Source organism: Odontesthes bonariensis, chromosome 13 (genome assembly GCF_027942865.1).
Source record: "Odontesthes bonariensis isolate fOdoBon6 chromosome 13, fOdoBon6.hap1, whole genome shotgun sequence".
Classification (NCBI taxonomy): Eukaryota; Metazoa; Chordata; class Actinopteri; order Atheriniformes; family Atherinopsidae; genus Odontesthes; species Odontesthes bonariensis.
The window spans coordinates 6,039,834-6,111,922 of NC_134518.1; the positions used below are offsets into that span (position 1 = coordinate 6,039,834).

General features: G+C 41.7%; 4 long non-coding RNA genes across 4 annotated transcripts; all 4 read left to right on the plus strand.

The window, feature by feature from the left end:
- Positions 1 to 15,329: 15,329 nt before the first annotated feature.
- Positions 15,330 to 16,487, plus strand: LOC142397122 (uncharacterized). Its single transcript, XR_012772670.1, has 3 exons — positions 15,330 to 15,362; positions 15,981 to 16,099; positions 16,192 to 16,487. It is a non-coding gene; the product is annotated as an uncharacterized LOC142397122 (long non-coding RNA).
- Positions 16,488 to 16,509: 22 nt separating this feature from the next.
- LOC142397123 (uncharacterized) lies at positions 16,510 to 17,172 on the plus strand. The gene is made up of 3 exons (XR_012772671.1): positions 16,510 to 16,608; positions 16,700 to 16,925; positions 17,088 to 17,172. It is a non-coding gene; the product is annotated as an uncharacterized LOC142397123 (long non-coding RNA).
- Positions 17,173 to 17,177: 5 nt separating this feature from the next.
- LOC142397124 (uncharacterized) lies at positions 17,178 to 18,374 on the plus strand. The gene is made up of 3 exons (XR_012772672.1): positions 17,178 to 17,219; positions 17,958 to 18,166; positions 18,269 to 18,374. It is a non-coding gene; the product is annotated as an uncharacterized LOC142397124 (long non-coding RNA).
- A 19-nt stretch (positions 18,375 to 18,393) lies between these two features.
- Positions 18,394 to 19,087, plus strand: LOC142397125 (uncharacterized). The gene is made up of 3 exons (XR_012772673.1): positions 18,394 to 18,422; positions 18,506 to 18,615; positions 19,033 to 19,087. It is a non-coding gene; the product is annotated as an uncharacterized LOC142397125 (long non-coding RNA).
- The last annotated feature ends 53,002 nt before the right edge of the window (positions 19,088 to 72,089 follow it).

A 72,089-nucleotide genomic window follows, 5' to 3' on the forward strand; every position in this document is an offset into this window, starting at 1 on the left:
GCATGCTAAAGCACATTCATGGATGTGTGAGGTACTTATTGACACATTGTTTTTATAATCCCCCTATAAACCCCCCACTCTTGTGTTTTTTCAAAGTGTAACAATTGATTAAATGTTTTGTTGTTGAAGTGGGGAGGACGTAATCAAGAAGGAGCAGGTACAACCATAGGAGAAGAAGTTGAACAAGTCAACAGTTTCCTTTCTCGAGCAGCCATATGTTCTAAGCTCATGGCAAAAGCTGGTAAATATTTTTTCAATTCAATTATTTAATTTGTTTAGTTTCTGGTTTCTTGGCCTAATGTTTGTCAAGTTCGCACAGACATACTTACAATCCAAGCGGAAGGTAGAAAACCTTGACCGGACATTGGCAAAAAGATACATCAACGTATGGACTATATTAACTATTGTAATGGAAAAAAACTTTATATTCAAAGATAATCTGATTCAATGATTCTCTGTTTGTTGTACTCAATATTCTATTTTATTTATAATTATACAAAGTGTAATCATGTGTGTAACTGAGGGACACATTGGGACTGATAACAGGGTTAAGGGAAGACAGACATAAAGTTTTGTCATAATAGAGAAGTACAACAACCGGTGTAAGCACGTTCTTTGTCCTTGAACTGATGGAACCCTTCTTGTGCAAGCAAGCAAATAGGCAAACGAAAGCTAAAGGGTAGGGGGAGAAGGATGATTCTTCCTAATTAGGAGTTGTTGTTTGACAAACTATCAAATGTTGGTGTGAGGGTATACATATGAAAGGAGGAGACTCTCTGGGGCTCCTCATCTGTAATACCTCTGTTGTTGAAGTGTACGAGCCTATGCATGCATAACAAAAATCAGTTAACCATCAGAGTACTTGTCTTCAGTTTGTATGACCAAAAACTTCCAGGACACTATTTATTTGTTTGTTGTGTTTTTGGAGAAAAGTTATACCAGGGTTCTTGCTAGCGCAAACTTGCGTCACGGCCCACTACGCTATAATTTTGGACCGCTACGCTTATTTTGGACCGCTACGCTGTATTGAAAATTTATTTATTTGTACAATAACGCCAGATCAATGCCATTTTCACCTTTCTGACAATCTTGACACATTTTTCGCGATGGCAGCCAAGAAAGGTTGCGCTGCCTGTCAGTACAACCGCAGACGAAACTGTAGCTCTAGGCAGAGGCACTCCGCGTCCGCGGCTCCTAGAATCTCTGGTAAGAGTGCTCCGTAGCCATGGTTACTCACACACGCAGAAGCGCACACGTAAGGGGATTTGGCAGAAATCATGTTAGAATAGCTGTAGCCTATTTTACCCGTCCCTATTTGAAGTAAGCAAAAACGGTCAAGGTTGCTGTGCTTTTTCAAAGCTTCTTACATACAATATGTGATGAGCTGATCAGGTTATCATTTAAGCTGAACGTGCAGTTGACTTGGCGCTCGAGAAAAGAACAGAAAACAGTCCTGTCCACGAGGCGCGATTGACTGAAGGCGCTAGCATGGTTGCCGCGTCTGTCATGGTGGTGGCGGACCGTGGCGTCAAAATGACGTTTCAGGCATGGCGCTTGCCTTGAAAAGACGGCGCAGCGCATTGTCATGCACCAGTCGATTTTTGTAACTTGGCTGCGCCGAGAACAACGAACCTGATGGACCGATGTGAGACCGGCTCAGTCAGGAGGTGCGTTTGTACAGGCAGCTGTACGAAACTGCAGTGAAACAGCACAGGGAGCACGTAAACTCCCAAAACTGGTGCACAGAGATTGGCAGAACTTTGGGGAAAGAGGGAGAGTTCTGTAAGAATGTGTGGAAGCAGCTACGGGACAGATACGTGAAGGCAAAGAAGAGGGTAGAGACTCTGTTGATGCCGGGGGCTTCAAACCTTCACCTCTATTAACTGAATTAAAAAATTAAAATGATCCGAATACTGCAGCAGTATCATTAATTACAGTATTCTTGCTCTTGACAGCGGCATTGTTTTCTTCTCCACTTTCGTGGTTGTAGAGTAGCGGTAACCTTCACGTAGCAGCGCCACCTCTGTGACGGAGAAAATTGCAACTACTGGCGCATCAACTTGCGCTGCTTGCGCCACTATACATGGCGGGCACGAAATCTTGACGTCATCAACACCGCTCGCGCTAGCAGACGCGGCAACCATGCTAGAGCCTTCAGACTCAGAGCGTGCTCCTTTTCTTCTTTTTTCTACCGTCTTGCGATCTGGTCTATCATGCCACCATCGAGGTGAAAAACCACCAGTAAAGATGCGAGTAGAACTAGCATTGCGTCGTATTTCAGACACTCCCACCACTTCAAATGAACAAGCGCATCGCGCAGACCCGAAGAAACCTAAGTCGGGCATCGAATCCACGTGGCAGACAGACTTCGAGTGGATGGAACCACATGGAGAAGGTAGGCCTATGTTCAAGTTCAAGTTCTTTTATTTGTCACATACATGTTTGTAGTGAAATGATGAAGGGGCCAGTTCTGCATCCAAAAAATAAAATAAAAAATAAATAAGAATAAGAAATAAGTGATATAACAAAACAAAACAAAAAAGGTTATTTAAAATGTGCAGTGTTCAGCAGTCTAGTTGCTTGAGGATAAAAACTAATGTCATGTAATTTTTGAAACAAAACTTTTTAAAAGCACTATTTTAGGCTTTCAAGTTTCATGATATGATGTGACTGTTATAGATGTTACTAGTAGGCCTAACACTGGAAAAGTCTATATAATATTTATTCTTTTTTTCCAAGGGATGTTTTGCAGTTACTGCATGCAACATCACCCTGCACAGTCAAAGGGGTTGAAGACATGGGTTGATGTGCCTTGCACATCAATCACAAGATTCAGCCTTCTTCGGCACCAAAGGTCAGATGGGCCCAAACATGCCCAGGCAATGATTGACGCTCAAAAGGCTGCCCAGGCGACTGGTGGAATCATGCAGCACATGAGGAAGCAGGTGAACCTCGAGCGTTCTTCTTTCTTGGCTGCTCTGAGGGCCATGCACTGGCTGACCCAGAACGAGATTGCCCACACAACAAATTTCGTTTGTTGTTGTGTATCGTCCACCTGGCCCTTATTCTGAGTTTCTGTCTGAATTCTCAAAGTTTTTATCCCAGTTAGTGCTGAGTACAGATAAAGTCATTGTAGTGGGTGACTTTAATATTCATGTAGATGTTGAAAATGACAGCCTGAATATGAACTTTAATTCTATATTGGACTCTATTGGATTTTCTCAGAGTGTTCACAGACCGACTCACTGCCTTAATCACACACTTGATCTTGTGCTGACTTATGGCATTGAGAGTGAACAGTTAACAGTGTTCCCTCATAACCCTGTCTTATCTGACCATTTTCTGATAACCTTTGAGTTTACATTACTTGACTATACAGTTTCTGAGAAGAAATTTACGTATAGAAGGTGTTTATCAGAGGATGCTGTAACCAGATTTAAAGAATTAATTCCATCATCCTTTTCTTCACTGCCATGTGCAGATATGACAGAGGACGACTACATAAACTTTACTCCAGCAGCACTTGACTCTCTTGTTGACAGCACTATAGTTTCAATGCGTACAGCACTGGACAATGTTGCCCCTCTGAAAAGGAAGGTAATCAGTCAGAAGAGGTTGGCTCCTTGGTATAATTCACAGCTGCGTGCTTTAAAGCAGACTGCAAGAAAGCTGGAGAGACAGTGGCGTTCTTCTAATTTAGAAGAGTCTCAGTTAGTCTGGAAAGATAGTTTAACAATGTATAAGAAAGCCCTTCGTCAAGCTAGAACTGCTTATTATTCATCATTGATAGAAGAGAATAAGAATAATCCCAGGTTTCTTTTCAGCACTGTAGCCAGTCTAAGAGTCCGAGCTCTGCTGAGCCAGTTATTCCTTTAACTCTCAGCAGTGATGATTTCATGAGCTTCTTTATTAATAAAATTGTTTCTATCAGAGAGAAGATTGATGGAGTCCTTCCCACTATTATTAGTGATGTATCATCAAGTACAGCAGCTTTAGAAGTATCTTTAGAACCTGATTTGTATTTAGACGGCTTCTGCCCAGTTGATCTCTCTGATCTAACAACAGCAATAGTCTCTTCTAAACCATCAACTTGTGTTTTAGACCCAATCCCAACCAGACTGTTCAAGGAGGTTTTCCCATTAATTGACACTTCCATATTGGATTTGATCAATCTGTCTTTGTTGACAGGATATGTACCTCAGACTTTTAAGGTTGCTGTAATTAAACCTTTACTTAAAAAACCTACTCTTGATTCAGAAGTGTTGGCTCATTATAGACCTATATCCAATCTCCCTTTTATGTCTAAAGTTCTTGAAAAAATAGTTGCAGCTCAGCTTTGTGATCATTTACACAGAAATAATCTGTTTGAAGAGTTTCAGTCAGGATTCAGAGTGCATCATAGCACAGAAACTGCACTGCTGAAAGTTACCAATGATCTCCTCTTAGCCTCTGATAGCGGACTTGTGTCTGTGCTTGTCCTGTTGGATCTCAGTGCTGCATTTGATACGGTCGATCACAGTATCTTATTACACAGACTTGAACATGTTATTGGGATTAAAGGAACTGCATTAGGCTGGTTTAAATCATATTTATCTGATAGATTTCAGTTTGTTCTTGTAAATGAAGAATCTTCCTCACACACCAGAGTAAGTCATGGAGTTCCCCAGGGTTCTGTGCTTGGACCGATTCTTTTTACTTTATACATGCTTCCATTAGGTAACATTATTAGACAGCATGGCATAAATTTCCATTGCTATGCTGATGATACTCAGCTGTACTTATCTATAAAACCAGATGAACCCAATAGGTTGGTCAGACTACAAGCATGTCTTAAAGACATAAAGACCTGGATGACTCAGAACTGTCTGCTGCTAAATTCAGACAAAACTGAAGTCGTTATCTTTGGACCTGAGCGTTTCAGGGAGAAATCGTCTAGCTATATAGTTACTCTAGATGGTATTTCCTTGGCTTCTAGTTCTACAGTGAGGAACCTTGGAGTTATTTTTGACCAGAACTTATCATTTGACTCGCATATAAAACAGGTTTCTAGGACTGCCTTCTTTCACCTTCGTAATATTGTTAAAATCAGGAACATCTTGTCTCAGAGTGATGCAGAAAAACTAATTCATGCATTTGTTACTTCAAGATTGGACTACTGTAATTCTTTATTATTGGGCTGTCCCACATATTCTCTGAAAAGCCTTCAGTTGATCCAAAATGCTGCAGCCAGAGTTTTGACGAGAACTAACAGGAGAGATCATATTTCTCCAGTTTTAGCTTCTCTTCATTGGCTCCCTGTTAAATTCAGAATAGAATTTAAGATTCTTCTCCTTACATATAAAGCTCTTAATGACCGAGCTCCATCATATCTTAAAGATCTCATTGTAAGATATTTTCCTAACAGAGCACTTCGTTCCCAAACTGCAGGTTTACTTGAGGTTCCCAGAGTTTCTAAAAGTAGAATGGGAGGCAGAGCCTTCAGTTATCAGGCCCCTCTATTGTGGAATAAGCTGCCAGTAAATGTCCGGGAAGCAGACACCCTTTCCACTTTTAAGACCAGGCTTAAAACTTTCCTTTTTGATAAAGCTTATAGTTAGGGATGGCTCAGGTGATCCTGAAACATCCCATAGTTAAGCTGCTATAGGCCTAGACTGCTGGGGGGCCTCATCTGACACACCTTTCCTCACTTTACTCTCTTTATGTATATGTGATATTATTATGGTCATTAACTCGTGTTTCCCTGTTCCAACAGATATCCTTTGAATGGTGTTACAGTGCCGCCGTCGCGGTGGCCCCCTGCCCCCCTCCCCCTCCCCCTCCCCCCCTCCCCCCTTTCTGTCTTCTCAAACCCCAGCTGGTCGAGGCGGATGGCCACCCTTCCTGAGTCTGGTTCTGCCAGAGGTTTCTTCCTGTTAAAAGGGAGTCGTTTCTCTCCACAGGCACGCTCAGGACGGGAGATTGGACCGAAAAACAAAAAGTTTTCAGTGCAATCTGTTGGTTTTCTTAGCTAGGAAATTGTTTTTGAATTGGCTCTATATGAACGAATTGGATTATTTTATGAATTATGATTATTATTAATTAATTGAATTCCAATTGTCTTGAATTGGACTTACTATCTAAGTGCCTTGAGATGACATTTGTTGTATTTGGCGCTATATAAATAAAAATGAATTGAATTGAATTGAATTTCCCCAGCCTGTTGGACATGATGAAGGGTCTTGGGCTGACATACCTGGCTCACCTGAACAAGGTAACTTTAGATCTGTTACATGTGGTAGTAGAGTAAACTTTGGCTGCTTAATGGTATTGCACACCTGGGGAAAATCTATTAATTTGTTAATTATTCTACAACATTGTGATTGTTTTTCTTCCAGGCTGGCAATGCCAGCTATACATCAGATGAAGTCATGCAGGAGATGGTGAAAGTCTTGTCACACGTTCCCAGGAAACAAATCCTCAACAGCATCCGGAACAGCCCATACTACAGCCTGCTGATAGATGAGACAACAGATGTAGCTGTGACAAAGCAGCTCATCATCTATGCCCGGTACCTCACAGAGAAACATGAGGTTAGTCATCAGCTTTTTTTTTCTTTTTTTTTTTTTAAAGAAACTGACTTTGTTCTTTGCTTGACTTATTATATTAATGTAGAAAGACAAACAGCTTTAAATCACCCAGTTTATATTAACAAAACCTGTTCACTGGTTAACCCTCTAACCGCCAAAGTCGCAGAATTGCGACATTACATCAGCATAAACAAAACAGTCTGTAGATAAAATAAGCGGGCTTTAAGGTGTTCAGTCCTCCTACCACTAGTTGGCAAACATGTTACCCTTTCAAACAAGACCAAGCTCACGTCATTTTGTAGTTCACAGTGTCTATATAAGGCAGTGCAAAAAGCCACGCGAGCTCAGATACGGAAGTAGTTATTCAGAGCTTTTCTGTAGAGACGTGCGAGTCAAATTTTTATTGTCAGCGAACTATTAGTGAGTTTTTAACACCATGGCTTGTAAGAAGTTGAACCGTGCGGAAGTATTGAGCATGCTTTTTGCCGATTCCGACTCCGAAGGAGAGTTTTTACCTCGTGAGGAGGAGGATCGGACGAGCACTCATGCTTCCCACGATTAAACTTCCGAAGGCAATGGTGCCGACATGCGAAGCGAGGCTGTTCTCCAAGCACACACACACACTCCAACTCATTCGGTGCCGTTATCCAACCTCAATGGAGTGGGTGGTAGTGGGGAACGCGGTCGCAGTATCCGTAGAGGTGTTGGTCGAGGAATCAGGGGTGGGAGAAGTGGGTCTGGTATCTCTAGCATGCGCTCTCTCCACCCAGCCCCCGGTGGTGCGGCTAGCCGCGACGCTTTGCCTATCCGCCAGCGCAATGATCCTGACATCGGATCACACAATGTTCAAGCACAAACACATACTCCTTCTGTCCCTTTATCTGGCTTTTACGGGGTGGGTGGCAGTGGCGAGCGTGGCCGTAGTGTCCGTAGGAGAGGTGTTGGTCGTGGCAGCAGGGGAGTGAGAGGCCGTAGCATTACTAGCCGTCCAGTGGGTGGCACCGCGGCGAGTAGCCGCTGCACTCCTCGTGTGCGTGGGAGGGGGAGACGACATGTTGGCAGAGATGTCACCGATGATAGTGACTGGGTGCATTTGCCGAGAGAGGAAAAATATGAGGACTGGATAAAGTCATTTAGTGAGCCTGTTGGTTTTTTGGGTGAGGATGACTTGGCAAATGCTTCCCCCTTAGGTTTCTCACTGACGAGTTTTGGAACGTCCTTACAACGGAGACAAATTGTTGTGCACGCCAGTATCTGTCCTCTCATGAACTAAAGCCCAAATCTAGTTTCCATCAGTGGTGTGACGTAACAGTGTCCGAAATGAAGGCTTTTCTAGCCCTGCATTTGTGCATGGGGTAAGTGGACAAGCCTGAAATTGAGGACTACTGGGCAGAGTTTTGGCCAACACACACCCCTGGCTTTGGAAAAGTGATGGCCAGGAACAGATTCGAAATAATTCTCTCTTTGCCAACAACTCTTGAGTATGTGGGTAGGGGTCAGCCAGGTCATGACAGGCTGTTCAAAGTACGCCCTGTACTGGACATAATTTTGCCTCGGTTTTCAGCCCTCTATGGTCCCTTCAAGGAGCTGTCTTTAGATGAAATGACCATAGCCTTCAAAGGCAAGTCCACCCTCAAAATGTACAATCCCAACAAGCCAGACAAGTATGGCTATAAAGTCTTTGTTTTGAGTGAGGCTAAGACAGGATATGTTCTCCAGTGGAATATGTACACTGGAGCAAACGCAGCCCATGACACTGACACAGACTTAGGTGCCACACATTTGATTGTTCGCCAGCTCATGGCACCATACCTAAATAAGGGTCACGAGGTATACATGGACTCGTATTATACCTCCCCTGCCGTTGCTAATGAGCTGGCAGGGGCAGACACTGGTTTGTGTGGCACAGTGAACTGTGCAAGGCGGGGCATGCCCAGGTGCCTCAGAAGGACAGAGTTGTCTCTGAGAAAGGGGGATGACCCAGTCTTTATGAGGAAGGGCAAACTCCTGGCTTGTGCTTGGCATGACACGAAGCGCCTGACTATGCTGTCATCTGTTCACAGAAAAACATGTGTGCGCAAGCGTATAAGAACTAAGCAGAGCGACACTGGTTTCCGTGACATAAACAGGCCTGTGTGTGTGGACAGGTACAATTCGTACATGGGTGGCGTAGATACCACTGACCAGAGAATGAAGACCTATATCTTACCTCACCGTTCGAGGAAATGGTATAATCGGATTTTCAACAACATCATTAGCATCAGCGTGGTAAATGCCCACATCATGTACACCAAGTGTGCGCCTGGTCCACACAAGCCACTGAAGGACTTCATCCAAAGCATCATCGCGGATCTACTTGAGGGCCATGCAAAGAGGGAGGGCAAAAAAGCAGGAAGGCCTTCAGTGGAGGGGGGAGAGATGCCACAGAGACTCACTGAGCGTCACTGGCTCAGTGAGGCTGATGACAGACCAGACTGTGCTGTCTGCTCTGACCGTACCCGGCCTAAAGGTCGTCGGCAGACTAAGTTCAGGTGCCGTCAGTGTGGTGTAGGTGTCTGTGCTGTGCCATGTTTTGAGAGGTACCATATTCTAAAAAATTATAAACAGTGTCACCTGGACAGATAAGTTTTTACTACCGTTTTGACCACTGTTTTCACGTTTCACAATGTGTTCTCACCTGTTTTAGTGTGTGTTTCTGCTATATGATGACATTTTATCACTTGTTTTATTATTGTATTCCTCATTCCTGATCATTATGAATAAGGTTGAACAGGTTAAAAAAAATAAATAAATAAAAATAAAAAATCAATTCAATGTCTTCCACTTCTTGCATGTGTTTTCCTACCCTATGGTAATGATGACAGTATTTTACCACTTTCTCCTGTTTTATTGTTGGTTTCCTCCTTATGAATGATGGTAAAAGACAGAAAAATGAAAATAAGTTCAAACATCAAGTCAATATCCACCATTTCCTGAAAAAATATAGGCAACTTTTCGCATGTGTTTTCCTACTATATGGTAATGATGATATAGTAATATTTTACTACATTATTCTGTTTTATTGTTGCTTTCCTGTTCCCTGATCATTATAGATGACGATAAAAAAGACAAAAAGAAAAAAAAAAGTTTTAAAAAAACAAGTTCATAATCACTCAATTCCAATATTTCCTGAACATAATGAGATTCAAAATGGCTGCCACCTGATGACGTCATAATATGCAAATTAGATCAATAATTTCATGCCGGGTCCAGGCTGTAATACTGATATCAAGAATGCTCTTCCCCAGATAAAGTCAGGGCCCTATGGAGTTCAGACAGCCTTTTCAATCCCTGTGATGACATGTAACAGAAAAGTGGTCAAACTGGTGAGAAATAAAAAAGGTTCAGTTAAATCTACCAATCTATTGAATATAGTGTGTCAACCCCGAAACACACCAGTATCACCTGTTGTCTCCACGAGATTAGCCCTACTCAATATCAGATCACTAGCCAACAAATCCCTCTTAGTAAATGACATGATCATGACCTATAATCTAGACTTTTTATTTCTTAGTGAAACATGGCTGACTGAATGTAGCTGTGATACCATTCTCAATGGTAAGAAGGGCGGGGGAGTTGCCGCCGTTTTTAAATCAGTCTTTCAGTGCAAAGAAATTTTACTAAGTGATTTTAGCTCTTTTGAATATCTCTGTTTTTTAGTAAAGGGGGATCCAAAAGTTATCTTCCTAATCATTTATAGACCACCAAGATACCCAGGAACTTTCTTTGATGAGTTTACTGAACTGCTGTCAGTTATCTGCACTGACTATAACTTTTTTATCATAACTGGGGATTTTAACATTCACATGGACACTAATGCCAAAGACCTCTGCTCTCTACTTGACACTTTTGGCCTCCTTCAACATGTGAATGGACCCACACTGCAAATTATTGGGTTCTTACCAAGATAACAAAACTTAGATTTAGATGTGTTAGATAATTTATCTTGTTTTAAGAGTTAATTTCTTATTTTAAGTGTTCAACTTTACACTATAATCTTAAATCAAGCACAACCTTATCTTTTTTGTCTCATATAGGTAGGAAATCTTAAAATGAGGTAAATAACTGTTAAAATAAGATATATTACATCTCTCCCCCAAAGTCTCATCAAAATAAATCTTGTTTTAAGATTCTGTAACAAACTCAAGTTACTTGATTCAAGTCACAAAGAATCAGATAAAAACTACCCAAGATACACTAAAGTTTGACCTGAAGGTGGTGCTAAAGCAAATGTCATGAGGTCACCAAAATACATTGGCTTCATCCCTTATAAAGACTTATTAATGTACACTGTGAATTTGAAAAAACAAACAAGCACGAAAGCCGCGATGGTGAGGGTAAAACCATTTTAATACCCCCCCCCCCCAAAAAAATCCAGATGAAAGAAAACATGTTTATTGATAAAATGTGATAAAAATCACATAATTTCATCAAGTTTTCCAGTGAAAAAGAAAATTGTGAATACAAAATTAACATCTTCTGCATGTGTCAGAGACAGTATAACATTCTCGTTATCAGACACAGATAAACATCAGCTATACTGACACCATTTCATAGATTTTTTTTTGTTGATGGCTGAGATCAGCAGATCACCCGATACACGTGCATTCCTAAGGCTGATGCCTATGGGCAATGACATCGCAAAGACTGTATTTTATTGGCACAAACTCACTTTCTCTGAAACTAACAGAAAAATATGAAGTGTAATCAATGAGCTCATGTACAAACTCTGTAGCCTGGGCAAGAATAGGAACTGCCACTTCATAAGCCAATAATTCTTGATTAAAATTCAAAGTTTCATAGCGCTGGAACTCAAAAGCAACAACAGAGGAATCAATCAGAAAGATATCCCTAATCAGTCCAAACACTGGAAGAGTGTCATTCACATCAGCAATAATCATAGACTTCCCACTGATGTACTTATTGCCATTGAGGATATACCATTTTACTGAGACAATAGACTGCATGACATCTAATCCCAAAAAAATCTCTGACTTTTCTCTTAACATATTCAGTATTTGTAACAACTGATACAGGCCCTGATTCTCTTTCATTTGCAAAAATTGGATGTTCAACACCTATGTCATTCTGACAACATTCAAGAAACTGATTGTGGTTTGCTAGTGATTTACACACATTTTTGAAATTTAACTTTGAGGCCCATTGCTTAAAATAGGAGTGCTTTGCCTCAAAGCGAATGCACATACTCCTTATTAAAGGACCAAGGGATAGGATTTGACTAGGAAGATGCAACATGTACTGCTGCTTGGGTATTACATTGGCTTCAGGGAAAAGTTGTTTGAACTGATACAGGTGTTGTTCAATCATACTTTTGAGCAATAATACAGTTTGTAAAGAAATAATGGGAGCCAGGACTATTTGTACTATCTCAATTAACTTAATAATAAATTTAACATACTCATTGTCCACACCACTCAAAAGAAAAGGTAATATTTTTAAAAGTATAAACATCTGCCCACAAGACTGCTTCAATTTGTTGTCATTAGCTGCTAGAGTGGTGACACTAATAGGACAAGGTTTATCCCGTATATCAAGAGGTGAGTAAGGAAAGTTTTGAATGGCTGTGTTGAACTCATGTAATTCTATTTGTCCTAACAGAATAAGGTGTTTTAATACAAATTTAACTTGCATAGGAGCGACACCTTCAAAAATAACATGCATTATGTCCTGGGGAGTTTGTTTGATCAGATCAAATGCAGGAACATCAACTAGTCTGCTTCTTCTATTAATTCCATAAGTGGTTTTGAGGGATGCTTTCAAGACATCTGTGCTTGCTTTGTCTATTTCAAGACACTGACGGATGTGGTTCTCCATAGTTCTTTTAACAAACTGATTCTCGTCAAAAAAACTTTGCATAGCCTCAAAGTCACATCCACAGTGCCTACATTTGCTATGAGCAAAACCGACACCTTGTTTAAAGCCAGCGAGCTCGTGTTGGGCAAGTGTGTTTCCACATACAGCTATCATAGCACCAAACAGCTCAGTTTCACCATTCGGTGTTTCAATCCTCACACCATTGTAAAGCTGTGTCAGATCCTCAAGAATTCTATCTAGTACAACATCAACACCGCTCTCCGAAATATCTTTTGCCTTAGCAATAGCAAGGAGTCGTATTGAAGCCAACTTAGACCTAAATTTAGGATCAATATTACCTAAACTATAATAAAACATAAGCAATTTATTTGCAGAAGCATGGGACCCCAAGGGATTACATATTTCGATTTCATCTGTGTAAAGTATTATTTGCAATGCATTCGGCCTTTGAGAATATAAAGGGTGAGAGGTAAAGAGGGTCCCATCACTAAAATCATACAAAAATCCCTCTCTGCTCCTTTGTGGTACAGTGTTCAACGTGGTGAAGATTCTGGAATTGGTCAATAATTGCTTTAGACTTTGAATTAGTGGTACATAGTAAAACATTTGGTTTCTTATGGACATGACCCGTGAACGACCTCGCTTTACCCAACAAATCTTCTGGGACACTACGACTTCCTCTGGGTCAACTGGATTGAATAGTTCCCGAATGGCCCTATTCTGTCCATATGCAGTTGTGGAAAAAGGATCTGTAAATGTATCAAACATGGCCAAAGCAGCATCTTGAAGCTGAGCGGTCGTGTTAGGATTCGCTTCAAACACCCTTCTCAGTCTCTCTCTCAGCGTAGCCAGGAGAACAGCTTGGTATTGTTGCACCCCTGAGATGACATTGTTGACTGTTCGCTGTGAAAATATTTTAAATTCATATTATTTTTTCCATCACTATATACCCATCACAATATACACCAGTCATAATCTATGTTTGTCTCAAAAATCACCTCACCTATGATCAGTTCATCTCATACCATCCATACACCCACCACAGCTTGTGGAAGTTTATATTCAATTTCGTTCAAAAACAGATCATTTTGTCAATGTTAACGTATCAGCACCAAATATATTTAAAATTTGTTCTGTAGTTGCAGTTTTCATCATGTGGACCTTTTACTCAAAAAATTTGTTTTAAAAAGATCATTTTAACCAAATTCGAACTTACCATCTTCCACATTGTTCATTTCCTGCTGAGTGAGCACTGTATTCGATTACTCTCAGCCAGAAGACTCGCCCAACAAGAAAGTGAACTGGTAATAAGTGAGGTGGTTTTTGGGACAGACATAGTTTATGACTGGTCATGGCCTTTAAGCACATAAAGGGACTGCCATTATAAACAAATATTGTGTAACATGCTGGTCCATGAGAACAAACTTGCCTGTGACAAGTGGCACTCTTCGCGGATGCTGACGCCAAAAGCTGCAGCAGATCTGGCAATATCAGGTTCTTCCTTTGGAGAATAATAACAAAAAGCTTTTTTTTCTCTTCATTTTACCCTCGACTTATTGAGTGGCGTAATAGTCGCACGACACAACGAATCGATAATGAAATTTGTTGCCAACTCTTAATAATCTTAATCATTTTTATCGATTTTATTGATTCGTTGTTACAGTCCTAGTTAAATGTCTAATTTTATTTTATTTGTTTGTTTTCTCATCATAATCCACAGTCTATCTTGGTAAAAATATTAACTTATCAATATTAACACTATCAATGTAATTTTGACACATGAGACAAACCATTTCATTTTGCTCAATTATGCTAGTACTCAGCCAACAGAGGTCAAAATACATTGTAGGCTAATGTTAAGTTAGTTTGACACTTACTGAGACAGGGCAGGCAACAACCTGAGGCTGCAGTGTTTCAGGCTGAGATGGGTCAGGCGATATTTCAGTGCTGGTTGCTGCAGACAGAGGTACTTCAGGCGGTGTTTCCGCAGCGCTGGTTGTTGCATCAGTGATACTGTTGGAAAAAATCGTCACACCAAAGTTTTGCAACCCCAAAGAGTTGTAGTGGGATGTGGGGGTCGTTCTCCAATCGCTTGGCGGGAGCGCAGTCGTCAAATACAGCGGGTGCGTCCGTTTAATATGGCGAAAGAACGAGTTGAAAACCCTAAAGTCCTGGTCACAGCCATCAATTCCACAGAAAACCCAAAAATCCGGACTACGACTATGAACCGCATTTATGTGGCTAAGGAGCACCTTTACACTTAAAGCAACAAACACAAGACAGATCAAACATCTCCACACTGCCATGATGAACGCTTTCGTCAACAACTTCAGCGTCTTCCTCTTCTTCTCTTGTGTTTAACGGCGGATGCATGATGGGAAGGGTTACGTAATTATTTTTCTAATTACTATTTTTATACTAAATAACTCCCATTTAACATACATTATAATGAACAGATTTAAGGGTAAATGTGGTATTTTAAAACGTATTTACAATATTTTTAGTATTTTTTAGTATTTTCTGCGCATGCTCAGTTCATGTCAGTCATTTGCGTCTAGCATCGTTGATGTGATTTCCCGCACTTATTGAACCAATAAAGTTTTGTTCAAAAAAGAGTGGAAAAAAGACGGAGAAACGATACGACTGAAAACTTCAACGAGGGCAACACAAATCCAAGGTAAGCACGTTAACCTACTTAATCCAGGAACGCCTTTTTATTTAGAGACAAAACCGCGGTAAACATAAGTAGTCGAATTGTAATGCACGAAGGTGGCTGGTCGCAAGCTAGCTATCATTAGCTGTCCGCTTTTGCTAACGTTAGCTTACTCCGGCTGTGGATTTTTTCAGGGAAGCGTGCATGGAAAGAGAGACGGAGAGCCAACATGTAGGAGTTTGAGGACATTGTATTGTCGGTGTTGGAAGGTAAATCATGTTTTTCATTCATGTTAACTGATTAGCTGAGCTATATTAGCATCTGTATTTTTCTGTATCTTTGAGATAAATTGTTGATGTAATAATTAACGTTAGTGTGCTGTTAGCGGGATTGGGGGGGAAGGGGGCGGGGGCGGCGGCAGCAGCAGCAGTAGCAGCACGGCGCGCCCGGCAGGTGGTCACACACAGGCAGGTGTGCCTCGTCCCTGTGCGCCGTTACCGCCACACGCCAACTCAGATCTGACTGCATATATTCCCTGTCATAGCGACAAGCTGCTGTTGCACAAAAGACACGTCCTTTGTTTCGTTACCGGTGCATTCTCCTCTGGATTCCGCTCAGGAAACGAGAGCAGTGTAACGTTATAATAAGATGACATTAGAGTCACCTCTACGGGTATCTCACAAGTGTTAACTTTATTATGATAACAATATTGTTCATACAGAACTAGTAAAAACCAGGTGCTTCATTTCACAGACAACCAGACAGACCTATGTATATGTGCTTATAACATGCAACCACAACCAGGCAAAGATAAATATATTACAACCCCTCTTGTCACTGGGAGCTGGAAAATGTCTCTAAAATTAGATATGTTTTATCAATTACAGCCGCCAGCATTGATGAGGAGGCTTTGAAAAACCTTAGCCGGGATGACCTAAAAGATCTTTTTCCTGGCCCTGAGAATTTTCTCAGAAGAAAGAAGCTTTGGGATTTTATCAATCAAAAGGTAAATACACATGGGATGGGATTTACTGTACAAACGTTCTCACATGATCAATGCTCTTAATTGTTTTTTTTAATCGCCAACAATTGTAATAGTGTGAAAGTCGAACTACTGACCAAGATGCCAGCACTTGTAGTGGAAGTCCACCCTCAACTAGTGCCATCCCACCAAGCCAGCCTCAAACTTCCAGTCCCATATCTGAAACTGCTGACAAAACGGTGAAATTGCCAGAGCCACCACAGTATGTATTGTACACAGATTCAGAGTTGGATATGGTACGTAGCCAGTACTTTGCACTGCTCCGCAGTGGAAAGGAAAAAGACTGCAAGATGTCTAAGGAGCTTTGCTGCAGACTCATCCGGAACACAATCACCAGCATGGTTGCGATCCTGCGTGCTAGTCCCGTGGGAGAAGAAATAAAATACCCCTCCAAAGTTGAGATGAGAGCAATGGCACAGAAGATTGTCAACTATTACCCCATGTTACGTGATGATAACAGTAATATGCCATATGTAAGTAATGTTTTTTTTCTCTCTCTCTCTCTTTAAAAAAACAGCTATGACTGGGATTTAAGACAACCATAACATTTTCTTTTCACCACAGGTTACCATCTACACCAAAATGCACAAGAGACTTCAAAATATGAGGTCCCCAAGGAAGAGGCAGGGCTCCATGCCACAACGAGGCTCGGCCAAGAAGACTCTGTTCAGGTCGACAGGGACACATGGTGACATAAGTGGTGAAGCAAGTAGTGAGATAAGCGACACAAGTGGTTCTAGTGCTGATACCGTACTACTTGAGAGCAACGATGAGGACAACTCCAGTGCAGGTATGTTCTTAAAGTTGGAAAAAGTGAAAGTGTGCTGTACTGGTTTCTGTACATCCATGAAAAAACACTTAAACCTGTAATGAGACTGCATGTTTGTGCTTTCCTGTTAGTTTTCAAATCCTTACATTTTAATTTTTTTCAATTATTCTTCCCACAAAAAAGCATCCCCACTCCAGCTACCCTCCAGTGTGCAAAGGACGCCCAACGATAGCAACGTGGCTTCACCGCTATCATCCAACTCCTCCACATCACCCAGGACTGTGACAGATTCACCTACATTTGCAGAGGGTGTTGGTAAGCCCGCCTTCACTCTTTGCCACCTTTCAGCCTGCTATCTATGATAGATCTTGATTTTTAGATTAAATTACTTCCAAAAATATATCCATTGGCTCACAGTCATTGTCTACATTGAAGTGAACAGTTTTAAACAAAATTTTGGCCTAACTTAACTTGATTTGAGCCATTGTTTTACAAACAAGCATCTCAAACATGCATCATAATGCATTTTTATGTGTTAGGGCTAATGAAATGAATAAAGTAACTTTAAAATTTCAGTAAATTTTTAATACTTAATTAAAAAATTGCTTTACTCAAGCTTTTATTGCTTTTATTTTTTTTAACACTTGAGTTTGGTAGAAATATTACTTCTGATGGTGTACTTTTATATGGATTTTGTGAAGTCTAGTGGAGGGACTAGTTACAGATACAAATAGATAGATGCTTTATTTTTGAAATAGGAACAATGCACATTAATGGACATAAGCATCAAAAGACCCTAACCCTAACCTACGCATCCACAGTCCCTGATTTAAAAACAAGTAAAACAATACAACACACTACACAATCACAATAAGATCATACACAGACAAGATAAAGCAGTACAGTAAAAGATGATGTGTAAGAAAACTCTGTAATTGTCTTGTAATTTAATATAAACAAACTTTGATTGGTCTTCTTTGATGTCAGTGTAAAAGTGTTTACTTTAAAATGTCTCTGTCTGACTCTCCCCTTTTCCTGTGTTATCAATTTTAGACAGTCTGAAGATGCAGGCTAGGCACTACCGAACTTTGAATAACCTGTACAAGAAGCCTAATGCAAGACCCAACTACAATGATGTCGCTCAAATTTTGGACCTCGAGTTTCAGGCCAGACGGGCTTTCATTGACAAAGATTTTACAAGGGAAGAAGAGCGACCCACAAAAATCTTTGAGGCATACCCGTGTTTTAAAGACATTCGAAATGTAAGGTTCTAACTACTTTTGCTTAAATGATTTGCTTTTGTCTGTCTAGGCTGCCTTTAAGCTTTATCAGTGGTTGAATAACTAAACACAATTTTGTCCCAGGCAATGGATGAGCTGCGCCGCATCGTTGATAGCACCAACCGCAAATACACAGAGGAAATGAAAGGGAGATGGGCAGACTTTTGTGCTAAGGTTCAATTCTATGGCGTGTGGAAGAAAGTCCTAAAACCACCTTTCCCCTTGGATATACGTGGAGGTAAGTTGCTGTTCTATACAGGATACCAGGTTTGTCATCTATCTTCAAACCATTCCATTAAGAGCCATTTTTCTGTTCCATAGTGGATTTCTCTATCACCCTCGTCAATACACTCCCATTACTTTTCCCCTCACCAAGTCCACCACCAAAGCGGCTTGGAAATGCCAGTGAGGCTCTCCTTCATATCCTCAAGGTGAGAATTATGTTGGTCCTTTACCAGCCACTGTAATGTGTCCTTCATTTACTCATTGTTGTGCATGTTCACACCTAATAAGAGCTACTTAACACTTCAGGTTCACTAGAGATTTAGAGAAAATTATTCATGCTCACAGTTCATAAAATTTCAGTTTTCTGTTTCCATTTCAAGTTTATTGACTGTATGATTTTGTTTTCTACATATCTGTGCAGTCTGTCAACTATTTCACTGACATTGCTGTCAAAGTCTACATCAAACATGAATTACAAGAGCATGACCTACAAACATTCTTTTGTTTCGACATACATCAGTTTGAGCATTCTGCTCTCTGTATCAATGACCCTCTTTTTAAGCAGTTTTGATGCACAGCATGTTCACACTCTCCACCATATTGTCCTTATCGTTCTGTTCCAGCCTGGTGAGGACCCTGGGCTCTACTTGGAGAAGCGGTCTCTCTCCTCCCCGGTGCCGCTTTTTGATGGAACAACCAGCATCGTTGCCGTGGGAAACAAGCCAGTGTGCAACCTCCCCCAGGAGGATTTTTGGGAAGGAATTTTAGTGTTAATGGCGTACTATTACGCTTTGCACCTGACATACCCAAAATGTGTTGCAACGGTCCTGTCTGTCATTCAGACCGTGGTCATTGGTGATGCAATCCACGGTCAAGACGCCACTGGCGCATATAAAAAAGCAATATCTGAATGGAAGTCGTTCACTGAAAAATAGGTGATAGTGAGAAGGATCTTGTCAGGTCACTTGTTTTGCTTTGTTTGCTGTGCCTAAGCTTGTTTTGTTCATAACTTGGCTAGCACATAACACAAGTTTTGTCCAGAGTCCTTTTAGTTTTAGTTAAGATGTAGCACACAAAATAGATGTAGCACACATCCTTAGGTCTTATGTGGCACTTTAACGATGGCCATTTTGTTTGCAGTGCAGAATTTATTTTTCTTTGTTAAGTCCATAAAAATACATTCAATATCTTCAAAAGGTCTTATTGTATATGGTACTTTAACTGAGACATGTTAAGACATAACTGAGAATGTTATGACTTTTGAGATTGTTTTGCATGTACAGTGTATTACATGTGATTTACACTGACATTGCAGTGTCAAATTTTTGTTGTGTGGGGTCGAAAAAAAAGGACTTAAAATGTGTTTGATTTTATGTTGGATCCCTGACAGTGTTTAAATAAATGTGGATATTTATCATGCAGTTCTGTGATTTCTGTAGAAAACGTTAAGATGTATATTCTAAAAATAAGGACAGGCTTTAGGTTTTAAGGTTTAGTTTTAAGATTAAGGGAGCCTTGTTTCAAGATAAACCAGCTTGGATTAAGACAGAGCTTAGTCATTCTTCCCTAATGCTGAGTATTTTTTTACTTATCTTCAGCTTAATTTGCTTAGTAAGAAAACAAAATATGTAATTGCTTATTTTTGGTGTATTTAACTTATTTTGAGGCTGTAAAAAGTACAATTTTAAGTAAGCTGATCTCGAAACCTGCCCTTTTGGCTTATTTTAGGCCTTTTAAATACATCTGTAGATATGCTTATTTCTAGATTTAACAATCTTAATTCAAGAAATCTTGTCAAGTGAAATTATCTTGCTGCATGGACAGATAATTTCACTTGTTTTGAGTACCTTTTCCTTCAGCTTTAGTGTTTTTATCTTGTTTTCAGACGCCCCTTTTTTGCAGTGCACACATACTCGAGGCCACACACTGGATCTGGTTATCTCTAAAGGTGTTGACATTTCTTCTGTTATCAAGGACTTGGCGCTCTCTGATCATTTCTGTGTGTTCTCTGACTTACAGTTAACTCCAAACATTCAGTTAACCCGCGTGTCTGTTAGAAAAAGGTACATAAATGAGAATACCAGTGCTAGGTTTATGGAAGTTATAGCTATGTCATCAACTGTGAATGCCGGCCTTGAAAAGAGAATGCAGTAAAGCAGAGCGTAAATGGCGAAAAACTAAACTTCAAATTCACCATGACCTCTACAAACAAAGTCTTTGTAATTTTAACCACGGGTTACTCTGGGCTAGACAGCAACACTTATCTGAAATGATTAATAAGAACATCAACAACACTCGTGCTCTATTTGCTATGGTTAATAAGCTGACAACCCCCCCAAAACAGATAGTTTCAGAACTCTGTTCCACAGAAAAATGCAATAAATTTGCTTGTTTTTTCAATGAAAAAATCAAATCTATAAGGCTAAATATCAACATAAATGAGCAAAAAAATTAAATGACGCAATCCTTGAAACCACCCAGGAATCAATCAACTATGATGTCAGAATTCAATACAGTTGACCAAAAAACCATAGAAGAAACAGTCCAGCATCTTAAACCATCGACATCCTGTCTTGACACAATGCCATCTGACTTCTTTAAAACTATTGTAAGCTCTGTCCAAACAGATTTGCAGCAAATAATAAACTGCTCACTTCAATCAGGCACGTTTCCTGAACCCTTAAAAGTAGCTGCCATCAAGCCACTCCTAAAAATAGAGAATATTGGATGCGTCCATTTTAACCAACTACAGACCCATCTCAAATCTTCCTTTTATAGCCAAGATTGTTGAGAAAGTGGTTTTTAATCAACTCAGTAACTTCTTGAACTCCAGCGGACTCCTTGAGAAATTTCAGTCAGGCTTCCGACCTCACCACAGTACAGAAACGGCTCTTATTAAAGTGTTAAATGACATAAGGTTGAACACTGACTCAGGCAAGGTGTCAGTTCTGGTATTGTTGGATCTCAGTGCTGCATTTGACACTGTGGATCACAGTATACTGCTGAACAGGTTGGAAACCTGGGCAGGACTCAGCGGGACAGTCCTAGAATGGTTCAGGTCCTACTTGGAGGAGCGGAGTTATTTTGTGACTATTGGAAGTAACCAATCTGATCGAGTGGCTATGACATGTGGAGTTCCTCAGGGGTCAGTTCTTGGACCCCTTCTGTTCACTCTATACATGCTGCCTCTGGGTCAAATTCTGAAGAACTCTAAAGTCAACTACCACAGCTATGCAGATGACACACAGATATATCTTGTCTCCAGATGACTGCAGTCCTATAGAGTCATTGTGCGACTGCTTAGAGCAAGTCAAAAAGTGGATTGACCAAAATTTCCTTAAGTTAAATCTAGAAAAAACTGAGGTCATTGTGTTTGGCAACAAAGAGAAGAGGTTTGCTGTCAGTAAACATCTTGAGTCACTGTCTCTAGAAACTAAAGACCAAGTCCGGAACCTCGGCGTGCTGATAGACTCAGACCTGACCTTCAACAATCATATCAAATCAGTCACCAAATCAGCCTTTTATCAACTTAAGAACATATCCAGAATTAAGGGTTTCATGTCCCAAACAGATCAGGAGAAGCTGATTCATGCTTTCATCTCCAGCAGACTTGACTACTGTAACGGTCTTCTGACTGGACTCCCCCAAAAGAGTCTCAAACAGCTGCAGCTCATTCAGAACGCTGCAGCCCGAGTTTTAACCAGAACAAAGATCACATCACATCACCCCAGTTCTCAAGTCTTTACATTGGCTCCCGGTCAGATACAGAATAGATTTTAAAGTTCTGCTTCTCGTCTACAAATCACAGAATGGTTTAGGTCCAGAATACATGACTGACATGCTTGCAGAGTATAAACCCAGTAGAGCTCTGAGATCTGCTGACTCAGGTCAGATAGTGGAGCCCAGAGTTCAAACTAGACACAGTGAAGCAGCTTTTAGCTGTTATGCTGCACACAACTGGAACAAACTACCAGCAGAACTGAAATCAGCCACAACTGAGAGCACGTTTAAATCCAGGTTAAAAACATTTCTCTTTCGGTGTGCGTATGGTTGAGTTTATATCTTTCTTTTTCCCCTCTTTTTTGATTGCTTTTAAGTGTGTTTTTAATTTTTATTCTATTTTTTTTTTTCTCTTTAAATTGCTGCTTTCCTTGTCTTTATGTAAAGCACATTGAGTTGCCTGTGGTATTAAATGCGCTATATAAATAAAGATGCCTTGCCTTGCCTTAAGCAGCCTAAGTTTAGTAATACAAAGATTGCAAAGTTTAGTAATACTTGATTTACTCAGATACTTTGTGAAAACAGTAAAGGGCAAAGTTGACTGACATAGAATGTTAAATGTAAACAGTACAATCATTATGTATGTTTGTTTATGAGAAACATATAACATTTCATTTCTGCAGAGGACGGAGATTGACTTTAGCCACGTTGACGAACAAGTGGACGCGACGATCGAAAGCCTGGGGAAACTAAAGCAGACACCAGGAAAAAACTTGCGTGAGCTGGACACCTTTCTCCAAGACAACGTGGACGTGACCAGCGAGATCAAATATACCCAAGAAGAGATGGACAACTTCAAGGGGACTGTAAGTGGTCAATAATCAAAAGTTTTGATCAAAAGAAATGTCTAAGTAAAACATACTATATTTAATAAAATGTGTTTTTTAATTTGCAAACTAAATTAGAAATATATTTATCAGTCCACTATATAATTTCAACTTCTAGATCTACCTGCCTTTCCTGGAGAATATCATCTCCAACCTCCAAGCAAGATTCCCAGACAATGGCCCTCATTTATCAAACTTGCGTAAGACGAAAAACGTGCTTAGGTCGTGTGTACGTTCTTTTCTGCGCAAAGGTTGGCATTTATCAAATCCATCGTGAGCGCAGGAAAGATGAAATCGCCACGACAGGTCTGAGGCCGTGTACGCACTTTTCCATTTTGACTTGCGGTGACTGCAATACAGCAGCGTCACTAGTGCGTGCTCAGGAGTCGCAACAAATCCCTAGGTTAAAATTACAGACTTATCACTTTAAAGAAGGCCCATGTTTTATTTGACTTCAACATAAATATAAACATAAACGCAAATTAAATAAATTAAACAAGTACAACTCCGTAACTGGAAGAGTGATGGCTCATTATTCAACCGCGCACCCTCACACCGAACAGGAGAGGCGCTTTAACACTGCGCATTCGCGCACGCGTGCCACTGTGGAGAGGTGTATAGGGCTCCTAAAGCTGGATCTGTCTCTCGGCTGCGGGGGAAACCCTATACGCCCGAAAAGGTATGCAATATTATTATTGCATGCGGGGATCTCCATAACATTGCCCAAAAAAATGGAGTGCCATTTCCAGATGTACATCCAGAGGACCCCGCACCCAGAGATCCCTTCCACCAGCCTGCACAGCCAAGAGCGCTCAGGAGAGGAACTTATTCAGCGATTCCGACTTTTGGTAAGCATTCTGTTATTCAAGGAAAAAAGAAAGGAGAACAACGATTTCTTTCAGCATTTATTCTGTGACTTCAGTGTTTCATTTATGTCTTTCAATGTACTGTCGATAGATTGCATGGTGTGTGTTAAAGCCATCATCCACTTCACGATCTCTGTTTGTCTTTCTAGGACCTCTGTGGTTAACACAGCTGGCCGGTGTGACGCTGCAGACCGGGGGGCAGAGGCAGGCAGACGCTTCGGATGTTGACGGGCCGCGTATTCGTCGCGCGGGTCAGGTTGCCCGGATGCCACTTCGGATTCATCTGTGAATGAAAAATATTAAGTTTGATTAGGAACCTCATTTGTGTTGAATATTAAAGCAACTGTTTTATTTAAACGTCTTGGGTGTGCAGTCATTCTTACCATTCTCGAGCTCTAGCATGGGCGCATCAGTGTCAAGTCCCCCTGGCACGCCCGATGAGGACGTAGCTCCGATCAGGCCAGCCACCCTCTCCTCCAAGGCACTCAAATCCAAACCTGGACCCCCCCCCCCCGTTTGTGACATGCTGCGTGGGAGAGCTGCGACCTTCTTTTTCATATCGGACCACTTCTTCCTGATCTTACTGGACAAAAAGTAAAACATCGCTCAATTTTAGATTTAATTTAATCTGGAGTTTATCACATTTTATTGACCATCACAGTAGGGGAAAATACATAACTCGTCCGGTCTGCGATTTACATCGCCAACGCTGTTGACAGCCGGCCCAGCTGTCAACGCTGTTGGCAGCGTTTCTTTGCCGCCTTTCGTCTATCCATGTCGCAAATTCTAGAGGTGCGGCCTCTCAACCCCCTTTTGTAGAAGGCGTGGTTAGGATCATTACGATGGATTTCAGCCACCGGATTTATCAACAGCCGCTCGGTTTTACGATGGGATTGGTGTGGTACGCATGTTCTGTAAATCTCACTTGAGCCTCTGCGTACGACGAGTTCTCCGCTCATATATACGATGCTTTCTACGACGGCTTGATAAATGAGGGCCATTGTGCTGCTCTCAGCGTTCAACGTGTTCGATCCCAGAGAGAGAGAAGATGACCAGTAGCATAGACTAGAGGTATAGTTTCATTTTTATATTTATGTCAGTCATTTAAAGTTACATCTGGTTTAAGAGTTTTATACATAAGGGCTGTTGCGCACACTGTCACTGGTGGTAGGTATAGGCAATGCGAAGTCATTGGTGATCAAACGAAATGCGGCACAGCTGATTTGGTGGGAGTGGCACCTACCTGGTTAGTAGCACGGTGTCGGCTGGTCGTTGGGTTTTGCATGCTGTCAATCCCAATAGCGCGCACATAAACGGGAGCGTGCGCGCACAGAGGAAGGAACAGAATCAGATTGCATGCCTCAAAGCAACACACGCTACCGGTTTATAACCTGCTGCTGCTGCTGGTGCTGTAACTGCTTTATTGAAGAGAAAATACAAAGCAAAATAAAAGCCCAAGCTTGAGTTGTAACCACGTCTGTTGCCTTCCTGGCTCCCTCTTCGGCGGGGAAAAAACCAAAGAGCCGAACAAGGGCAATTCCATTAATGCTATTCATATATCTGTGGATGATTTGTTTTTCAGCTCCTGTGTGAGCACTACGCCACAGAGGTGGAGAGCCTGTCCGAGGTGGAGAGCCTGTCCGAGGTGGAGAGTGAATACAACGTGCTGTCTGCTCTGCTGGAGAGACACTACAATGTCATGAAGACAACAGAGGTCCTGAAGGCAGTACAGGAGCGACATGGAAACACCATGCCCAACCTGGCCAAGTTGGCAGCAGTGGCGGCTGTTCTGCCAGTGTCAACAGCAGGTGTGTGGACTTGACTGGCTTGTATAATAAAATTGATTTCTGTACATTTCAGTATATCCATCCATCCATCCATCCATCCATCCATCCATCATCTTCCGCTGGTCCGGGGATCGGGTCGCGGGGGCAGCAGCTTGAGCAAAGAGACCCAGACGTCCCTGTCCCCGGCCACTTCCTCCAGCTCTTCTGGGGGGACCCCGAGGCGTTCCCAGGCCAGCCGAGAGACATAGTCTCTCCAACGTGTCCTGGGTCTTCCCTGGGGCCTCCTCCCAGTGGGACGGGCCCGGAACACCTCACCGGGGAGGCGTCCAGGAGGCATTCTCACTAGATGCCCGAGCCACCTCATCTGACTCCTCTTGATGCGGAGGAGCAGCGGTTCTACTCCGAGCCTCTCCCGGATGACCGAGCTTCTCACCCTATCTCTAAGGGAGAGCCCAGACACCCTGCGGAGGAAACTCATTTCGGCCGCTTGTATTCGCGATCTCGTTCTTTCGGTCACTACCCACAGCTCGTGACCATAGGTGAGGGTAGGAACATAGATTGACCGGTAAATCGAGAGCTTCGCCTTCTGGCTCAGCTCCTTCTTCACCACGACGGGCCGGTGCAGAGCCCGCATCACTGCAGACGCCGCACCGATCCGTCTGTCAATCTCCTGCTCCATTCGTCCCTCACTCGTGAACAAGACCCCGAGATACTTGAACTCCTCCACTTGGGGAAGGATCTCATTCCCGACCCGGAGAGGGCATTCCACCCTTTTCCGGCCGAAGACCATGGTCTCGGATTTGGAGACATTTCAGTATATGTACGCTAAAACAGGGTTCATAGTTGCTCATATGTTAGGGATAATGGGATATTTGTAAAATTGTTTTTATAACATTTTCAGATTGTGAGAGGGGGTTTTCCACCTTGAAAAGGGTGAGGACACCTCTGAGAAACCGATTGAAGGAGGCGACCCTTAACAACCTCCTCATGATATCCATGGAGGGCCCCCCAGCTGAGGAGTTCGACTTCAATGAAGCTTGTGACAACTGGGCAAAAATGGCCAAGAGACGCTTAAACGTATAAAGAGGTTGCCTGTGTTTTTACCTCTGTCAAGGAGGTTATGTTTTTGGTTGCGTGTGTTTGTTTGTCATCAGGATAACTGAAAAGTGTGTAACTTTAATAAACATTTTTTTTAATCTCTATTCCTGGTTATGTCTAAGTTTTAATGTCTTCTGACAAGGTCCGTTATGAAGGTAACACACTGCCAAAAGCAAAGATGGGAACATCTCCCATTAAGACTTTATTGTTTTTAAAGTACAATTTCTCCCTTTGGGTACCCCTAGAATGGCCAATTTTTACCTTAAATTTCCAAAATCTCCGCACCATTCCCCCCGGGCTTGGTCGCTTCGCTCCCTCGCCTACACCACTACGCTATAATTTCATCCTAGCTAGAACCCTGTTATACAATGCTTTTGTTTTGACAGACCGTACAGAGGATTTCAGAAGCATCAAAGGACCATCAAAAACTCACTTACTTCTTTGTCTATACACAAAGACACAGTCCAGCAATGGGTGTGTGACGTTAGGCAGTGGACCACAGGTAGTATGGGGAGAAGATTATTGTGCATTATGCTTATTTACAGAATATTCTCAGCCGGACCTCACTAATTGTAAATAACATTGGGCCTCATGCAACAACCGTTCGTACGAACAGATTTGTTCTTAAGTCAGGTGTGTCCCAGTCCTCTGTAAGTCGTGCGATCCCCTTGGGTGATAAACTGATGAAAGTTTTGATGACCATTGTACTGCCCTACTAATGGTGTGCATAACCAAAATTAGACAGCCAGCCAAACTCCCTAAATGATCAACGCGAGAGTCAGGATATAGCGTCTCAAGCTCCAGGTTTTAATGAAGACTCTTGTTGTCAGACAAGGTGTAAAACTGAAATAATAACAGAAATATGCTCAAATGAATTTCTTATACAAATATTAAAGCATGAATATTAAACCAAAATTCCTTGAATTATAGTAGAAAATAAAGTACAGGTATCTTAAATATCCTGGTTGTATGATACAATGAGCATATCCAATGCTGAGCAATGTTAACAAACCAATATCTAGATCGTAATCTAGCGACATAAAATTTTCCATCAATATATGTCAAACTAAAAATATATCTGTGTAAATAATAAATTTTACTTACAGACAATGCTTTCTATGGCTCAAACCAAACAGATGGCGACAGATTAGAAGACAGCTCCATCATTTGCTGACTTCTCCATTGACTGACAGGAACATGTGCTAATTTTTAACTTCCTGCTGCAATACCACATTTGACCACATAACCAAACAGGGGGGCGCTAAAACACCTAAAACGTCAAACTGCCAAACGCAGCATGCCAGATTATTCTGGCATGCTGCGTTTTGCACAACATTGCCATGAACGAGGGTCTCCCACTACCTGAGTCAGGCCAACCAGACCAGAGGGTGTGGTACCAGAAGACCCCCCTCATGGACCACCCGATCATGATGAGGCAACAACTGATTGCGTTGGCTTTAGTTGCAGTCATCGAGCACATTTTTAAGCCATTTTTATATCAAAACATTTCTTCTTTTTTTCGGTGACATTACAAACTACAGGTGACACGGAATTAACAGCATTCGTAATAACTTCCCATTTCTTCGCTTTTAGCAGGTCCCGTAATTCCACTGCTGGCACTGCTAAAAATGACAGATTTTCCTTTTTGGATTTCTGAAAGCAGAACTTAAATCTCAGAGCCCGTAAAGTTGTTCTTTTTGCGCCTTCCTGGCACAGGAGAGAGGAAGCGTAGCCTTATATGGTATTATTTTGCACGTGGAGCATGCAAATTTACTATCCTCGTGCACGTGCACTTAAATACGCACGGTTGGCATTCATCATTTACGCAGGTCGTTTAACAGGGTCTCTGCGGATCCTTAAAAAGTATTAAAAAGTCTTAAATAAAAAATATGTTTTTCAAGGTCTTAAAAGGAACCCCGGCTATGATGACTTTCAGTTCTTAAAAGATACATATTAGTATCAGTTATAATAAAGTGATATGAAAAACATTGTTGATGTCTTCGTTTTCTAAAATTATTTAAAAAATAGTTAAACACGTAAGTCGCCATTGTTCGCAATGCTGGACAGTGACGTCACGAAGTTGTACGGCCGGCTTCGAACCCGTGTTCGGATGACGGCGCAGCAAAATGTCATCTGTTCAGCCTTTTCAATTTGAACCTGGGCGAAACATTAATGAGGTGATGAACACGGATGATGAGTCACCACATGAGGAAGAAAGACATGAGTCAAGAGTGGGTCAAAATCAGTGGCGTTTGTATGGTAACTGCGTCTCCATGGGAACCGAGAGGGAGAGTCTTTGCTGTAAAGAGCTTCAATTTTTGTCAGAAGATGTTCAGCGTAAGTACACTAGTGTGTGATCAAACTTCTACCAATCAATAATGTCAGAAATTATTAGCCCCTCGACAGCTGTGTAGAAACAAGGTTTTCATATTTTTTCCAGATATAGGCTACCGTGCATCACAGCACATGAAAACTTCGGAGCGGTCTGTCTCAACCGAGATGTGTTGTGGGCTGCCCTCGTCAGCCTCCACGACCGAGAGAGTGCTGCTCTTCCCGGTCGGAACGAAGTCTCCAATAGGTTTTCATAATATCCAACATCTATAGCTAAAAATATCAACAGGATAAGCGTGGTCCAGGGCAACAAACTCTTGACCATCAGCTGGCCACTGTACCGCTGCATCTGAAGTCAGTGAATCCGTCTGAGTGGCCGCATCAATCATTTTTGGACAACACATAGTGCCAACACTTACTGCGGTGTGATAAGGTGAGGTGAGGTCGTCGTCTGTGATGAGTGTGTCCGATGTGTCGCCTGATGTTGCCGTAGCAGAAACAGGTTGTCTGCTCAGGATAGCACCCACCATCTCCTCTTGGTCTCGTTTTTTAGCGGGCAGTTCACTCGCTTCCCTGGAACTTTTAGACATAGACACCTTGTTGGGGAAAAGCGTCGGGTTTTAGCTTACGCTTATAGCCAGTCGCTCCGGTGAGCTCTTTCATCAATTGCGGGCGACAAAAGTCCTCGAACGCCTCAGGAGAAAAGTGACGGGAACACAGCCACGGAGTTTTGGGAAGCTGTGTCCGTCCACAAGCATCTTCCCACTTTTTTCTCCTCCTCTTGTCCTTTGGAAAGGAGTGTATGCTGACATCACTCCCCTTATTGCCTTTTGATTGAAAACGACAACCAAAAGCAGCACAGTGTGGCATACAAAACTGCGTCAGATGCTAATAAGAAGTGCAGTGCTAAAAACAAAGATTTTGAGTTCGACAACTACGTTATGTCATCGCCCCCAGAGTGCATTGCGCGCAGAAAACATGGCGTCTTACGTTGGTCAAAATTGTACGAAATATTGTAGCTTTTTAAAATGTTGCCAATATTTTATGCGTTTCTAACAACATAAAAGAATATTTGTCGTCTATCAGGCTATATATGTCTTCATAGCCGGGGCTCCTTTTAAAATGTCTTAAATTTCGCCGATTTTCGAAGAGTGGCATTAAATTTCATCTGGGCGGAATGAAAGAAAGATAAGTCTGGAGAGACGATTTTCTATGCTAACGTTATTTCATGTAACCTATTTCATCAGTGCACGTCCCTGTCTAACAAGAGAGTGAACAGTAGCACGTACAGGCACCACACACCATTTAGGGGGCAGTGTTTCGTTTCCCCCGTAGGCTTGTCATAGATAGACGAAGAAGTGTTTCAGACTGGCAGACGCAAGCCAAGATGGGCAAATGCAAGTTTAACAAGAATTGGCTCGATGACGAGAAATATAGCGGCTGGTTACAAAAGTCTACCGAAAATGAAGCGCGGTGCAGACTTTGTAAAAAAAATATACAATTGGGAACAATGGGCTGTAGAGCCCTCGACGCACACATGAAAGGGGAGAAACACAAGCGATATACCGACAGTCAGGCAACTACTGTCCCCATTCGGATGTTTGCAGCATCGGTAGGCCTATCTACTGCAAATGCCAATGATAACGTTGCACCCGCTTTGGTGTCGTCGGGGCCCAGTACCAGTACTACCTTCAGTACATTTGCCCCAATTACAACACTAAAGTCCGAAATACTGTGGGTTCTTCAAACAGTTAGCCGACACCATTCATATACATCCAACGAAGATGTGAGCGCTGTCTTCAGGGCAATGTTCCCCGACTACGAATATACAGACTTTTAGTTGCAGCAAGGACAAAACGTCATATCTTGCGCGATTTGGGTTAGCGCCGTTCATGAAAAGGGAACTTCTAAGCAGTGTGAACCAAGGCAGCTTCGTTATCATGTTTGATGAGAGCATGAATCGCACCACCAAAATTTACACCACCGGATTTACATGTCCGATATTGGACGAATGATGATGGTTCTCGAGTGCAGTCCCGGTATCTGGGATCAGAGTATGTGGGTCACTCCACTGCTGAAGACTTACTGGAAAAGTTTAAGGTAAGCCATTCAACAACCTAACAAATTAAGACAAGCACGTGATTTAAAATGTCATTGTTTAATGTTTGTAAATGGGATAATAATAATTATTGGCAAGCAAATTTGCAACAGTTGGTTTTGGTTTAGTTCCTCTAGTCATAAATGTGTGCAAAACCAGCTTTCCTAGCCTGATGTTGGGGCTAAGTCAGCTGATTTTTAATTTAATAGTATATTCTTGCAGTTATTTTTGAATGTTCTGGGGGGACCCCGAGGCGTTCCCAGGCCAGCCGAGAAACATAGTCTCTCCAACGTGTCCTGGGTCTTCCCCGGGGCCTCCTCCCAGTGGGACGGGCCCGGAACACCTCACCGGGGAGGCGTCCAGGAGGCATTCTCACCAGATGCCCGAGCCACCTCATCTGACTCCTCTCGATGCGGAGGAGCAGCGGTTCTACTCTGAGCCCCTCCCGGATGACCGAGCTTCTCACCCTATCTCTAAGGGAGAGCCCAGACACCCTGCGGAGGAAACTCATTTCGGCCGCTTGTATTCGCGATCTCGTTCTTCCGGTCACTACCCACAGCTCGTGACCATAGGTGAGGGTAGGAACATAGATTGACCGGTAAATCGAGAGCTTCGCCTTCTGGCTCAGCTCCTTCTTCACCATGACGGGCCGGTGCAGAGCCCGCATCACTGCAGACGCCGCACCGATCCGCCTGTCAATCTCCTGGTCCATTCGTCCCTCACTCGTGAACAAGACCCCGAGATACTTGAACTCCTCCACTTGGGGAAGGATCTCATTCCCGACCCGGAGAGGGCATTCCACCCTTTTCCGGCTGAGGACCGTGGTCTCGGATTTGGAGGTGCTGATTCTCATCCCAGCCGCTTCACACTCGACTGCGAACCGCTCCAGTGAGAGCTGAAGGTCACGGCCTGACGACGCCAACAGAACCGCATCGTCCGCAAAAAGCAGAGACCCGATTCTGAGGTCGCCAAACCAGACCCCCTCAACGCCCTGGCTGCGCCTAGAAATTCTGTCCATAAAAATTATGAACAGAATCGGTGACAAAGGGCAGCCTTGACGGAGTCCAACCCTCACAGGAAACATGTCCGACTTACTGCCGGCAATGTGGACCAAACTCTGACACCGGTCATACAGAGACCAAACAGCCCATATCAAGGAGTCCAGCACTCCCGGAGCACCCCCCACAAGAGTCCTGCTTGTGGTGCTGTTTGGGCTAATTCCGTTTTTTTTTTTTGGTCGACTTGTCATTTGTTTACACACTGTTTGTATGTTATTTACAGCAGTATTGTTGTATTATTTAGAAGGCAGTTGCCTGACATGCACTTTATGTTTGTAAATATGCACTGACTGTTTGCACTGTTGCTAAAATACAACGTGCTTTGTTAAACCGAACAGCCTAGAGTGTAGTTTTTATATATATTTTTGCCGTGGTAATGGTCTTAATTTTTATTCTTAGAGGTCTTAAAAGTCATTAAATTTGTTGATAAAAAATGTGCAGATACCCTGGTTTAAACACTTTTTCCAAAGTTTAGAGCGTTTGTTTAATCTGACGTGACGTGTTCGTACGAGTCCTTCGTACGAAAAAAGTGAGGGAAATTTAGAATAAAATTCCAAAAATATTCTTGTATTAGGCTCATTAACTGAAAATTATTTAAAGTATTTTGTTCCCATTGTAGTTCTGTGGTCAAATTTATATTTCACCCTTTTATACACCTCTGTGGTGGCGTGTTCCCACTATGCAATAGTAAAATAAACCCGGGTCGGAACGGTTCGCTTGTTTCATTGTTTCCATTACCACGAAAGCATACTGATCCGTACTGTTACCATTTTTGTAACCCTTCTGCTTGGGTTACCTAGCACACAGGACTGGTTCCAGGCTCTGGTCTCCGTAATTGGTGAGGAGGCTTTGCAGCGGGAGCTCGATGGCGCTGTGCGAAACAAAATAGTTTTCCAGCTGATTGCCGCAAAAATGGCAGAGTCGTTTCCACCGGACCGCGAGCCAGTGTGGCATTAAGCTGAAGAAGCTTGGAGGTGGTTCGAAATGATGGATACTATTTACGCTTTGGCACGCACTCTGCCCACCCCTGTGGGTCCCCTTTGTACAGTGGGAGCGCAAAGCTGATCCCAAAGCGACCCGACCCAACACGTACCGATACGAAGTGACCGGAACCACACTGACAGTGGAAACGAAGCTAAAGTGAGGGCACTTTTGTCAGTTGGCTTCTGTCTTTCTTACACAAGCAGCTGTCTCCCATAGCAACTAATTAAGGGGCCAGAGCCAAAATGGCTGCTCTGTTCTAACACTGCTTATGAGCACAGAGCCAAGATGGCTAAAAGCAGGCAGGTTTCACCAAGCCAGTATCTCAGTATCTCATATTTCAGACTGGATTTGAAATATCTAATGCTTGATTGGCAACGAGCAGGTCTCTGAGCACAGCATCTGTCTCTGGGCGGGCAGTAGGTTGGCACCCATCAAAATTTCTTCAGAAATTTTCTAGTTATACAGGACTGTCTCAGAAAATTAGAATATTGTGATAAAGTTCTTTATTTTCTGTAATGCAATTAAAAAAACAAAAATGTCATACATTCTGGATTCATTACAAATCAACTGAAATATTGCAAGCCTTTTATTATTTTAATATTGCTGATTATGGCATACAGCTTAAGAAAACTCAAATATCCTAGCTCTAAATATTAGAATATCATGAAAAAGTATACTAGTAGGGTGTTCAACGAATCACTTGAATCGTCTAATTAACTCGAAACACCTGCAAGGGTTTCCTGAGCCTTGAAAAACACTCAGCTTGGTTCAGTAAACTAAATCACAAGTATTGGGAGGACTGCTGATCTGACTGCTGTCCAGAGGACCATCATTGACACCCTCCATGAGGAGGGTAAGACACAAAAAGACATTTCTCAAAGAGCAAGCTGTTCACAGAGTGCAGTTTCAAAGCACATCCACAAAAAGTCTGTTGGAAGGGGGCAACTTTTTTTAGTCATATTAGCTTGAACTGTCATGGGATTCTGAAAGTAGAGAGCACTCCCGGCTGTTTTTAACCAATCACGTTAGGTTTATTATTTATCTATTATCTGAGCAGAACAGTCACCAACCACGTCTTCCATGCTGAACGTAAGTCTGCCCCCAGCTTGTGTGCGCGCACACTGATGTGAACTCACGTGCACAACCTCGTCCACAGAGGGGGAGGGGTTTGGAGCTTGGGGGAGGGACCTGAAATTTCCGACTTTAGACTCAGAATTTTGAAAACCTGCCAACGGCAGCTTTAACTGAAAATGATTAAAATTGGACTGAAGTGGACTGAACATTTAAAGTACTGTGAGATTACTTATTGCGACTGAATTAGAAAGAGCTGTATTTAAGGTTACAACTTAGATCAGTTTAAGTCCTGCAAGGAAGACTGGGAGAAATCTCTAAACAGAAGGTGTGCCAGGCTTGTCATTTCATTTCCAAGACAACAACAAAGGATAAGTGAAGGGTCACTTTGAAATGTTTTCTCTCCATCCACTGTCACAATTTTCTGTAGACAGAAAAGTTCAAGCAGGGTGCATTTATTTAGCCAAACATCCAAACAGGCCAAAAATGCAGTGAAATACCTTTGAAACAATCTGATTATTTGTCTCTGGGCTTCACCTTTTATTTGCCAAGTGGCCTGTCCTAATCAAGGCCCTTTCAATTCATTATTTAATTTTTTCCTCTTTGTTCAAGTCCACTATTATGGCCTAATATATCCCAACTTTTTGTGTTACTTTTTCCACCTATTTTTTAAAAACCATGAGCTCATCCATGTATACCTATCTTTCCATACTTCCCCACTCTCCTTAATATGCATCCTTCAAGGTTGCCCACTCTCCTCAATTCAATACTTCTGTATTTGTGGGGTTAAAAACAGGTCATGCATGCAATACACACAGTTAGTACGATACATAGGTTGGTAAAATATCAACAGAATTGTAAATGCAGCTGTCTCTAGGGCTCCTTTTTTCTCTACATTTTATTGTAGAATACTGTATGTAAACTGATAAATAGAAAGTGAATTTAACCCATGTTAAGATGAGTTTGAAAAACAAAATTTGAAAGGTCTAATTTATTTAGTTTTAGTCTGCACTATTCAGAAAAAATAAAAGTAAATAATGAGCAAATATGCAAAAAAAAAGACATTGTGGAGCAATTCACTGTTTTGTTTAACGGAGAAACACAGGTAAAGGAAAAGAGACATTCACAGGGTGAAAGGCTGCATTCAACCTGGCCGTAATTTAGACTAACAAAGGTCAAAGCAGCTGATGGCTCCATCCATCAAAAGTGACAGCTGTCATGAGAGAGAAGGGTTGGGGTCAGGATGGATTAGACAGGGAGAGATGCACAACAACACATGTGCACTACAGATGTCATAGTTTTCAGCAGTCGGATCAGAGGACTCTAATCGTTCACACAACAGTTGCACCTTATTAACACGAAAAAATGGCGTTCTGGTAATTCGCACATACCAAATGTAATATCAGTGTGTGCTTAAATAAAAAAATACGGCATCATAGGAGCAGCAAGTTTTGCAAAACCAGCTCACCCTTCCATACATTTTGGCACCGTTACCACCTCTCTTGTTGGCCTGTCAGTCCCAGTTAGACAGTGATGTGTGAAAAGACCTAATGTGGGCGGCTGTTGCACAGTAATGCTGTCCACATTTATGTTTTTTCGCTCTCTGGGAAATAAAAGACTTGACGAAAACTTAAAAAGTGAGTCTAGCCATGCATTTTGCTAAAAGGTGTGCTGTCATCATTAAACGATGAAGACCTGATGCAAATAATAAATTAATATCTGACAATCAGTGATAAAAATTTTGTTTAGTTTACAGAGTATTTATCAGTCATGTACAACACTCCATCACTGCTGCAGTAGCTGGAAGTCGGCTACAAAATCAAAGAATTTAAAGACATCTGTAAACTCCACTTCACAATCTATGACAACAGTGACTGTTAGTTTCTGTTACTGCATCCTGTTTGACAACTATACATGAATTAGATTTTTAACTTGTAGAATAGAAGTAACCTGTCATTGTGTGCTGTTATCTCTGGCTTTACCACACTCTGCACAGGCACTTTACTCCTCAAATCTACTTTACCTAAATTTGAGATACCCTACGTTTTACACAGGTTGTTTGTTTTTTAGTGTTTAGTTACTGACCCAAACAGGAGTGGGTGGTGGTTGAAAGATTTAATATGACTGGCTTTAGTCTTTTGTTTAGTTTTACATTTACATGTCCCAAAATCAGTTTTAACAAAGGGTTTAAGTAGGTCTTCCCAGCCCCTTTCTCATGCTGCTGCCAATCAGTCAGACCTGGTCAAATAGAATGCTGAAAGATTTTTTTATAAAAACGTGACAAACATGAAGGTGGTCCCAAAAAAATTGAAGAATAAGATAATGCTCAAGGCAGGTATGATAAAGGGCCTCCAACTTCTGCCACCAGTGGTGGAGACGGCCATAAGGATGTAGGCGGCAGCAGCAGCTTGCCAACAGTGACGTGAGTACTAAGATCAGGGCAACAGGCAGGGAGCACAACCCCCAAAGACATGTCATAGCAACCCTGCTTTTACCTATTCTATCAGCAAAAAGAGTTGAGTTATTGGTTAGATTTTTACATTCAAAACCTTTTAAGACCGTATGTTCATTTGTGAATTTGACATGTTAACTCTTATTTTCAAGTAACGTACTCAAAATCTAAATGGCTTATATAATTATGTGGATATATTTTTTGTTCTCCACTTAGCAGCGTAGGAAGTATTAACCTAATTGATGGGTCAAATTTTGGGAAGAGATAGATGTTCAATCTGTTGAAAGTGAGGTCCCACATTACACATACCTGTGTCAGTTACGAATAGGGCTGGGTGAGTTAACTCGTTAATTATTTAATGCTGATAAATATTTTATCGCCCATTAACGAAGGTTTTATTATTTATTTTTTTATTGTAAAACTCTGTTGCTCACAGGCTTTTATTTTGTAAAAGTCTGTTGCTGTCTGCTGCGGAACCGGAAAAGAAAGTAATAGGCCGTAAGGTGAACCCCGTTTTCGTTTAGGCTCGCTCCGTGCTCTCCGAACTACATGCCCGTTAGCTGATAAAAATGACCAACTTATTTTGCACATATAAAAAAAGTTTCGCGTCATAGAATCCTGTACTTTTTTTAAACCGAGACGTTTTCTGAAGATATTTTCCGCAGGGCTGAATGACGATTTTGACGTCACAAGACACCACGTGACCGCGCTGGACCAATCACGTTGCCGATTTACCACAACAAACTGGAAAAATGACAACCTGTCTGGTGCTGTCAAAACTAACCTACAGAATGGAATCTCGCAAAATATCATTTTAAAGTGAACATAAAATAATAATTATCAACGATAATGCTCATTCATGTATTTCTGAATTGAGCCAATTTAGCCATTTACCATTCAGGTATTCATTTACTGATTTATTCACTAATAACTATACAACACATAACAAAATCAAAACAAGTAGGGCATACACATCAACTGGCATAAACTTATATACATAACCATAATAAAAGGAATGATACAAATGGAACAGAATAAATTCAGTTAAATTCAGTCCCCAATTTCTGACTCCACAAACTACCTCCTCGCACTAATTTCCACCTGACTTCATAATGACAAACTGGTCTAAAACTAGTTCGTATTTATCAGGAGTTTGGAGGATATTTGATTTTAAAATGTGTCTCTAATGAATATTAAGAAAGTAATCTTTCTATTTAAAATATAAATTAATTATTTGAATCTATATTTCTATTCTTTCTTTTCTTTCAATTAGGTGATCTCATGGTTTTATTGTGTAGTGAATTTCTTAGGAAGGGAAAGGTAGAAGTAGTGATTAGTATGTTGATGGGCAGTGGCGGTTCGACATGGAATTACACCCCGGGCGAGTCCTCATCTGAGCTTCAGAACAGCCTCCACATTCATGTCTTCACAAATGTCTCTGGCTGCCATCTGTGCAGTCACAAAGCCACTTGCCCTGTAGCTCTGGAGACCTCTTTCAGTCTTCTTCAGAAGATTCACTACCAGGTCCACATCCATATTAGGAGACTGCATGAGTTTGCTGACATGCTGTAATTGCAGATAGCATGTCAAACCAAACGACTGTGCAGATGCTGAAGCGGTATGACCCCACCTCCTCAGACAAAGACTGGGCCTCTGCCTTTACGTCTTTGGTGTGGTCTCTCACCTCAATTAACGCCTCTGTCACGGCAGCTCCCTGGTACCTCATGGGCTTGACGCTCTTGATCTTGCTCTCCCACCTCGTTTCTGCCCACATCTTTAATGTGGCTCTTCAATATGACCCATCTTTGGGTGGAGGCTGAAAATAATGTGTACAGCTTTTGCAGGACACCAAAGTTTTCATGATATGTTTCGGGGAGGACCCAGGTGCAGACACGACGGGAGGCAAAATAAAGTTAAAGGGTTTATTTGACAAGGGAATAAACCAAAAGCGCAGCAAAGCTGGAATATCAAAACTAAACTGGACATGAAACTAGAAAACAACAAAACACCTCCAAAAGGACATACGAGGAAGGTGAACTAGAAATAACAGACTAGGGGGACAAAACCAGACCAGGAGACATGACAAGACTAAAGACCAAAGTATCGAAGACCAAAGTTGCGAAGGAAATGAAGAGGATCCAGCCCCGGAGTGGTTGGACTAGCCAGACATATATACTGGGGATGGCTGCTCCTCATCCTGAATCAGTGAGGCTACAGCAGAGTCCTGTCTAGCGGGGGAGGTGGGTGGCTCATCCTGACCAGTGGCAGAGGATCCTCCAAAATATTTCAGAAGTGCCCCTGAAATTGACATCAAAAGACTGTAGGCTACAATATAACTCTTATACATTATATTAACCTTTCTTTCCGGGAGGAACAATTAGCTGCTTGGTTACTGCCTCAAATTCTATGCATGGCACACTTAAAGTTATGACTGGTAAACTATACTTTGTCACGAAATAGAGTTGTAGCAAATGTTCGTCTTTGAAACTGCCTACAGAAGATATGAACATTCCGTTGGCTAATTACAGGGCCCAACGTTAACCCAAATGATGGAAATAAATAATAACTGAACTTGTAAAAGTTTTGTTGCAAAGCGCAATCTTATGGTGAAATTAGATCTCGTGTTTGTTGAATTAAAACCGGATTATTGTTGTATAAGCCAGTGTTTTTCAAAGGTACATTTTTTCATTGAAAAAAAAATCACGAGGCACACCACCAGCCAAAAATGTTAAAAAAATTATCCTCTTTAGCCTATATAGTGAACCCTCGTTTTTTGCGGGGGTTACGTTCCAAAAAGAACCCGTGATAGGCGAAATCCGTGAAGTAACCTTCATTTTTTTTTACAATTATTATACAATGAAATACTCCATAATACATTGAAACCAAAGAACAAAACCTTTTTACAGGCCTAAGCATTTGTTTAACACATAAAAGTACTGTATAAATGTTTTTTTTTTTATACAAATAACTACTGTACTGTAAAATAATAATTTTAATCATCAATACGAACTGAAGGCTTCAAATTGCAGAGATCAGCACTGCCCCACCGCGACCCGAGTCATTGGATTAGAACGGGAGAAAATGAAAAATGATTTTGAAAATAAATACAAAGTACAGTGGGACAAATAGTGACTCAAGTGTATTTCACTGCTCTTCTGACTGAGCCGCTGCATCCTGACTCTTTTTCTTCTAAAGCCTGCGGTGCAGGTGTGTTTTTTCGAGAGAAGAACATAGATCGGTAGTTGTTGTCGCTCTTTTTTCTTCTGGGCAAAAAAATTCTTATATACCGACATGCCACCATCGATTATGTTTGAGAACTGTAATGAACGTGTACGTGTACATATTAAACCGCAACGTTATTGACACACAGGTAGAGTGGAAGCGGAGAGACTGTTTAGCCAATCAGAATGCAGAACACAATGCACGATGCAAATCCGTGAAGCAGCGAGACCGTGAAAGGTGAACCGCGTAATAGCGAGGGTTCACTGTATTAACAATATAGTCATTATTATCAGTCACTACTAGAGCACAGACATTCGACAATGGCATATTATTTGCAGATAATTAATTTGTTTTCAAAAAATGTTTTTAGACCAATTACAGGGTTTCCCCCAGAAAACTCCCCCCTCCTCCCCCCGAGAGTGACGTCATTAGCAGCTAGTAGGTAAAGCTAATGCTAACCGCTAACTGTATTTAACGGGCATGCAGCTGCAGTGGCTCCGGTGTTGACAGCGGAGTGAAAACACACCTGAATCATTTCACACCAACTCTCCTGCAGATGGAAACGTTACAGTACCAACTGACCAGAGATAGAGATACTTTGCCGAAGCAATGGCGCAAAACACAACATTATTGCGAGCGGCATAAGAATATTTTCGGTTCAGCGATTGTAGCCGAAAGGTGACTAGTTTGCAGGTATGAAAGATGTAGCCATTGCACTTTCAACCGTATCACCTAAGATACTCTATATACCGTCTTTGGTATCACTGTCACTGGTGTATAAAAAAAAAAAAATTAATAAATAAATGAATAAATAAACAGCGGCCCGCCAGGCTTATAATACACTGGGGGAAACCCTGAATTAGGTGAAATCGGATAATTTCCCGCAGCACACCTGACGATCTCTCACGGCACAGTGGTTGAAAAACACTGGTATAAGCATAGCCAGCATCATAGCAAGAAGGCTAACAAACGTAAGAGTTAACATTAACAATTAACATTAGCCCTTCATTCATGACATGGATACCGTAATTATATAGAGAGAACATAGTGGCTTACCTTGTTGTTTTGAACGTTTCTCCTCTTCTTTTTTTTCTAAATTGGGCACCTGATGGCTTTTGCCTTTTCCTATCCATTTCTTGCTTATTTGTCACTCGACAATCAACAAATTCCCCATCCCTCAACACTGTCACTCGTCCAGAAGTCAAGACTAAACCAATTCATCTTGCCCTTGGTGACCACATATTTGTATGAGCCATTTCACACAATTCAGAAAAACTAAAACGTGCAGGGATTATAGGTCTGTAATTATAATATTATGAATGTGCGTTATTTGGAAGAAAGTCAAGGTGTGACTGACTTTAACCCACTAATTTCATTAGGGCATTGCTATATACAGTTGATCCCCCGTTCCCCCCTTTGCCCATTTCATTTGGGTGACCCAGAGGTGACGCCAGGATGTTCATTAAGACCATTGGCTACTTTTTTTAAAAGCGGGTCGGGTCAACATTTTTTCAAAAATATTTCTTGCGGTCTGAGTTAACGGGCGGGTTAGCGGAAAAAGCGGTCGGTTGCGGGATGTTATTTTGTCGACCCGACGAATAGATAATTTATTTATTTTATTTAAGCGCTCTTGCCGCTCCCCACGTCTCATGAAAGAGTGCCGCCCCGGGGGGGCTGCCCGCTTCGCCCACGCCTAAAACCGCCCCTGTTGATGGGCATACCAGTGTAGTGAATATGAGGGAAGGTCGCCGAGCCGATGTAGAAATGACTTAGTCGAACAAAGAAATCTTTATTTCTGTCGTCAGGTCCGTCTCAAATTTACAAGAAAGATGCATCTCCCTGGAGCGAGTATGTGTCAATTAGCCAGATGAAAAACCCTCTCTCTGTCCTGAAGGGAAGCCTCTCTTTTAAGAGCGCGCCCCGCTCAAGGCCACTGTCTTGGTCCAGGCATTTAGCCAAGAGATATGGTCTAACTTAAGGATGTCTCCTTTCAAATCTTTCCTTATTTGGTTGTGTTAAGTGTTTATTTCTCAGTCTATGTCCGTGCCTTACACGGAGGCGCGCGCAACAATTATGCACTTGGTGAACCTATGCAGCTGTGTACCAAAATTAACCTGATTCGGCCTTCTTCATGCGCCTTGTGCTCCATTTTGTCTGCTGCGTCCATACACTTCATTAGCTATCTACCATCATATTGGATAAAACCAGCTCAGCTGCAGCATGAGAAGCCAGAAGCAAACTGGGAAATGTACAAAGTTTGCTCACCCATTTTGCTCTCTACAAAACAAGTCAGTAGCAAAAGTTGCTGTAGCATTTGAAACACTCTAACACCACGGCCTGTGCAAGACAAGTCCACAGGCAGGTATTCACTGTAGACTAATGAGCTCTATACTATCTCAGATAGTTTTCATTTAATGTTTCTAGTTTCTTCAGGGGATGATAGATTAAAAGATTTGACTGACAGTTTGAAGTTTTCCATAAATCCCTCAAATTTGAGAGGTTTTCATTTTCTTCTTTTAAAAAAAAAACTTTATTCTATTTCATCAACTCAATAAAAACTGAATTTTTACGTGTCTTATTTTATGTTATGTGGCTTATGACGAGTTAGCGTTGCATGATTAAATCCCTAAAATACATTTCATGAGCACAGAGACATGTGAAAACATGATAAACAGGCCAGAAAGAGAGGAGAAAAAAAGTTGTGGACTCGCATGCTGAGCTGAGGGGAAAATGCACCAAAAAAATACTATGAGCCTTAGTCTTAGAACACAGCTCATTATGTGTTACTGAATAGTAATATCATATAAATCTTTTCTCTAGACCTGAAAAGTAAAACTCCACTTCGTAATTTGATGGGGATGATAAATCACCATGGCCAAAGAAATTCAACCAACTGTTCAACCAACAGTAATATTTCATATTGACCTAGTAAATGTTAAGAAAAAAAGAGAATTATAGCCTTACCAGTTTCCTACTTAGTTAAGACAGTAGGTAATCAGTGAGGTAATCCAAAAGGTATTTATTTTCCAGAAAAAACCAAAGACGCTCTCAAAGAGGATGACAAAAATAATTCAAACTTAGAATGCACTCACGCTTGACATTAACTTGGTTAGGGAGAGAACAAGACGAACTGACAAGCAGACAAAGGGAGACAAAGATTATTTGAACATGAGGTAAGGGGACACAGGTGGAACCAATCAGGGGCGGGGTTGACAATCACAATGAGGGAAAGCACACAAAGGGAGGCAGTCAGGATCTGAAACGAGAGGGGAAAATGTGAGTACAAAATAAAACAGGAAGTGCATGACAGGACTGGACATGATTGACTTGACTAAACTAAAACATACAGGACCCACACATGAAACCAAACAAGACATGACAAAACATAAACATGATTAACAAATTTGATGAGACATAACATGTCTGAATACAGACGGTGGAAAAGTGTCAGTCTAATTTTACTGGATCTCAGTGCTGCATTTGATACAGTTGACCACAATATTCAAGATTCAAGAGGGTTTATTGTCATTCCAGCCATATACACAGTATACAGTGCAATGAAATAACGTTTCTCGAGAAGTTTTTCAGTGCAACAAACAGCAACAATAAAGAACAGCTGGGACAACAGAGGTGATCAGATCAGTCTCTGAGCGTCGAGGAGTCGTCTGGCCTGGGGGAAGAAGCTGTTTTGTAGTCTGGTGGTGACAGACCGCATGCTGCGGTACCTTCTGCCAGATGGGAGGGGTGAGAAAAGTCTATTTGAGGGGTGGGTGGGGTCTTTAAGAATCCTGGTTGACTTGCGGATGCAGCGTGTGGTGTAGATGTCTGAGACGGAGGGGAGAGTGGCTCCAATGATCTTTTCAGCCGTCCTCACCACACGCTGAAGGTTTTTGCGGTCCAGTTGGGTGCAGTTACCGAACCAGGCGGTGATGCAGCTACCCAGGAGGCTCTCTATGGTCCCTCTGTAGAAGGTGGTGAGAATGGTGGGAGGGAGGTGGGCTCTCTTCAGCCTTCTCAGGAAGTGGAGACGCTGCTGAGCCTTCTTTACGGTGGAGCCGGTGTTGAGGGACCAGGTGAAGTTCTCCGCCAGATGGACACCAAGGAATTTGGTGTTCTCCACAATCTCCACCGGGGAGCCTTCGATGTGCAGAGGCTCGTGGTCCCTCTGTGCTCTGCGGAAGTCAACAACCATCTCTTTAGTTTTGGCTTTGCACCAGGTGATCAGCTTTTCCACCTCCTCCCTGTATGATGACTCGTCGTTCTTTTCGATGAGACCCACCACGGTCGTATTGTCAGCGAACTTGATTATGTGGTTCGAGTCGTGTAGTGCTGTGCAGTCGTGGGTTAGGAGTGTGAACAGCAGTGGACTGAGCACACAGCCTTGAGGTGCCCCTGTGCTCAGTGTGGTGGTGCTGGAGGTGTTGTTTCCGATCCGGACTGACTGGGGTCTCTCCGTAAGAAAGTCCAGGATCCAGTTGCAGAGGGTAGTGCTCAGGCCAAGCAAGCTCAGCTTCCTAGTCAGGTGCTGTGGGATGATAGTGTTGAATGCTGAACTGAAGTCTATGAACATCATTCAGACGTAAGTGTCTTTTTTGTCCAGGTGGGTGAGTGCTAGGTGGAGGGTGGTGTTGATGGCGTCGTCGGTGGAGCGGTTGGCTCGGTATGCGAACTGCAGGGGGTCTAGGGTGGGAGGCAGATGGTTCTTGATGTGCTTCAGGATCAGCCTCTCAAAGCACTTCATGATGGTAGGGGTGAGTGCGATGGGGCGGTGATCATTGAGGCATGACACAGGCGACTTCTTGGGCACAGGGACGATGGTAGTGGTTTTGAAGCACAATGGGACGATGGCACTGCTCAGGGAGATGTTGAAGATGTCCGTGAAGACATCTGCCAGTTGGTCTGCACATCCCCTGAGCACACTCCCGGGAATGTTGTCTGGGCCAGCAGCCTTACGTGGGTTGACTCTTTGCAGAGTCTTTCTCACTTCAGCTGTGGTCAGGCATAGTACTTGTTCGCCAGGAGGGGGGGGGGGGGGGGGGGGTTTCCTTGCCACCACATCATTTTCTGCATCAAAACGACTGTAGAACACGTTCAGCGCATCGGGCAGGGAGGCATCACTGTCACAGGCCGCTGTTGTTGTCCTGAAGTTAGTGATGGCTTGGATTCCCTGCCACAGGTGCCGTGTGTCTCCACTGTCTCTGAAGTGGCCGTGGATTTTCTGGGCATGCGCTCGCTTTGCATCCCTGATAGCCTGGGCCAGTGTTGCCCGCGCTCTGCTCAGGGCCTCCTTTTCTCCTGTTCTGAATGCTGTGTCTCTGGATTTGATGACCATGACGTCATCAGTGCACTTACTGATGAAACCAGTGACTGAAGCCGTGTACTCCTCTAGGTCAGTGGAGCCGTTGGTGGTTGCTGCTTTCCTAAACATTTGCCAGTCAGTGCACTCAAAACAGTCCTGGAGGGTAGAGATGGCTCCTTCCGGCCAGGTCATTACCTGTTTGTTGACTGGTCTGGAGCGTCTGACCAGCAGTCTGTATGCTGGGATCAGCTTGACGGAGATGTGGTCAGAATATCCCAGGTGGGGGCGGGGCTCGGCACGATATGCACCGGGTATGGTGGTGTAAACAAGGTCCAGCGTGTTCGCTCCTCTCGTTGCAAAATCCACACGGTGGTAGAATTTTGGAAGCACTGTTTTTAGATTTGCATGATTGAAGTCTCCGGCGACAATAAGCAGTCCTTCTGGATGTTTGTTTTGGAGATCACTGATGGCCCCGTACAGTGCGGTTAGCGCTTCCTTAGCGTTAGCGCTGGGAGGAATGTACACAGCTACAATGTGCAGGGAGGAGATCTCTCTCGGTAAGTAGAATGGTCTACATCTCACGACCGCGTATTCCACCAGCGATGAACAGGACTTGGAGACTAGGACAGAGTTGTTGCAAACACACAGTCCCCAACCTCGTGTCTTACCGCACAGCGGGTCTCTGCCGGCTCGATGCGAGGCTAGTTCGTCTAGCTGAATGGCCGCCTCCGGGACGCGGTCGCTGAGCCATGTTTCTGTGAAAACATACACACAGCAGTCCCTAGTGTCCCGTTGAGTAGTCCGTTGTAGTTTGATGTAGTCCAGTTTATTTTCAATTGAGCGGACGTTAGAGAGCAGGATGGACGGGAGAGCCGGTCGGCTAGCATTAGCCATCAGCCTAGCACGGACACCGGCTCTCTTGACCCTTTTCCGTCTTCTCACACACCGCTTTCGGCGCCTCCTCGGCCCTTGTCTTCAGGCGAGCTCGGGAATTTGCGAAGCAGGCTGGTAGACTGTAGCGCGTCCTTTGTCTCCGTTGGTAACGCCGTTGGGCAGTGTTTAAGTCCCATAAGTAGACTCCGTTGGTAGACTTGTGATACTGCATCTGACTGTTGCAGTTTAGCGGCCTCTTGAGTGCAGTTTGTAGATTTCAGACACATAACTTAACGATATAAATACAATAATACACTAAAATTACACTGTTTTACACAGTTTTTCCTCTCAAGGGGTCGCTGCGAAAACGATCACGCCGCCGCTTTATGGTTACCTGGCCAACCGACTGGAGAACTGGGCGGGTCTTTCCGTAACTTTACTAAACTGGTTCAAAACATACTTAGAGAACAAGAAGTAGACTCCGTTGGTAGACTTGTGATACTGCATCTGACTGTTGCAGTTTAGCGGCCTCTTGAGTGCAGTTTGTAGATTTCAGACACATAACTTAACGATATAAATACAATAATACACTAAAATTACACTGTTTTACACAGTTTTTCCTCTCAAGGGGTCGCTGCGAAAACGATCACGCCGCCGCTTTATGGTTACCTGGCCAACCGACTGGAGAACTGGGCGGGTCTTTCCGTAACTTTACTAAACTGGTTCAAAACATACTTAGAGAACAAGAAGTACTTTGTGTCAATAGGTAACTTTACATCTGAGCACACAAGAATCACATGTGGAGTTCCCCAAGGTTCCATCCTGGGACCTCTTCTGTTTAACATCGACATAAAACTAGCACCATTCACTATGTCATATGATTCATCACTGTCAATACCAAAGATATCATTAGCTTATGACTGCTCCCTGCTCTTCTTAAGGCAAGGCTCGATGGCCATAGAAGTCAAAGGCTCCAGAAGAGACTAAGGGTGGATCCAGTGCAGACTGACCTCGACATGAAAAAGAAGATCGTAGACATCATTGAGCAGGCAGAAAGGAGCAACAGAGAGAGACTGGACACCATCGCAGAGGCTCAAATAAGGATAAGCCATAGCTTTGATTTCCTTGTGAGACACATCACCTCTCAGCCACCACCACCCATCACCTCCGCACATTCATACACACCACCACCACCCATGGCCCCCGCACATTCATACACACCACCACCACTCATGGCCCCCGCACATTCATACACACCACCACCCATGGCCCCCGCACATACATACACACCACCACCCATGGCCCCCGCACATACATACACACCACAACACATGGACCCTGCTCATTCATACACACCACAACACATGGGCCCTGCTCATTCATACACTGCTCAGCCCATGGCCCCAGCTGTACCTCCATCCTCCTACAAACGACTACTAGAAGAGGAACACTCCGATGAGGAAGACGTTGAACTTTTGTCATTGTGATACCAAGTTTACATTTTGTAATATTATTATTTTCGTTCAGAACCTGCCTACTGTTTAAGCACTTCATTTTTTCTCAACCGCTGGGCAGAGGCCCACGTTCAGTTCTGTTAGACATGTTTGCCCTGGAGTGAAAAAACTTGAATATGGCACTTTATTATTCATGGGATCTTTTATTTATTGTTGTTGTTCCAATAAAAGTCAAAAGAAAGAACAAGTTTGCAGCCTAGCAGATGTTGAAACACACATGATATTAAACACTGATCATGTGGACTTAACAAGTGGACTAATAACTAAAGGAAAACAAGTGGCTTGTTAGTTCAATCAAAAAAGTCCTTTTAACAATGCTCTGCTGAATACACAATAGGTATACTGATCTGCATAAATCACAGTGTCCTCATGGATCCATTGCTCACCTTGCTGTAAAGAACATACAGCCAGTAGCCACCTTAGTCACTGTCCAGTGTCCACACGTGCAGAGTCTAGTCCATTGGCCATTAAGGGTCAAGGTATTTCGTGATAATTCTCCTCACTCTCTTTCCTCTCACCTCATTACTGTCAGTCAGATATGTGTTTGCCTGGGTGGGAGGCTGCAGATCCCTGTCACACTGTATGGCTTCCTGCTCAACTTGGTGATCCACAGTGTCGTTACAGGCCTCACAGTAGTTGTGGAAGACAAAGCAGGCATAAATGACATTTGGCAGATCACGGAGGTTGATGTCCATGGGACGCCTCAGGGCTGCAAACCTGGCCTTGAGCCGACCAAATGAGCATTCGATTACCATACGGGCCCTACACAAACTGAGTCCAAAGTATTGTTCTGATGGGGTAGAGCCTCCACCTGAGTACTCTTTCATAAGATAAGGGAGCAGGGGGTAAGCAGGGTCCCCCAAGAGAAAGATAGGTATTGGCTCCTCTTCCTCCACTATCTGCCTTTGAAGTGAGAACCTGTTCAGGGAGAACCTGTGTTTCCTGTTTATGTAATCCATGGCGTTGGCGGCTGGCTGTTTTATGTCAATGTGTGTCCCGTCTACCGCTCCCAAACATTGGGGCATTCCATGATCTCGCAGAAATCCGGATACGAGTTCCTCTGTCTCGGGCACAGTAAAAGGCAATTGAATATGGATATATTTCGGACCGAGGTGGACCGTTATGGCTTTGCACGTTTGTCTTACGATGACCAACACAGTCGGACGTGATAAGCCGAAGGCGTTCGCTGTCTTCCTTAGACGTCCCTCGTCACTTAAATAATATAAAGTGCATGCTACCTCTTCAGGACCCCCACAGGTGCTCTCATTAGTTATTTCGCCCTCTATGTATGGGCGAAGTTCCTCACTCAAGGCGACAAGCGAATCTTTGCACATGCGAAAGTTTTCTCGCCATGCTCTGTCGTCAACTTCGCCTCGAACAAAGTTGTCCCACCATAGACTGGTTCTCCCGGGTCTTATCCATACCTGTCTGGTTTGCCTACAACGAATTGGAGCATCCAACAATTGCCGTAGGTAATTAATTCGCCTTCTCTGTTATGATACATCTGTAATTACTCGGCTTATTTGCTGAAAGGACTCCTGAATAGCTATCAAAGCAGCTAAAGACAGCTTGAATGTCTGACAGATTGAAATGATCCGACATGTTTGTTATTGTTTGGCTGTACTGCACATGGTTATGACGTCAACGCGTATGCGAGGATACCCAGCGTGAGCAGCTCAGAGCACACATTTGCGTTTTCAACCCTTTAGACGGGAACGCGACGGTGGAGCGTCTTTAAGATTTCCACTCTGGAGGGTGGGTTCATTTTTTTGCGTTTTTAAGCCCCAAAACGCTGTCGCCGTCTAAACGAAAGGCACATCTGATAAAATATTTTGTCTGTTTCACCCGGGAGCGTTGTCGTGTAAAGCGGGCCATAGCCACACTCCTGAATCTCGCCAACCTCTCCCTGGCGGAAGCACCCCGCCCCGAGAAGTAAGTCGGTTGCCTGCTGCGTTAACTTCCCCTTTGCGCCTCCTTTCTAACCCTGTGCCCTGTGTTTCAGAGGACCTGAGCCCAGAGTCGCTTCCACCAGTGTTGTTTTCGTCAACGATGACGAAACCATTTCGTTGACGCCACTCTTTTTTCATGACGATAACGAAACGGTGACGAGATAAACATAGCTCTCTGATGATGAAAACATGACGAGACGTGTGTGAGTTTTCGTTGACGAGACGAGAATGGACGAAAATGTTAGTGGGTGATCTGTCAGACGTTTAAAATGCATGACATTTCTGCTTATTGTGTGTGTCAATTAAAACCTAAAAAGTATCTGCTGCGGCACCTTAAGGCTCGCCACAGGGATATTTTTTCGAAGGTAAGTTACAAATGCTGTTAACATAATCGATACATTTCATAGTAAGCTAATACATTAGTACGTTTTCCACATACTCCTGGCGCAAATGGGCTGCTAACTTCAGGCTAAAGTTAGCTTTTGTTACGCTAACGTCAATTCATTATGTGTGTGTTACTTTAGCAGCATGTTTAGCCATATTTACATTCAGTGACGGTGTGGTTATCTCTTTGTGTGTACGTTCTGTCAGCACGTAACTTGATATGTTAAACAGGTCGAGTTACTGTTATACGTAGAGTCTGCTAGCTTTTGCCTAAAAGCCACAAGTGACGTTGTGCAGCCCTAACCAGGACCTGTGCGTTTAGTGCGCTTACAGTAAAGTTGGGACACACGCACAGTACAGAATGAAAAATCAGAAAGCTTTAGTACAGGGTCAGTTAATAAGCTATGTATTTTTGTTCTGCTTGTTTAATAGTTAAGACCATACTATTTTCTTAACACGGTAGACTATACTTATTTTTTCTTTTTCTTTTTTACTTAAACTAGACTAAAACCTTTTTGACTTTTCGTCGACTAAAACTGGACTAAAACTATCACATATAGAAGTGACTAAAATGTGACTAAAACTAATAAGCATTTTAGTCCAAAAGACTAAGACTAAGACTAAATCTAAGATGGTTGTCAAAAACAACACTGGCTTCCACCGTTCCTGACTACTCCCTTAACGCATACACTGTCTAACAATAAACCTACTTTAGCCTACTGAGTTCTGTGTCTTCTGGGAGTTTTTCTCTGTATGTGGGTCAGAAGCCTAAACAAAACCATGACACTCAGCAGGACCTGGAAAAACTAGTCCATGCATTCATCTTTAGTAGACTTGATTACTGTAACAGCATATTTACAGGTCTACCTAAAAAGTTAGACAACTGCAGCTCATTCAGAACTCTGCTGCTCGAGTCCTCACTAAGACCAAAAAAGTGGACCACATCAGTCCAGCTCTGAGGTCTTTACACTGGCTGCCTATCCATCAGAGAATAGACTTTAAAGTTCTGTTGCTGGTCTATAAAGCTCTGAATGGTCTAGGACCAAAATACATCAGTGACCTCCTGAACCAGTATGAACCTTCCAAACCCCTCAGGTCATCTGGATCCGGTCTTTTATCAGTTCCCAGAGTCATAACCAGACATGGAGAAGCTGCATTCAGCTTCTATGCTCCACATGTCTGGAACAAACTCCCAGAAAGCCTCAGATCAGCTGAAACACTCAGTGTATTTAAGTCCAGGTTGAAGACACACCTATTTTCAGCTGCATTTGAATAAAGCTCCAATTCTGAAGTTTGAGTTTCAAAACTTAATCACATTCTAACTACTAAGATTTAAATCGTGCTTTTTATTTCTACTGTTTTAATGTCTCTGTAAAGCACTTTGAATCACCTTGTTGTTGAATTGTGCTATACAAATAAACTTGCCTTGCCTATCAACAGCAGGCAAAAAAGCGGAAGGGACTTTTCGCCTTCTAAAACAACTCAAAACTCAAATATTTCATTGCAGTTCAGCAAATGTTGAAATATTGAAGATTTTTTTTGTTTGTTTTTTACATTACATCACTATTGCACCAGATCTGTGTTTACATTGTCACATTTCTCTCACCTGAACAATGTATGTGTAGCTTTGTAACAGTACATACAATATGGCTGCCTAGCGTATCTTACCACTGCCTGCCTACCCAGCTATGACTCAGCGGTTTCGGTGGTGTAATCCCAAAACTACAGCACTGTAAAAAAATTTGTAATTACAAAACCAACAACATTTCTTTTTCTAAGAAAATATCTATGTAGGCCAGAATATACAGAATAACTGCTGATAAGGAAATGCAGAACAGAGAGACACAGCAGCAGCTTGCTAGCTTAGCTGAAATATATTAAACTGATACTGATTCTGGGTGTCAGTTGAATCTTTTGTATTTTCCCAAGTCCTAATGCACTTAGGAATACATTTTCACCTAAAAAGGAAAGAATAATGAAACATGAGTATGTAGCCTTGTTAAGAGGGGAAAGAAAAGAAAGTGGTAGCAGCTTTGTTACTTGTTGTCCCAGGAGAGTGTGCTCATTGGGAGGACATGACAGGCATCCTGAAAGAATGTTTTGAGTCCGTATGTTGCCTGTCAGGCGACAAAGCTTCGCCCTGTTGCACACACACCCGGGAGAACAGATATTTATAATGGAGCTGCTCTTAACATAGAGAGTACACACACCACACATATTGACACACTGAAAGAAGAGAAAGCATCTTTCATGCATGGAAGACCACACTCAAGAGGGGAGGGATTTATTGTTGGAATGTTATCACTGGGCCTCTTGTGGAGCACACAGATTTTAAGTTCAGAGTAAAGTATAACACTGAATCCATCACTTTATGTATAAGCCTCAAAACAAAAGGCGTTGTAATGTTCCAGTTGCATGAAGTTGTGGTTTTGCATCTCTCTGATTTATCCAGAGAGTTGTGGATAAGAAGTGGAGGCGTGTGAGTCATGACAGCAGAACTTTGCTTCACATACACCTTTGAGACATTCTTAATTGGAACACGTGTCCCAGAATGCTAAGCAGGAATCCACTTGTTTTACTTTTTACTTTTTTTTTCCACAGCTCATCAGGCAAGTAAATCAAACATGTCGTAATTCATACACACATCAGGTTTTAGAGTGAATAATTGATGCTGAGATTTCCATCAACTCCATTGCTTGTGTGTATGATAACTCAAGATATGATATTAGCCAGGATGCTAGGGTGAAGGCAATAGCAATCTTACACAAGATAAATCATTTTAAGGAAAAAAAAACAAAGGTGGTCCAAAGGTTATTTTTGCCATCCTTTGATTTGAAGCATGGCAGATACATAGTTTTATTTGAAAATTACAGCTCGGATTACAAAACCGCATGAGGCATGACTTTAATCAGTTTTTAATATACATAATACTGTGATTGTGTGAATTGTTTTTTGTTGTTGTTATTGCATGCTCATTATCATCTTAATTCATTTAAACCTGAAGGTAAATGCGGTCTTTCCCACATTCGGAGATGTTGAGAACCATAATCAAATGACAATCACAAAAATAGACCACATGGTGAAAGTAAGGCAAGGCAAGGCAATTTTATTTGTAGAGCACAATTCGTACACAAGGCAATTCAAAGTGCATGTATCAGTATTCAAGTATCAGTCAACAAAAGCTATGAAAGTGCATCATGAGAATTATGTATGCTGTGTTCAACATACAGCGCTCAAATTCTAAATGAGTGAATATTTGCACAACACAATAAAGTTTATCAATTCGAACATTAAATATTGTATCTTTGTCGTTTATTCAATTGAATAAAGGTTGAAAATGATTTGCAAATCATTGTACAATTTATGTGGTGAGATAAAATGGGTATTGTGATAAATATTGTGATAATGGGAGATTTTCCCTTTGTGGTTTTAGGCCTGGGCTGCATGGTTGTGTGGTGGTTATCGCTGTCAAATCCTGGCCGGGGGCCTTTCTGTGTGGATTTAGCATGTTCTTCTCATGCATATAGGCGTTCTCTCCTGGTACTCTGACTTTCTACCTAAGTCCTAAAACAAACATGTCAGGTTAATGATGGGCTGATGTCAGGCTGATTCTAAATTAACCTTGTTTGTGAGCATGCATGGCTGAATGTCTTGTTTGTCTCTGTGTTGGGCCTGTGATGGATTGGCGGCCTGTCCAGGGTGTTCCCTGCCTCTTGCTTGAGGACTACGGGGATAGACTCCTGTCCCACTATGACACTGCCCAAGATAAAAAGGATGGTTTCAGGCCTTTTACAGGTTTTCTTTGGAGTCAAATAATATGTAGTGAATCTTCCACTTGAATCTTCCACAGTGAAATTTTTACAAAGCTCGGAGTCCTGTTTGAAACCATTTAAAATAGGCAATATGAGCATTAATGAGCTTTGGAATCCCACTTCACATTCCTCAACTATGAATCACAGTGCTACAGGCATTAGGTTTACTGAAATTAAATGAATCGGTTATACTCATTAGACTACTTATACTACTAATAATGAGTAATATAACACGAACAGGGACTTAAATTTAATTACACTAGCCTTCGATAAAGAACTGAGCCTTCAGACATAAATCTAATTAAACAGGAGATATCTTTTAAATCACCCGGGGTCCTTTAGTCTCCTTTACGAGGAGTAGTGGTGCAATCCATGGTAGTTGTAAACCAAAGGATTTCCACCAGAATAAGTAAAGCCTGGATTTAAAATGTACAGACACAAATGTAGAAATGTTAACTAACAAACAGACGGAATCTGGTCTACAGTATAAGCTGCAGCGTGAACTCACTGAATTTTCGACGCAGACACACAAACACACAGGCTCCCATATAGGGATTATTAATTGACTAAATGACTTTGACACTGGTTTGATAGATGTGCAGAACAGAGCAGAAGGCAGACCTAATCACTTCACCCCTAAATGGATTCATTATGTTCACCCAGCCTGAGATGCTGTCTCTATTTACTGCAATGCAGAGAGAAAGATGGGGGCCTGACCAGAGGTCTGATGTCGCACTATGACAGCAATGAAATAAGCATTTCCACAATGACAGGGCATTTCACTGTGCAAGGAGTTGTGTAGAGTGCACAAAAGCATTGGTTTTATATGGTCCTTTTTTATGGTGATGGAGTACAGACCTAATTAATTGCTAATTTATCCAATCGTGATTTCAGAAGGTTTCTAGTTTGAATGTTTCAGAACTAGGACTGGGCAACGATTAAAATTTTTAAAATCTAATTAATCACATGATTTCCCTGATTAATCACGATTAATCTCATTTGCACGCAAAATCCAAAAATGAATTCAAAAGTAGTGTATGGCTTTTAGCATTTAGTTTTATTTTAAATGTGCTGCCAAATGAATGAAAGTCCCATAACATTTGTTGTGCAAACACACTTTTAACATCAGCATTTTTATGTAGAAGCCTCGCTCCACTGTCTGTTTCCTTGAATGACTTGCTGGTACCAATTTTGTGTTTTGCCTTTAAGTGATATTTTAGACTGGAACTACTACGCTGAGAAGACAATTCAACTTGGCAGTGTTTACAGATGACTTTGGTTCTGTCGACTCCGCCGTCTGGAAGAACTTTAAAATGAAAATGGCCGAGTAAAAGTTCCGTACCCTTCTCCATGTTTGGTGGATCCGCCGATTACTTTCTTTTCCGGTTCCGCAGCAGACAGCAACAGACCTTTACAAAATAAAAGCCTGTGAGCAACAGACTTTTACAATTAAGAAAAATAATAAAACAGGGTTGTTCCGGGGCGTAGTGGGTTGAGCAGGCGCCCTATGTACAAGAGGCTATAGTCCTCGCTGCAGCTGGCCCCGGATCGAGTCCCGCATTGGACGGCCCTGTGCTGCGTGTCGTTCCCCCTGCTTCCTGTCGCTCTGAACTTTCCTATCTATTAAAGGCACAAAAGCCCCCCCAAAAGATAAATAAAATTGCGTTAATGCGCGATAAAATAATTAGTTAACGTGATAATAACGAGTTAACTCGCCGAGCCCTATTCAGAACATATGGTCCCTACTGGGAAGAAGGTTATTTATTGAATCTTTGGCATTGGAACAAAGTCAACTTACAACTGGGGATTTGTACCACTATACAGACCAAATAAAACAAGCTGTATCTTTTGAATTATAAACTTGTTAAGCATTTTTAGTCATGACATTTTAAGGTGTTCTGATTCAACCTGTGCGACTAGCTTTGAATGATATATCTGTACATATATTGTTTATACATAGCACACAGTGCTTTCTCTATCACACGTTCACACACTGATGGATGCATTGGAGGCAACTTTGGTTAAATGTCTTGGTCAAGGACACTTTGACAGGAGGTCTGGGGAAGCTGGGAATGGAACGATTAGCAGACAACTGCTCTTCCTTCTGAGCTACAGCCGCCACAAATCTGCATGTGAGTGACTGTTTGTGTGTCGTGTGGGTTTTAGTTTGTCATAAAATCTGTAGCTGTTTTTTGGTACAACTGCTTCAAGGTCAAGAAGGTGTTTGCATTCCACCTCTCTGAAGGTTGAAGATGGCTGGCCTTTTTGATGTGATATGGCATTTTTCCTCCAACTGGGGTATCCTCAGAATATTAAAGAAATAAACCTAAAAAAAAATCATTGTATGTGTTTGTTTCGCTATCTCCTGTGCCTTATGCTATGAACTGTTCCAAACTATCCACCATACATGATTTAATCCTGAAATATTGGACTGGGATTTTCCAATACAACTCGTCAATGAACAATACATTATTCACCCTCCCTGCCTTCACTTCAGACTCCTTAAACAGTGTTGTCTGCCTCCTACATAGTGACCCATAATGTCGATCACAACTGAGTCAGTCCCAATGTGTTAGCTCAGTTGCAAGCTATGGGAGGAGCTGGCTCCCATCTTGCAGCTGTCTAATCAATAATGAGTGTGTTCTTTTTTTTTTTTTTCTTGGGATGGACTGGTTAGTAATAGTCAAAGCCTTTCACTGACTGCAGTGATGTCATTCTACCCATCAGGTGGTTTAACAGGCCAGGATCATACCATCAGTTTTAAAGCAAAGTAGGAGACATAGTGCAAAGGTAACTATGGTACTGTCTGTGGCAGAGGCTGAGAGGCAGAGAACATGGATGGCAGAATTGTGGTGGGATTTGGTCCCATTTTAAAAACATGCACAACATAAAGTTAGAATACAGTATTTGTCAAATAGAACTGTCAGATCGAGCAGGGCCCCCGGATATCATATTTCAGTTAAAGTGAAATTAAAATTTACAAAGAAAGAAAACATTCATGATACTTATGTAATGATATTTTATGGTTTTAGATGAATCTTTTTGATTGTAGACCTTAAAATTTGTAAGGTTTAGTATGGTTACTTGTATAATTTTAGTTACAAATGTATGCATTTAATTATCTAGCTTAGCTAAATATGGCAGAATTTGCTATTTGGGAGATGAAAAGGCTATTTTTGCAGAGCCAAAGCATCACAATCGTGAACTTTGAGTTTTGGGCCTTAGGGCCCATGAGGTGTCTGACATTTCTAATGTCAACACTGATGTGCAGATTTTTTAATAATTATACTGACAACATATTAAGAAATGTTTACAAAATGCAATACAAGGCCTGATTTTCACCTTTTAAAAATAAGCTTTTGCGTCAATCCGTACAAAATGGTTCCACGTCTTTACTGTCCTGGCAATAATTAAGTGCAAACTTAATTTTTATCAGCCAAACTTCTACAGCAGAGGTTCTACCCGAGTTAGTACACTCACAAACACGAGTTCAATCCAATCTGATGAAGACAGTGGGGTCTACAGTTCTAACCAGGTCTGACCGCTGTATGAAAGAGTGCAGCAGGGATTTTAGATAAGAAGAGGCTTGCCACAGAAAGAAAAGAGACAGTCAGAAAGGGTGGGTTGGCAGGACACGGATGCGGACTCCAGAGGTGTATGGTAAAAACTGGGTTTTATTCAATAACAAAGTTAACAAAGGGCACGGCTGAGCCAGATGACAAAAACCAAACTGTGGGACAAAAACATGAATGTAACTGTAACTATGACAAGAAAACAAAACAAAAGACTTGGCATGGCATGGCATGGCATGGCATGGCATGGGGGGGGGGAGAAAAAGGCACTTAACTTGAATGTGGCGTCGTGGCATGAGGGGTGAAAATCAGAAAAAGGATTTCACAACATGACAGGGGAGCCTGGGAACTAAATAGTGAACTGGGTGATTGTGAATGAGTGCAGCTGGGGACAATGAAAACAGGTGATGTGAGTGAAGCTAATGAACTGAGTGAGGGAAAAAACAATGGCAAAACCTACACTGAAAAAAATGTTGAGTGTTATTTACTTGGGAAAACCTAGGAAAGTTTTTGCACTTAGAAATTGTAAGTAAATTCTACAAGGGCGATCATCAAGTAAATTTTACTTGCAGATATAAGTTTCTTTTACTAGCAAACCTCAGGTAATTTACTGATGATTATTAATATGGTAATTGAATTTTACTCTCTCCTTCTTTGTAAGTTTTACTTAAGACTCCGACTACTTCAAACTGAAAAATCTCACCTAAAATCAATGGCTTTTCAAAGTAATTTTTAAATACTTTTTCTAACTTTTATTTATGGACTATATTTAAGTAAAATTTACACAACATTTTACACATTTTGTCTGCAGTTTAAATTGCCTAAATTTGTCCTTAATGTTTTTGTTTATAGAAACAATGAATTAAAAAAAACAAGGCAACTGTTTAACACCTTTATTTTTCACAAGTGAAACAAGGTACAGTTCACACTAAAATGAAATTTTCGTTATTATTTACTTTGTTAACATGATGTTCTCATTGTGAGAGTGAGAGAGAGTGTGAGAGTGAGAGAGTCACTCACTCAAACACTCACACACTCACACACTCACTCACTCACACACACACACACACACACACACTCAAACACTCACACACACACACACACACACACACTCAAACACTCACTCACTCACACACACACTCAAACACTCACTCACTCACTCACTCACTCACTCACTCAAACACTCACTCAAACACTCACTCACTCACTCACTCAAACACTCACTCAAACACTCACTCACTCAAACACTCACTCACTCAAACACTCAAACACTCACACACTCAAACACTCAAACACTCACACAAACACTCAAACACTCACTCAGTCACACACTCACTCACTCAAACACTCACTCACTCCCTCAAACACTCAAAACATACTTCAGGAACCTTTAGTGCATCTATAACGACATGCTTAAAGAACAGTGTTTTGCCCTGAGGTTAAACACTGTCTTTGCCCACACTCACATCCGTGACCCATTGAAAATGGCCCCACGACCCACCAGTTGAGAACCTCTGGTTTAACAAGCAAAATGCTGATCCAATTTCCCTTCCTTCTTTTCAACAACTTAAACTAATAATTATATCATTAAAATAAGAGAAAAAGAAGAAAATAGACAAATAAACAACAGTACCCTCTTTGAAAGGACAACTCTGGGTCAACTCTGGTGCACTCAAGCTACAAGCTTGTTGCGCAGAGCCAGGATTTTCGGGGACAGCTTAAGGACATCAAGCTCTAGAAGAAGCTTTTGAAACGCTTCTAAAGTATACTTCATTTTTGGTGGGTAACTCAAGTTTATGGCATAAATGATGCCCATCAACAGGAGACAGGCCTTTGCAACACTTCCACAGTTATCAAGTACCTCAGTCCCTTCAACAACAATCGACACATCAGCGTTGGATGCTGATGTGTCGTGACCTTCATCTGCTTCACTTGTGTGGAAGACGCAGATCCTCAGGACTTGCCCAGCCTGGTCCTCTTGAGCTGCCTCTCTGTTGATATCCTGTAAAATATATGTGAATCCATAATCAGGTGCATACTACAGCTTAATTTTTTTTATTCAAGTTATAGACTAGTGTCAAAAATAAAAATATTTCAATACCTATCGATCCTAAACATTTGAAATAATTTCACTAAGTTTAGGAAGTTTAGAAATTGAGTCTTTGAATCATACAAAAAGGAGACTGCCAACTGAGGAGGAAAGGGGGTAGCAGGGAACTAGAGAGTGCATCCCATATGATAATGATGTTGTTGTTATTTTTCTCTTCTGTGTATGCATTTGTCTTGTTAGGGTCTGGAAACATAAGCTTTGCTTATTCCAACCCATTTTCAAACTATTGTAGTACTGTGTACTGTCTGCTGTCTGGAATTTGGCGTCTTGTGAATATTCAGTTTAAAATACATTCTGATTCTGAAAATATTCTTGTTCCACAATACCAATAACAGCTGAGGTTTGCACTCGCTTTTACATGCACAAACAACCTGTAGTAATTCAGGCCTTATGCACAACTCTACTGATTTCCAAACTTTCTTTCCCGTCTCTCATTATTGGAAACACTGAATAATACAGATGTGCATGCAGCACGCAGAGAGGAGAGGACAGAGGAGAAGAGAGAAAATGGGAGGAGAGTTGAGAAGAGAGAATCAAGGAGAGGAGTGGAAGAAAGAGGAGAGAAGAGGAGAAAGGAGAGGGGAGGAGAGAGAAAAGAACACAAGAAAATGGAGGAGAGAGGAGAAAAGAGAAGCGAGGAGAGATAATCATTACCCCAAATTTCACTCTGTTTTTCATGTCAGGAATATGATTTAATTGATTGACGTTTTAGATTTATTTCTTATGACATATTGAGTTAATTTAGAGAGAAAGAGACCAATAAAGGCTCCATTTTAAAAAAATTGATTTTTCTGACAATTATTTGATGGTGCAAGCAAGTTGTATTTAAAGGGGAAGTGAATAAGAATTAAATATAATGTACTCAAGTGAACTTTATGATCTGAAAATGTTTGAATTTACCTTGTAGTCCTTGATGAGTTCTCCTGACTCCCCCAGGAATTCCATCAGGGCGCGAATAATGGCCTCCCGTCTCGCTTCAACGTGTCGCTGTTTTAACAGACAAATCAAATTTTATTTGTATAGCCCAAAATCACAAAACATGTTTTGCCTCAGAGGGCTTTACAATCTGTACAGGGAGTGACACCTTCTGTCCTTGGACCCTCGGTTCGACTGAGGAAAAACTTGCCCACCAAAAAAACCTTTTAACAGGGAAAAAAGGTGGAAGAAACCTCAGAGCCGCAGAGGAGGGATCCCTCTCCCAGGACGGACAGACGTGCAATAGATTTCACATGTACAGAACAAAACAGACACATATTGTACAATTACAATGAATGATCAAATGATTACAGTAACAGTGGTTAGCAGTGGTGGTAAACAGACAGAGAAGATACTTGTGTAGGAAGTACGAATTTACAAAATATGAATTTACAAATCTATACATGTTGTCAATAGAAGCAACATCAAAATTCATACAAAACTATGATATCCTGGATCTGCATTGGTTGGTCCTCTGAGGGCATTACTCTTAACTGCTGTAGGTTAATCCACTTCAAAGTAACTGTACGCATTTGAAACTTTACTTCAGCCGTTCCCAAACTATGGCAAAGTGGGTCGCCGACCGACTTTGCTTGAGTTGCCAGTTAGCAGAGTAAAATGTCAATTTTGTGAATTCATTTTCCAAATTAAAACAGATAGAGCATGATGTTCCACTGTCTGTTCAGCCTCGGTGCATCTCTCTCTCTACCTCTATTTTTTGCCCTCTCTCCATTTCTCTCCCCGTCTCTCTCCTCCTCTCTCTCTCTTCCTCTCTCCCACCCCCCTCTTTCTTTCTCTCCCTGTGTGTGTGTGTGTTTGTTTGTGTGTGTGCATGTGACAAAGACATATCAGGTCTGGGTTCCAGCAAGAAATCAAATTTCTATAAACGGTCTTCAGCCGAAAAAGTTTGGGAACCCCTCCTTTACCTGGCTGAGGGAATCCAGAAGTGGTCGTATTTTGGTCCCAGCTACTCCGCCTCTTTTGCTGAATATCTCCAGCATTTTTGGAGTGTAGAAGTCCAGCTTAGTGAGAAAAGTTCTTTCCAGTGGAACCGTTGTGATTCTTTTGAATTCCTCTTTGATCTGAAAAGAGGAGGTACGATTATGCTATTTATTTTTTAACACCATTTTTTAATGGATTTATAAATGCAACACACAGACACTTGTTTTACCTGAGCTTCAGAGAAAAGAGCAGGCCATCTCTTCCGGAAATCTTGGATGACGGGGCACTGCTTCACAACTTCATGTCTTCTGAAGGAGAAAGATCTTTCCATTTTCTCAGATATTATCCTCTCATTGTTTTTTTTCTTAACTTCTTGCAGCATGCCTACCCTCTCCTCCTCTAAAGTGGCTTCCGTGTCCCCAATTGGCAGTGGAGGCAGGTAGTTTACCTCTGCTTTCTTGGCCTTTTTGATGCCTTTGCTTGAACCAGTCTCATTTGACCTCTGTCTTTTCAGCGAGTTCACTTCCAGCTCTGGACAGGCAAGTTCACGGCCTCTCAATTTTGCACGGTAATTCCCCATTTTCCATTTCATCCTCTGCTGCCACCCATAAAGGCCATTAAAAGACCCTGGTTCCCTGAGACATGGGAACTTTTCGGTTAAGGCTTCGGCCACTGTCAAAATTTGAATCCCTGTGGGGTATGCCGTGTAACCAAAAACCACCTCTGCAAGCTTCTCCAGTATGCTGCTTGTCAAACTTGGGTGGTTGAGCAGGGAACCATCCTTCAGGAATGCTTGGTTTCCAGCCTGCAAATGTTGTTCTACATCAAAGGAAAATGTCGGTATTTCAAATCTGGCTGGCCATGGTTGAGAGCGTCGGGAAGTTCCGCTTTCATCAGGGGAGGAGAGATTGATGGTGTCTGATGATGAGTGGGTAGAGATGGTATCAGAGGATTCTCGTGGTGGAGGCGAGTCAAACTCCATTTCTTCCACTGAACTGAGAGCGAGGACAACTGGCTTTACTGGCACAACTTGTAATGTTGCCTTATCCGCCACATCTTCAATGCAGGTTAGAGTGAAAAACTGACCATTTAAATCCATGTCCTTGTAAAGCAAAGAAAAATCCCCAGGAATGCCAAAAGAATCTCTGACAGCACAAATAAGGTCTGTGAGACTGTTTGGTATGCCTGCAGGTAGAATGAGTTTGCGAATATCTTCTTCTCCAAAAATGATGCGGAGCTTTGCTGGGGTGCCCATCCTGGCAGAGAAAGCTGCATCAGAAACACAAAACTTGTTTAATCTTTACAGACATTCATTCTGATATGAAGTTGCAACTATATACAGTGTGCTGATGTTAGCCTAACTCATTAGAATATGATCAGTCTGCATTTTTTCTTTTAAGTCCAGAAAAAAAGTCCTCATTCGTGACCAGAAATAAATGCTGGTTGTTAGAAATATAATTAGATGTAATGAATAATCTGTGCAGCACCTAAGGCTGTTGACTTGAAAACCCCTATGAATGCATCTGTTTATGGAGACAGGATAATGTACAGACAAAAAAAAAGCTCAAACTCGAATTTCAACAAACATCCTGCATTTGCGACCACTAATAAGGGAGGCAAATGTGGTGCTTCAAGGTTACATGACGTCTTCCTGCCAGAGTGTATGCCACCAAAGGATAAAAATCTGGAAGATCCTTTTGCTCAATTACTTGCTCATTGCTTGCGTTCTCCAACTCATAACTTCTAAGGTGCTCATTGTACCATGCCATTTTTAGTCTGATAAAAAACACTGGTTTGTTATGAACTATCAGAATTTGTAGCACCTCCGCAAAGAAGAGCAAAGCACTACACTATTTGTTTTTTTACCTGAATAGCCAGATGGCTTTGCTTGTGACAACTTGCAGACTGCAGAAACTTGTTGCTTTGGGCTTAAGGAAAAAAAACACAAAGGCAAAACAATACATTAAAACTGCACAATACTACTAGAAATACTACATTAAAACTACAGAATCATGTAACCAAAATAAACCGTACCACTGTCAAACCAATGAATTTTTTATAATATGCAGTCAAAATTTTTTTAAATATCGCTGTGATCTAAAATACACATCTTTCATACAGAATCAGAACGATTTCCACATATGTTGAATCTCAAATCAAGAAAATCCTGCATTTTTGCAGGATTTATATCAAATTATGAAGCCTCATTCTCGCGTCCGGCCCGTCGGGTTCCGACCGGGCCCGTCGGGCTTCGGTCGGGTTGCCATACTCTAACACACACACGTCAGACATTACGTTGTCCGGTAATTACCGGACATCGGCCGTTTCGCAAGCTGAATGACCGGCATATGAAAATGTGACCGGACAAAATGTCTGAATATTAACAATATTGGCCGGGTTTCCCGAAAGCGTCTTAGCACTAAGAGCCTCTTAGAAGCCTTAAGTGCCTGCTTAAGAGCGCTGTGAAAGAAGTTTGTGTTTCCCGAACGTGTTCTTAGCTTAAGTCGATCTTTCACCAAGACTGCCCTGACCCACTCTTACCAGCCGTCTTAGCGACCAAACACTCACTGCAGGCCGTATCAGGGAAAGTTAGGCCTAGATTTGACACTCGAAGGAATACTAAAACAATGCGTAATGATGAATGTGTGCTCATAAATAATTATACATCAATTAAAAGGAGAGAATATATGAATAGGCCTATAACAGAGCATAGAATTATATAAACATGAATGAAATTATATATATATATATATATATCTATATAGGCCTAGGCCTATACATATTTTCTTTTACATCATTTCTGAAATGTTTTATATAAATGTATAAAAAGATAAATAACATAAAGTCATAAAATAGAGTCATAAAGCAGAAAATAAGAACAACTAGGCCTATATAAAATAGACCATAGCGCATACGTCACACACACGTGCAATTAGGCTACCGCATGGCTAAATTAGAAGCTAAAGCTAACCCTAAGCGCTAAATTAGAGCCGGATCATATGGCGTGATAATTGTGCCACCAGGTTGAGCGCGCAGTGACACTGATTTGAGGGCACAGATCTATCTGAAGGAACAATCATTTTAAGCGTGTGCGTATGAATCTCACACACGCTCGCTCATAGGTGCTCGGACACGCGCTCACTCTGCTCGCGCTCGGCTCTATCTCTCTGCTCGCTCGCGGCTCTGTCTCTGCGCTCGCAACTCCAGTTGTATGTAAATGAGCCACGCCACCAGCCAATCAGTGCAGAGTCTGCAGTGCAGACTCAATTGAACTTCTATCATCACCCTAAAGGAATTAAACTAGATGTTATATTTTTTTTTGTCAAACCAGTAACCATTACAGATTAAACCAATAACACAATTGATCAGTTTAAAGTTTAAAAGTTTAAAAAAAAACCACTGTGGGTCAGCTGCTATAGTTCATAACTTACTAGGTAAAAACAACCACTTCAATACTTCAAACATTTAATTTTCTAAGCTGGTTTTATTTTTCTACCGTTTTAGATTTTGATCAAATCAAAATCAAATCAAGTTTATTTGTAGCACATTTCATGTACAGAACAATTCAAAGTGCTTTACATAAAATAAAAGCATTGCAGCAGGGAGTGGAAGAAGCATTAAAAATACATAAAAGAATATAAAGAGAAACAAATAAAAAAGTTGATGTTAGGTTTCTTTCTCTAAAATATTTGTGACACCCTACAACAGTAATCAGTAGGCTAACTAGCTAGCACCCAACTACACCAGTTTTAACATGATTATTACAATTCTTCCTCTTTATTTTTTTATTATTTATCACACAAATACCAGTCTGTGAAAACTACCAGTCTGTGATTGGCTGGTGGTGTGGCTCATTTACATACAACTAACAGAGTTAGCAGAGACAGAGCCGCGAGCGAGCAGAGAGATAGAGCCGAGCGCGAGCAGAGTGAGCCGTTCGAGCGAGCAGTTTGTCAGAGTTGAGCGCGTGTCCGAGCACCTATGAGCGAGCGTGTGTGAGATTCATACGCACACGCTTAAAATTATTGTTCCTTCAGATAGATCTGTGCCCTCAAATCAGTGTCACTGCGCGCTCAACCTGGTGGCACAAAGATCACGCCATAGGATCATACCTACTTTTTGATCGGATCCGGGGATGGGGATGGGGAGTGGGGGGGGGGGGTCTGTCACGCCGACCCCCCCCCCCCCCCCCCCGAAGACCCCCGAACGGAGAGGGGCCGCGAGGGGGGGGGGCAATAAATGCTAAATGTGCTAAGTCGCGCAAATTGTACAGTGTTAAAATTACGGCGATAACACCGTATCGCAAGCCAAAGCTGTCATATCCACACGTCGAGAGCACGCGCTATATATCTTAACGATCGCGTTCTGTTTTCTTATATCACGCGTGGTATAAGGACACCCGTAAAAAGCGCCCCTTTTCTATCGCAAGCCAAAGCTGCCATATCCACACGTCGAGAGCACGCGCTATATATCTTAACGATCGCGTTCAGTTTTCTTATATCACGCGTGGTATAAGGACATCCGAAAAAACCCCCCTTACGGGACGCGCTGTATAATGCTTGAGCACGCGTGCCGAAATACACCACGCGTCCTCTAGATGGCCAGTGCCACACTGAACTTACCTTTACACAGGGGATGTTCCACCTTGATTATTATGTTTTATTATATATAATATACAAAGACATAGGCGCAGTGTGCAGTTGCAACACTGACAGCAATGTCCAACACATGTTAAAATGATGTAGCATAAAATAATAAGACACATGCAAGGCAATTTAGGCACGCAAAGATGTTAAAAGCAGTGGCTTAAGACAAGAAGCTAAAAACTTGGGGAAGAAAAAACACCCTACAGTCACGAGGTGAGCATCTAGAGGACGCGTGGTGTATTTCGGCACGCGTGCTCAAACATTATACAGCGCGTCCCGTAAGGAGGAAAAGGGGCGCTTTTTACGGGTTTCCTTATACCACGCGTGATATAAGAAAACAGAACGCGATCGTTAAGATATATAGCGCGTGCTCTCGACGTGTGGATATGGCAGCTTTGGCTTGCGATACTTTTCCTCCTTACGGGACGCGCTGTATAATGCTTGAGCACGCGTGCCGAAATACACCACGCGTCCTCTAGATGGCCAGTGCCACACTGAACTTACCTTTACACAGGGGATGTTCCAGCTTGATTATTATGTTTTATTATATATAATATACAAAGACATAGGCGCAGTGTGCAGTTGCAACACTGACAGCAATGTCCAACACATGTTAAAATGATGTAGGATAAAATAAGAAGACACATACAAGGCAGTTTAGGCACACAAAGATGTTAAAAGCAGTGGCTTAAGACAAGAAGCTAAAAACTTGGGGAAGAAAAACACCCTATAGTCACGAGGTGAGCATCTAGAGGACGCGTGGTGTATTTCGGCACGCGTGCTCAAGCATTATACAGCGCGTCCCGTAAGGAGGAAAAGGGGCGCTTTTTACGGGTGTCCTTATACCACGCGTGATATAAGAAAACAGAACGCGATCGTTAAGATATATAGCGCGTGCTCTCGACGTGTGGATATGGCAGCTTTGGCTTGCGATAAACGCAGCCAGTGTTGCCAGATTAGGTTGAGCGATTTCCGCCCAATCACGTTCCAAAACCCGCCCACTTGAGCAAAAAACCGCCCAACAACATTTTTCACATGAAAACATTTAATATTTGAGTAATACTTAAATTCTGAAACATATTACTCATTAACCACATGACAAGTATCATTCACAGTGTTACAAAGTTTTTTTTTTTTTTTTTTTTCATATCAGTATAATGCAGGAGGACGTCCTAAAAGTATGGATTACACCTTTCCCACAAAATCCGTCCAAGGCACGGTGCAAATATTACAAAGCGAAATCCGGACTGTATTTGGCCTTCAATCAGTTTTTGGCAGGTGAAAACTGATTGATAACTGCAAAACGCATCCAAACATGGGAAGCAAATACTATGAAGGGCCCAGATCCGATAAAAAAAAAAAAACAATGCAGTCACGAGGATCGTTGCAAAAGTTATCATATCTTTATTGAAAATCCACCAATAGCCTAAATCATATTCATTACAGTCTAATTTCCAAAGACAGGGTTCTACAAAGTCATCAGATATACCGAGCAGAGATACATGTTTATCACGTAATTGTCTTTACGTGATAAACGTCAAACCTTCGAAGCTATAATTAGGTCTACATTATAATGCAGTTGTGTGTATCTGCATAGTATGATCGCTTAATCGAGGGAAAAGCAGACGGTTTTGCGCTACCGCTCAACGGGCTGCTGTGCGCGCTCCCGCGGCGGCAAATCAGATTCTGGCAGACCATCACTTTTTGGCACGACACCTGTACTCAACCACTATATGGCTCTGTTCAACCAGCTACGGCATATCTGCCGCCTGCTGTGTACGTAGGCCTACACTGTATGGATTGATAGGAACACAATTTGATTTGTTTATTCACTTTAAACATTAACCTTTTTATTCACTGAATAAAATGCATAACTGTTGTGAGAACAAAAATCCCCGCCCAAACGTGTTGAAAGCAGCCCAAATTGTATTCGCCCGCCGAAGGCATTTTCTGCCCGCCGGAGGCAGTCAAAAGACGCCCAATTGGGCGGCCACCCGCCCAATCTGGTAACACTGAGCAGCGCAGGCGTCCTGTAGGCCTATGCCGTCACAAGGCGCATGCGCGGATTCAAAACACGCAACACTAGTAAAACTTACTTGTATTTCTAGGTTCATGTGCAATGACTATGAAACCTTTGACTATTACGTGAAAATACATAATAAAACTTACTCTTCCCACACAGTTTATTTATTACTTGAATGATATATATAGTTTTACTTGAATAATTCCAGTTCTCACTGATACTTACAATTAGAAAATAAAAATTGTGACAGTTAACCTAATAAATATTACTACACCACAAAATCATTTTTTTCAGTGTAAAACAAAACATGAACTCAAAAACCAAGACATGACAACCTAAAACTTGATAAAACATAAAACATGGGGAAAACCCCGTGACAGAGACTCAGCAAAGAGGGTAGTTACACACCACAGTATTATGTATTCCATGCTACTTCAAGATTGGACTACTGTAATTCTTTATTATTGGGCTGTTCCATATATTCTCTGAACAGCCTTCAGCTGATCCAAAATGCTGCAGCCAGAGTTCTGATGAGAAATAACAGGAGAGATCATATTTCTCCAGTTTAGCTTCTCTTCACTGGCTCCCTGTTAAATTCAGAATAGAATTTAAGATTCTTCTCCTTACATCTCATTGTAAGATATTTTCCTAACAGAGCACTTCGTTCCCAAACTGCAGGTTTACTTGAGGTTCCCAGAGTTTCTAAAAGTAGAATGGGAGGCAGAGCCTTCAGTTATCAGGCCCCTCTATTGTGGAATAAGCTGCCAGTAAATGTCCGGGAAGCAGACACCCTTTCCACTTTTAAGACCAGGCTTAAAACTTTCCTTTTTGATCAAGCTTATAGTTAGGGATGGCTCAGGTGATCCTGAAACATCCCATAGTTAAGCTGCTATAGGCCCAGACTGCTGGGGGAGCTCATCTGTCACACCTTTCCTCACTTTACTCTCTTTTTCCCCTGTTCAATTTCTCAAATGACATTATGTACATGTGACATTGTTGTGGTCATTAACTCGTGTTTCCCTGTTCCAACGGATGTCCTTTGAATGGTGTTACAGTGTTTGAGATGAGTCCTTGAGATGACATTTGTTGTATTTGGCGCTATATAAATACAAATTCATTGAATTGAATATTAGTTCACACCACTAAAAAGTGAGCTTCTTTTGTAAAATATGAGCTCTGGATCTAACATCATACACTGACACATTTGCTCATCAGCACTGCATGATAAAATGGCAGCCATATTTGCTCTGAGAGCGTTTGTCAGTCACCAGTGACAGTGCAGGGTTAAAAAAACAAACAAAAAAAACAAGTAGAGTTTGTCATTAAAGACAGACGCACTTTTCAGTGGCATCTGTTGAACTTTCAAAGCTGATTTTCCAGCAAAGGGAACAGAGATGAAAACGGGGAATCTGGTTCTGCAGATATTGAATGAAATGTTTACTTGGTTATATGTTCTATAGCAGACAAAGTTTTGACATAAGTGCTTAAAAATGGGTTTCTGTATATGGTTGATGATGGAAAAAACAACAACAAAAATAAACATATTCTGACCTTTCAGTAAACAACATCTGATCCAAGCATTGTTTTCACTTTTTATGAGTTGAGAAATATGTCGGCGTTCATCCAAACAGCCAATTATGTGGCAGCAGTGAAATGCATCAACACCTGTATTTCAGACTGGATCTTTGAAGTGCCTTGAGATTACATTTGTTGTTGTTTGGAGCTATAGATAAATCTGAATAAAAAATAAAAAACTTTGGTTATGCATCAGCAACTCAGTTTATTTTGGCATCAAACAGCATGGGGGAAATGTAATGGCAGTGACTTCCGCATGATTTTTGTTGCCAACCAATCATGAAAGGCTGGTTTGAGCATCTCTGAGACGTCGGACCTCTCAATAGACCAGAGAGGGGTTAGTAGGACTGTGAAGCTGATAAATCTGTAGTTATTGTGATGAAGTGTGGCAACATGGGACAGGATTTCAAATTTAATTTTTAAAACATGTAGTCACAAATGCTTGAGCTAGTTTTGAGATCAGAAGGTGGAGTTTCTGATAAATTACATAAATGTGCTTAATTACATATTACACAAACGTCTGATTCAGTGTGTTTAGGTGCTTCACAGTTGGTCCTCTGTGTAGAGGCCAAAGTTTTCTATGTTTTATGAGTACTGTGATCCATAGCCTGGTTATGCAGAGCAAAGCGTATCCATATCTGTTTGGACCCAGGCAAAATTTGGTCCAAATCACAAGCACTGATGTGTGCATCAGTTCGAAAAGTTAGCCGTGCCAAACTCAGAAAGTGTGATGCTAATGAAGATATAATTACGCTTTTGATGCTTTTCTCTCATATTCAGCCTTAAAAAAGGCTGGTCTCTCAAAGCTAGATATTGATAAAAGCCTTCATAAAGTAAAACCAAAAAATTGAAGCAAGATTTTTTACTTTTCACTGCAGAATGTTTCAGAGTGTTCTTGTTTTTATCTGTTAGTTTCTGCCATCATTCATTTATCATTGAATTATTATTATGTTTAAGCTCCTCTGGACTTGCAATATATTGCCTTAGAAAAGCACTGGGTAATACGAGAGCAGCAGAATTTTTGTGAAACCTTACTATAGATCCTTCTAACAGCTTGTAGATCGTTGCATTTCAAGCTAACACAAAGCCAAGCGAAACCATGTATGCATCCGTTTGGAGAAAGGCTTTTTCACAAAAAAAACAAAAAAACATGATTCATTCAGCAGAGGAAATCAGGAATTTTGCTCACTCTGAACTTCTCAGCATGGAAACACTTGCACCAATGTGCAACTGTAGCAGATCCTGTAGCTGGAGTTATACATACAATGACACATATTTACTATAGCACTATGCTGCAGATTGCAGACACAATGATTACAGATTGGCCACATGGGTACCTCACCTGCCACTGCTCCCTGAACTACAGCTCCACTCCTCCTCCCCTACTGCTGACCCAAAAGCACACAAACACCACACCATCCTTTCCTTTTCAGTGACTCTTTGTGTTCTTGCATTGCTCAAATACTCACAACCTTTCTCTGAAACCTAGTTTTCTGACAAAGGGTGAGACATCAAGTATGAAAAAAACATTCATTACCATCCCACATGAGCCTAAAGCTATTCAGACGACACTGCATGGATAGTTTTACACAATTCACACCAACCTTTGCAGACTTCTTTATTAAAAGTTTAATTGTGAAACTTCATAATAGCATTATGAACTGTTTAAACCGGGATATCAATGTCCTGATGGCTTCTTCCCCTTGAAATGTTTGATAGAAGCTTTTCTTTATTGCCCTCAGACAACTCTCTCGTCTAAGCCATTGTTCAAAAAGAAATTGGCAACAGTGAGTCCTTCATTATGCATTAAAACCATCACTCATTGGTTAATTTGTAAGCACTGACAATTAATCACAGATTAGTCTTTGTTTAATTTCATTCCATTTCATTTGAGAATCTAACTTGCAGATAATTAATCAAAAGGTTTCAAATGTGTCTCCAGCGAATTTTGTGTTTGCAATTTTAATTAGACTTTTAATCAAATTGGTTTACTTGCATTTATTTTTATGACAATGTTTCAAAATTTTGGACAAAAAATTAAGGGGTGCCCAAATTTCTGATAAGGACTGAAACCCATTAAAACCTGAAAAACCCTGCTAAATGTGGGGACTGATATACCCTATTGCTGCACCCACAAAGGAAGAAAAAACACACCATGGCATTAACTTTGTAAAAAAGATCAAATAATATGAATCAAACGACTGCTGGACAGTACTTAAAGGGTTCTCTCTCCATGCAAAGACAAAGATTATGACTTATCAGATTTGGAAAGATCTCAAAGTTTAAATTGATTCTTACCACGGGGAGTGCAAATATCTCCTAATATTAACCAAACACTTGTCCTTGTCCATACCGATACCAAATTTGCATGTCCCAAGAGTAACTTGAGCACTCTTACTTATAATTCAACGGGTTGTAAACGTACATTCCCT